This window comes from Sorghum bicolor, chromosome 1 (assembly GCF_000003195.3).
Source record: "Sorghum bicolor cultivar BTx623 chromosome 1, Sorghum_bicolor_NCBIv3, whole genome shotgun sequence".
Classification (NCBI taxonomy): domain Eukaryota; kingdom Viridiplantae; phylum Streptophyta; class Magnoliopsida; order Poales; family Poaceae; genus Sorghum; species Sorghum bicolor.
This window is the reverse complement of record NC_012870.2, coordinates 8,226,003-8,286,950: the sequence shown is the minus strand read 5'-3', so window position 1 is coordinate 8,286,950 and position 60,948 is coordinate 8,226,003. Positions and strand designations below refer to the sequence as shown.

At 43.0% G+C, this 60,948-nt stretch overlaps 7 protein-coding genes and 1 pseudogene across 11 annotated transcripts in view; 4 read left to right on the top strand and 4 right to left on the bottom strand.

Moving 5' to 3' along the window:
- On the bottom strand, window positions 926-6,238 carry LOC8060545 (COMPASS-like H3K4 histone methylase component WDR5A). Its single transcript, XM_002463913.2, has 2 exons — window positions 5,492-6,238; window positions 926-1,527 (listed from the first exon to the last, which is right to left on the bottom strand). Exons 1-2 carry the CDS (start codon window positions 6,152-6,154, stop codon window positions 1,231-1,233), a joined length of 960 nt encoding a protein of 319 aa, XP_002463958.1. The 5' UTR covers window positions 6,155-6,238; the 3' UTR covers window positions 926-1,230.
- LOC8059974 (tubulin alpha-1 chain) lies at window positions 12,662-15,630 on the top strand. Its single transcript, XM_021465793.1, has 4 exons — window positions 12,662-12,895; window positions 13,936-14,170; window positions 14,260-14,630; window positions 14,726-15,630. Exons 1-4 carry the CDS (start codon window positions 12,803-12,805, stop codon window positions 15,380-15,382), a joined length of 1,356 nt encoding a protein of 451 aa, XP_021321468.1. The 5' UTR covers window positions 12,662-12,802; the 3' UTR covers window positions 15,383-15,630.
- LOC110437353 (tubulin alpha-1 chain) lies at window positions 18,373-21,210 on the top strand. Its single transcript, XM_021465783.1, has 4 exons — window positions 18,373-18,621; window positions 19,542-19,776; window positions 19,870-20,240; window positions 20,338-21,210. The coding sequence occupies exons 1-4, from the start codon at window positions 18,529-18,531 to the stop codon at window positions 20,992-20,994; spliced, it is 1,356 nt and encodes a 451-aa protein (XP_021321458.1). The 5' UTR covers window positions 18,373-18,528; the 3' UTR covers window positions 20,995-21,210.
- Window positions 23,497-24,702, bottom strand: LOC8060544 (annotated as a pseudogene).
- Window positions 26,921-33,393, top strand: LOC8059973 (inositol-tetrakisphosphate 1-kinase 3). Of its 4 annotated transcripts, XR_002449272.1 has the most exons (12): window positions 26,921-27,362; window positions 29,120-29,201; window positions 29,337-29,369; window positions 29,503-29,623; window positions 30,580-30,672; window positions 31,778-31,885; window positions 31,971-32,147; window positions 32,223-32,278; window positions 32,367-32,451; window positions 32,629-32,698; window positions 32,783-32,853; window positions 32,962-33,393. XR_002449272.1 is itself a non-coding variant. In XM_002466489.2 (10 exons), the coding sequence occupies exons 1-10, from the start codon at window positions 27,178-27,180 to the stop codon at window positions 33,075-33,077; spliced, it is 1,056 nt and encodes a 351-aa protein (XP_002466534.1). In that variant the 5' UTR covers window positions 26,926-27,177; the 3' UTR covers window positions 33,078-33,393. The 4 variants fall into 4 exon arrangements, 1 of the variants encoding a protein (XP_002466534.1); XR_002449271.1 differs by having other exon boundaries at window positions 32,629-32,853; XR_002449270.1 differs by having other exon boundaries at window positions 32,367-32,698.
- Window positions 34,829-40,367, bottom strand: LOC8060543 (CSC1-like protein RXW8). The gene is made up of 11 exons (XM_021462505.1): window positions 39,978-40,367; window positions 38,913-39,244; window positions 38,429-38,575; window positions 37,848-37,911; window positions 37,542-37,751; window positions 37,061-37,252; window positions 36,616-36,914; window positions 36,244-36,520; window positions 35,826-36,101; window positions 35,439-35,672; window positions 34,829-35,310 (listed from the first exon to the last, which is right to left on the bottom strand). The coding sequence occupies exons 2-11, from the start codon at window positions 39,194-39,196 to the stop codon at window positions 35,050-35,052; spliced, it is 2,244 nt and encodes a 747-aa protein (XP_021318180.1). The 5' UTR covers window positions 39,197-39,244; window positions 39,978-40,367; the 3' UTR covers window positions 34,829-35,049.
- On the top strand, window positions 48,278-51,312 carry LOC8059972 (uncharacterized protein DDB_G0290803). Of its 2 annotated transcripts, none has more exons than XM_002466488.2 (2): window positions 48,278-48,796; window positions 49,688-51,312. In XM_002466488.2, exon 2 carries the CDS (start codon window positions 49,775-49,777, stop codon window positions 50,996-50,998), a length of 1,224 nt encoding a protein of 407 aa, XP_002466533.1. In that variant the 5' UTR covers window positions 48,278-48,796; window positions 49,688-49,774; the 3' UTR covers window positions 50,999-51,312. The 2 variants fall into 2 exon arrangements, with proteins under 2 accessions (XP_002466533.1, XP_021305864.1); XM_021450189.1 differs by lacking the exon at window positions 48,278-48,796 and adding an exon at window positions 48,832-49,587.
- The window catches only part of LOC8059971 (sulfite exporter TauE/SafE family protein 4), a 5,919-nt gene continuing 845 nt past the window's right edge, over window positions 55,875-60,948 (bottom strand). Inside the window, exons 3-12 of the mRNA XM_002463910.2 lie at window positions 60,778-60,948; window positions 60,586-60,647; window positions 60,444-60,498; window positions 60,236-60,303; window positions 59,852-59,938; window positions 59,540-59,590; window positions 58,977-59,216; window positions 57,076-57,169; window positions 56,856-56,996; window positions 55,875-56,378 (exon numbers count right to left, since the gene is read on the bottom strand). The exon at window positions 60,778-60,948 is cut by the window's right edge and continues 30 nt beyond it. Coding sequence (XP_002463955.1) covers window positions 56,302-56,378; window positions 56,856-56,996; window positions 57,076-57,169; window positions 58,977-59,216; window positions 59,540-59,590; window positions 59,852-59,938; window positions 60,236-60,303; window positions 60,444-60,498; window positions 60,586-60,647; window positions 60,778-60,948 — 1,046 coding nt within the window. The 3' untranslated portion in view covers window positions 55,875-56,301. The remainder of the gene's footprint in view (window positions 56,379-56,855; window positions 56,997-57,075; window positions 57,170-58,976; window positions 59,217-59,539; window positions 59,591-59,851; window positions 59,939-60,235; window positions 60,304-60,443; window positions 60,499-60,585; window positions 60,648-60,777) is intronic.

The following is a 60,948-nucleotide window of genomic DNA, read 5'->3' as shown; positions in this document are numbered from 1 at the left end:
CATCCACAGTGCTAAAGTGAGAGTGAGACACAATAATGTCACGAGGGCCTGAAAGGCGGAATGAAAAGGCAAATGCACACAAGCAAAGCCGTGATTAGAAGACGAATGAACATGACAGACTGAATAATCAGCAAGCAAGGGATACAGGCATTGCAGTTGTCTAGGACGTAGGAATGGCAGTGAGATGGACTGAATATGTGAATTGTACTGGTGCTGGCTCATGAGCATACAGATTTAAACATTTCTTTCGAACCAAGTGTTCAAGAAAATTATAAATAAAATGTAATGAATAGAACATGTAGTCAGATTACCAGGACTAAGGCGTTGCAATTTTGCAAGCAGCAAACAAATACTGAGTGTTACCAGAAAAGGGGCCCAACCATTTCTCCAGAAAATGGGCCTTTACCATACAGAAAGAAAAGAAAGTAGCCCATTCATCTGTATGCATAAAGCCCAACACATACTCAATATACAAAGATATTTCTTGTCAACACAAAAATGAGATCTAGTAAGCCATAAGCCATAATCCCGGTATATATACATCTCAAAAGGGGAAGGTTAGATGCACTACAACTTTCAACAATGTATAGAAGTTGGTAGAGACACCAATTACACCTGCAAACACGTTACTCTGAGCAAGTCAGCAAGAGAAGGTAGTTGATACCATACCACAGTTCTACAACAGGCTGGGTTCAGCTTTCGTCGAGTAGCACATATGAGTTTCAGTATTTTCAAATCAACTCCCGAATTGAGCCCAGCAGCTTCATTGAAGTCCCTTCTTCCCCCTCCCTCTATGTGGCACTACTTTTAAAAAAAAATCAATAACTACTGTACCTCACGCTTCAGCATCCACGTCTAGGACCAGCAAATTAACTACCTGTAACCCGGCATGAACATTTCAAAATACAGAGCTAACACGGATAGATAACAAAACAGCTCCGCATAGATTAGAGAATCAGAAACACAACAAATGAAGTCTAAGCATTGTTGTGTCAAGTCTCTTACATGATCCCAACCTCCCATGAATAGCTCTACAGAACGTTTTGATTGAGTTCACTAAAATCATCGCCGAGCTGCTGAGCAGACAATACAACACTCAGTTACACATTCCAGGAGCATCACATTCTCCACTGCAGCAATCTTTAGTTGCTTGGGAAGCTACATAGCTTACTTACCATTAGTCAGTCCACATGACAGCCAATGTAGATAAGAGAGTAACCAGGCAACTCATCAATCTTCTTCCTTTTGGACCCAAACTTTCACTGTCTTGTCATTATCAAGCGCCCCTGATGCGATCATGTTTTCCGTGGGGTGGCATGAAACTGCAATGACAGTATCAGTATGCCCTTCCAGTTTCTGCACTATTCTTCTTGACTGCAGGTCCCACAGGTAGACGCATTTGTCCTCAGAGCCACTGACAATATACTTGCCATTTGTGATAGAAAATGCCGCTGGGATGCAGTACTTTGTGTTAACATGGCCTGTATATGTCTTCAGAAACTTTCCAGCTGAGAAGTTCCAAAGCCTCTGCATAAATAACAAACAAAGCATGAGCAGATGCCTTCTCGTTACTCCTACTATATACTTTTCCATATAAAACTGGTTGGTATTTATTTCTAACAGATAATCACATATAGTTGTGGATGCATTCACGGCTATCAGCATAGTTACAGTATATAAAATGTTCTAACAGATAATCACATATAGTTGTGGGTGCATTCACATCTATGAGCATACTTACAGTATATAAAATGGAACCAAAAGCTCCATTTATAGATGAGTAAATGAAAAGAAAATGAGCCGAAGTGAGATCTAAATATCCAGTATGATTCTAAATACACATCGAATAGTCTAAAAGACAAGACAGTGAAGAACAGACATATAGTTCGTGGGATAAAAGACAATAGCATAAACTGATAAAATACTGTAATACTCCAAGTAAATGGAACAGATGAAAACAAAATTGTAGTGTCCATCAACCTTGTGAAATCCATTTGCCTCTACAGGAAATGGTTGGTCAGGCTAGGGTCCTGAGGATAGTGAAATGGGATCGAAGTCTCTTTTCTTTTTTCTTTTTTATAGCGGAAACAGTAATGGGATACCCCTATTGTTTGGGATGAGGTCTTCACTGCATCTTATATTTATACAACTACCATATAGAGGATATAATTACAGCAATGTCTATCATAAATTGCATCTAAATGCAGTCTCACAACAATGTTAAAAGGCGATAATTCAGGTCCTTGCTTCCCATCCTTTTTGGTTTCCTAACTCCTAGCTCCTAAGCCTTGATATCACTTCACAGTTCACACTGCCATGTGAGAATCACTACCATACATGGATAGTAACCAATTCTATGCATAGTTCAAGTGCTGCATCTAAATGGAGGATGTAAGATCCCTTACTTTTATGGCCTGTTAAAAACTACATGATCAAGATTAGTTTTGTTTCAAGCCTTGAACTCAATGCCACATGAGAATCACTACAAGACGTGAATAGTAATCAATTCTATGCCTAGTTCATGTGCTACTTCTAAATAGAGGATGTAAGATCCCTTACTTTTATGGCCTGTTAAAAACTACATTATCAAGATTATTTATGGCTTGTTAAAAACTATATGTTTAATTGCTGCATTTGGCAACAGCATCTTAGGTTTCATGCATGGTCATTAATAAGGGGAGACAAACATATATCAGGCCAAACAAAGGACAGAAGGAATATACATTATAACCAACAGTCAGGCAGAGGCCCATTAGCCAACTAAAGCCCAATCCCAAGCCTCAAATCCAAGGAGAGCCTCCCACCCCTCCTTCACTAGTAGCAGCCAACACCTGTGTCTTCCCAACGCTCCCATACACAGCAGCAACCTACTCTAACACTCCATGCCACCTCCAGTGGTTGGAGAGGACCAACAGAAGACACTGGAAACAGGATGGAAATGGGTTCGGAAGGGGAGAATAAAACCAGAAAAGGGTAAACAACTGCGGTAACAGGACAGAGAAAAGTGTGGCTATGGGTTCGAGTAGGGGATGGAAGGGTGGGTGATGTCAGGATAGAGCCAGAAAAAACATGCACTTAAGCAGAGGGCGACACCTTGGCGCCGAATCGACACCTCGAAAACTAGAGCTTCATGCATAATCAAGTTATATTTGGACTAATGGTAAGATACTAATGTGGGATCACAGTGTTTTTAAGAACGCACAAGGAAGATACATTAAGAATCAGTTTCTGGAAGAACATAATTTGACTTGATATATTGATACATTTCAAATCATGACATGCTCAATAAAGAGATCATCAACATGATTAAACATACCAATTGTTGCTGATTATAGAAGACAAAAGTCACTTGAACATTTTTTTTTTGGACAAAAAAAGTCACTTGAACATGTGCAGTTGTAAACATTACACATTCAAACCCATCATTTTTGCAATCCCAAAAAAAATGTTTACATATACATATACTATTGTGGACCTAAAGCCCAGCCCAGGCTGGTGCCTGAGGGAGGAGGCATGCAGGCGGCCCGCCACACCCGCCATGCCCGCCATTGTCCACTTGTTGGCTGGCTCACCATCTTGGTCAGCACATTGGCCCTGTTCTGCTACACTACTTCAGCAGTACTTTTCAGCGAACAAACAGTGTTTTCCTCTCACAGCATTTCAGCATAAGCTATCTTTAATAAGAATCTCGGTAGGTAAAGTAAGAAGTAAAGTATTAAACCCTATCTCCCTCCCTCCCTCCTACGTCAAATGCCCCACTCCCTGCTGACACCCTAGCTGCCAGCAGACTCATCCTCCCCAACAAACCAGGTCAATAAAATCATTCGTAGAGTACGCAACCAAAATAATTACAATATTGATTGTGTCCAATATTGCGACCTTTGTAAAGTTGAAACTGTTAGATTTGGTAGTTAGGATTGTAATCCAATATTGCCATAAATATATCTAGGGGAGCCAACTTGCCTCTCAAGTCTCTGTACTCTATGCATTATATTCCATTCAAGAGGCTCAATGTAATTTATCCGATACATTATACCTAATCTACTACGCTTTCATGGTATCACAAGTTTAGAGTTTTGATCCTAGGCTGAGGCTTCCACTGCCTCCACCGCACCGCACCTGGGGAGATCGATCTACGCCAGGGGCAGCGCCTTGGTACAAAGGTTTTGGCTGTGGATCTAATTGATTCACTGCCCTAGCATTGTCTTGCAACAACAGATCAGAACCTACCTCTTCTCATGGGTATCTGCTCCATGGTCATGCCCCTTTAGACAAGGTGTGCCACCAGAAGGAGGACCACACTACCACGTGTGAGGCGGATATTACCACCCAGTCCCTTGCCATGGGGCTGCCAAGCTGCCCAACCTCATCACCGGCACCGCCTTGAGCCTCTGCCCTTCACCACCCTCCACCTCTCCCCGATCTGCACTAGGCCGTCGTGCCACCCCATTGTGGAGGGGCTGCGCCATGCCCGGCCCCGTCAGCCCCTCACTCAGGTGTGCCATGGGCAAAACACATACATTAAGCACTTCCTTAATGGACACCTACTTGTATTACAAATAAGTCAAGAGAGCAAAATGAACTTTTCAGCACTACAGTACACCCGGCACAATTTTCCACCTGGACTAAGTGTAGGGCAAGCAAGCACGCACAAAATAAAATGAGAAGGTACTTCAACCCATTATCTCAGGATGGATGGAGTTTCAAAATATTAGGAGCTACACAATATGCAGATCATCCACATGTACACTACTGCAGAAATCTTAGTAGATTAATGCAAGCACACAAGAATACTCGGCTGTAACAAACTAGTTTGGGGGCCCACCAACTCCTCCCGCAAAAAAATACTTTATTGAACTGCAGACACGATAGTTCAATCATCATATAGTAATAATGAATTTTTTATGTCTAGACAGAATCATGGGGTTGCCTCAATGAGGCAGCTTGCCCCCCCCCCCCCCCCCCCATAACACCCAATTAAGGGCCTGTTCGTTTGTAAAATAGATGGAGGGGATTGAGGTGGTTTAAATCCCTAGCAAGTCAAAATCCCTCTTAATCCCTCCCAATCCTCTCCAACCCCCATGGAATGGGGCATAACCGAACAAGGCCCAAGGTAGGACTACCTCAGAGACACCCCCAGGAGGTTCCCCAAATGTAGCCTTAACATAACAGAACTTAGACTGGAGACAAAGATCCTTTTAGAACATGCCACACTTAAACTATCCTACTCCAAACCTCCGGGCTTATACTTCCCATTCTCCTCAAGTTACCCCGTCCCTCTTGCCACTTGGGGGTCTACAAATATTGGTACCCCAGTTTATGACGCCAACCACTAATGCTGAAGTTCTACAATCATACTACACGTTGGACAATCATATGCTCCCATAAAAACAAAATTGTAATTTCAGTTTTTCACATATGCAGCACGGTGGAACAATATGGCAACACTAAAATGCAAAAATTTAAGGGCAATCGACTTCGGACAACTAACCAAGGTGCTGTCAAGCGTTGCCGCGAGGATGAACTTGCCGTTGGGGGAGAACTTGGCAAAGGACACCGGTGGGCTCTCGTCGTCGATGAGGGTTTTGACGCAGTGACCAGTAGTCGAGTCCCAGACGCGGCAGAGCCCGTCGTAGCTCCCCGACACGATCATGTCGCCCTCGCGATCGAAGTCCACGGCGGTGACGGGCTCGGAATGGGCCGGCAGCACGCGGAGGCACTTCCCGGACCTGACCTCCCACACGCGCACCGTCTCGTCGAAGGATCCCGAGGCGAGGACGTTGCCATGGGGGCTGAAGGAGACGCAAAAGGCGTAGTTGGTGTGGCCCGTGAGCGTCTTGATAAGGCGGGCCCCGCCGCCGACGGCGAGGTCCCAGATGCGGACGGTGCGGTCATCGGAAGCGGAGGCGAGGAGGCGGCCGTCGGGGGAGAAGGAGAGATCGGAGACGCCCTCTCCATGGCCCGCGAGCTCCGCAACGGGGCTGAGATCGGAGGAAGACCACACGCGAAGAAGCTTGTCGGCGGAGGCGGAGGCGAGAAGGCGACCATCCGGGGAGAACTTGACGGTTGAGACGGCGCGGCGGTGCCCCTCAAGTGTGGAGCGAAGGACGTAGCCTGGGGATGCCGAGGCATCGTCGGCCGCCGGCGCCGCCATTGCCGCCGATCGGAAGGGTTTGGGGGTTTTGGAGGAGTTTCTCCGCGAGACGGTGGTGCGGCAAGGTGGACCGGTGCGTGAATGATTTGCGTTTTCGGAGGGGTGGGAGATAATGGGCTTTTGAGTTATTGGGCCCATTAGGTCTGAGGTGACTCGATTGTTTGGGCTTACAAAATGAACTGAATCTAAAAGCTTTTGACTTTACTAGAGTGTGCGTGCAGAAAAATCTAATTTCCTAATGCACACTCTAATTTAGGAAAAAAATATTGTAGTTGCCAAAAAAGAAAAAAAAACAGATCTAGGGTTCGTCGCTCCCACGCCCCCACCGCTTGTCGTGGGCGCTAGGGTTCGCTAAAGCTCCGATGAGCTAGGGCCACGGCGGCCGCCCTCTTTCCCTCCCTCCATAGTCGCCATCTTCTCCAGCTCCAACGAGCCTCCCTTGCCCTCACTTGGCTCGACGTCCTTGTCGCCAACTTCCCTAAGTCGTCCATTGACTATCCTCATAGTCTAGCCTACCTGCCTCTCCTCGACCGGCCATTTTATAGTCCACCGAAGTTGGGGGGATAAGGGAGAGCTCGTTGGAACCATAACCCGATTTAGGAGGAGAGAGGAGAAAGAGAGGAGCAGAAGGCATACTTGGCCTCACCGTCGCTAGATCCAGTGGATCCACCACCTCCGCATCCACCATGTCTGCGCGTGAGGGAGACGGTAAGGGCGTCAACTTGAGGAGCCGTTGGGGCGCGGGCGTGGGGAGGACGCCGCCAGGTCACTATTGGTATTGAGAGAGAGAGAGTAGGATTGAATGATTGATAGGTGTGCGGGCGCGGGGCGGGGTGTGGGGGCAGTGGCGGCGAGATGCGCAAGTCACGTCCTCATATCCTACATGTTTTTTTAATTATCATTTCCAATAGCTTTTTTGTATAAGGAAGATTTTATTGATTTTTCAAACGTATCGAGTTGAAGTGATGTATAAAAGGTTTGAGATTCAAAAATATATCTATAAAAGGTCTGAAAAAACTACAGGCTCTACTTGATGTGAACACAACCAAAAAAACTCTAGACTCTCCAATAACTAGCTAGAGATGTTTGTTAGCCTCTGACTGGTCGTATCTCCCCTTCCTCTCCTAATCTCTACTAATAAAATGATTGAAAAGGATCTCTACTACCAAAAATATTTAAAGGAAATCGTCAACTCTAGCATTCAGTGTGCCTTCTCGATCCCCCGTGCCTCTCTGAGCTCATTGAATCATGGATGTCAATGGATACCCAATTACTTGACGAAATTTACCCGCTAAAAACACAATATGGGAACATTCTATACCCATGTGTATGCTTAAGGTAAAAAATTGTACCCATTGGAAGCGGGTATGGGTACGTAAAGATACTACCCATACTCGTGTACTCACGAGTACTTTATACCCAACTTGGCAACACATTCATTAATTATTATGAAATACACACGTATCCAATATATCTATGAATTTTATATATTAATTAGTGAAGTTTTGTTGCTATGTTATAATTGTTGATCTCTATTCATAGATAATTAGTGCTATGTGATTTTAGTAAAATAATATTTTCCATGTTTATTTGTTTGTGACAGGTATACATTCAGGTACGGGTTAACAATGGAATGTTATTGGAGCTTGAAGGATTCAGAGATGGTATCATTGAGAAGGAAACTCATGAAAACAATCTAGTTTAAGCAAAAGACAAATAAAATTGATTTTTGTGTGCGCTTATTGTTGGTCCATATCCCCGTGCGACTTGGGATTGCTTGAATGGGTGAAGATAGTAAGGAAAGGGCTTCAAAGAATCAAGCAAAAGTGAAGGAAAAGCGATAGTTTGGATGCCTGTTGGACATTCTTAACGTCATTACCAAAAGTAGACTTAGTTTTCTATTTTTGATAACAACGCCAACAAATGTCGAACCTATCCCTCATGCCACTTAAGCCAAGTTGTCATCCCCAGCATGACATGAGAGATGCGGTATTGAAATATGCAATTGCTCTTCTGAATAAATAATAAAAGGGGTCTGCAAGCGCACAGATTAATACCGATGTAGCATTTTAATCGAGAAGTATTCCATGTATCGTTATTTATATTTTTACCACTGGGAAGGGATTACTAACACCAATATTGATTGTGAAATGAAATATGGAACTGAGTATCATCACATGTGTAATATAGAGCATTCATCTATCTCATCAATACAGGGATAAATGTCACATAAAATATAGATAAAGTATGAATGGTGACAAAGATAACTAATCTGATAAGCATAACTAGCCATATATGATAATGATAAGCACCTCAACAGATATTCTAGCAAGTCATTAGCATAGAATTAGGATGAACTACAAGAATATATCCTAAGTTATTCTTAACTATAAAGTCTAGCATATCATAGTTAATGCAATTATACTTGGCAAACATTTCGAGACAGGACTACGCCCATGCATAGTGATATTATCAAGAAAGATGAGAAACATAGCAATCACTCCCCTTAATAATATTGCTCTGCCTGCCCTATACACGGGAGGGGGGCTATATAAGAATCAACGGAGCTGTCACCACCGCGAACTACCCCGCGATCCGGCATATAGGGTACAATCGCAGATAAATACGGTATAGGCACCACGCCTACACAATACTTATCATTTACCCATGGACCCGATGGATAAACGTTATACGATCCTAAACATGTATATAATTCCAATCTAACTAAGACAAGTATATAACCATGATAAACTAAGAACGATATAATTGCAAATATAAACAAGTAGAGCAAAGTCATAATCAATATATTGAAATAGAACAAAGTCATCTTCATAATATTGAAGAACAATGATAAACAAATGAAGAACAGTAGAGGAATTACCAAGAATCCTCTTGATAGATCCGGAAACTAATCGAAGATTGACTCCTTCTAGTTCTAATCCTATGTAGCTATGCTAAACTAGAGATCTAGTTGATGTGGTGGCTCTAGGGCTTGATCAGAGACTCTCTTCCTTGGATGAATGAATGAATTAGGGTTTGAGAATGAGAATGAGAATGCCTCCTCTAGAGGCCAGGGGCCTGCTTATATAGCCGCTCCAAATAAACATGGGTCGTCGGATCAAACCGAGCTTAATCGTACGGTTTTCCTTAATCGTTTAGGTCGGTGGAGCATAATCTGCGAGCGCGGGCGCTGATTAGCCGCCAGGGCAGGCGGGCGGCCTAGGAGGGAGGGCGGGCGCCCTGCCCCCGGGCCCGCTCGGCCTCCCGTTCGTTCCCGTGGCTTCTGGAGTCTTCTAGATGATAGAAAATTGCCGCACACGTTAATATCTCTATGTAAACCCGACGTGTGGGCCTTTCCTCCATATTTCCTGATAACCCTCTGCAGAAACAGACAAACACCAAAACTCGTGGAATTTTATCAGATAAAACCCTAAGTTTGGATGTTGGTTGCATTTGAATCCTTTTCTTTATTTATTTGATGATTAAATTTGGTACTTAAGGACTGTCAACAGTGCTAAAGGACTAAGGCTATGGTGAAGAAGAGAGTACTTGCTTTGACTTTTGGCACCAATCAAGCTATGAAAAGTCACATTGTGAGGAGGATCAAGTCATTCTTGGATTATAGGAAGAAGTGACTTTATGCCATTAAGTGAACTCATATGTTTGAATCTGGACCCAGTCACATGCTCAAGATGGTTGTGCACAAATGAAAGAGATAAGTCAGTTGTCACTCTCGAGTGTTAAAGATTGCAAGAAGTGGCATTTGGATTGAATTGGAGCTTAAGTGGTTTAATTCTATTTTTTCTTCTAGTTTTGAGTTTATATGAATGTTGTACTATCAAGAGGGATACAACATGTTGATCAATGACTAGTTCATGGCGCTCAAATTAACCCATGAAAAGATTGAGAGAAAGGATAAAATAGTACTAATTTGATGTACTATTGGGGCCATATTAGATGCCCTAGTATAGTATGGCATATTAGAGGATATAGTATGAGCTCCAAAGCACTATCAACCATGTGTTCTTGAGCTAACAATGTCTGGTCAGTTCATATCGTAGGATCCCATATATGACATACCGTAAGGATTTGGTATGGGTCTGACATCTCCAACGGCTAGTAGTTTTTTAGAGTGTGGTATCTATACCCCCAAACCTTCTCCTTTAAGGTTTGTTGATTCTAGTGCACCCTATAAATTTTCTAGAACTTTGCGATACACTCCACAAACCTTTTCTCTATGAGATTAATCCTTAGTGTGAAATTCAAGTGGAGTTGAGTGAGATTCAAAATAGAGAGCAAAAGAGCAAGACAACACTCGAGAACTTATGACAAGTCAAAGATCTCATGAAACATTTACTTTTGGAGGTAAAGCCTCCTAAACAGCTAGGAGTCAGCGTGTGAGCATATAAGTTTATGAAAGAGCCACAAGTTTATGAGGGTTGGGATCTTGCCCTTGAAAGGGAAATAGTGAACCTAGTAGATCGAGGAGTGTGGTTCAAAGAGACTCGGTTAGAGACATATGACTCAAGTATGAGCCAGAACATACGACTCGTGACTTCCTTATGTCTTCTTGCAGAGTGAATTGCTATAGTTATCTCTCTTTAGGTCTACTTTGGTGTGCAAGATATCTTCACATTCATCTTTTGGAAATTCCTTGCGCATAAGGAAGGAAGTTTGAGCCAAGAAGGAGGAAGTTTGTCTAAGAACTTCACTAGCCTGAAAATACCAAACCATTTATCATCGCAGAGTCCTACAACTTTGCTTTTATGTACTTAATCAACTTTAGGTCACCTTGTCTTATACCTCTAGTAGGTTTAGTTTCTTGTAATCGTTCCCTACTAAATAAGATAGATAAAGAAATAGATGTAACACGTTTCATAACCTCACCCACCCATCACCCATGGATAACTAAAGGCCAACTTTAACAACATTGCCTCTAAATGATTCCACTCTACTATATCATAAGCTCTAGTCAAAGCATAGTGAGCATTAGCTTTTGTGTGATTTTTTGCGCATAAAGTGCAAGCATCCATATGCCGCCAAAACATTACAAGTAACGATTGTACCAGGAACTAAAGCTTATTGCTCTTTGTAATGATATCCAGAAGAACCCTTTCGAATTAGTTTGCCAATGCCTTAGATATAATTTTGTACATCCCATTGCAAGGGCTTCTCGGTTAAAATTGGTTAAAGGATATTGGATTTTGCACCTTGGGAATTAGAATAGCGAACGTACCATGTTAATTCTAGTAGGCATTTTATCTCCATTGAGAACCCTTAGCACCATTCCAGTTAGATCATCACTACAAATATCCAAGTTGTGTTAGAAAACAAGATCATCAACTATCATTATCACCCATACAGATCCACGACAGGTATGATCACTGATGCCCTAAAACTAAGGCTGCATAACGAGGCAGCTCTACTTGGCTCATTCTGGCTTTTGTTAGGATAAAGAGCTAGCTCGACTCGGCTCATTATCTTAACGAGCTAGAAAACCGGCTCAACTCGGCTCATTATCTTAACGAGCTAGAAAACTGGCTCATTTTCTAGCTCAGCTCGTTACGAGTTCGAGCTAACTCATTAAGCTCACGAGATAGGTATAAACAATACACATAATGTATTATTTACATTTATCTAAAGCCTATAAATAGTAATAATATAAAAATAATATATCTAATACACTTAATTCGAACAAAATATTCATATAAGCTAACATATCAACTATTTATAAAGTGTAAGACATGAAGTAATACAAAACTAATATAAGTTATGATGACTTTTTCTCTAAAATGATAGCTTGTTTGGTTTACGAGCGGCTCACGAGCTGGCTCGAGTTGACTCGTTATAGCTAACGAGCTAAACTCCGAGGTGAGCCAAGCTAGCCATGAAGTGAGCGAGCTAACGAGTTTCAAGTTTTTCGTCCTAAACCAACTCATATCAAAATTGATGTGTATTCCCTCTATCCCTAAATAACTATCATCATTGATATGTGTACCACAGGTTTGATTCGATTTATAAAATATATATGCAACATTTATATCTCTAAATAAATTTATTAAAAATAGATTAAAAATATTTTTAATAATACTAATTATATATCATAAATATTAATATTTTAATATATATTTAGTCATATTTGTTTCTCACTGAGGAAGTATGGCCCAACATGAAAAGAGCACATGGCCCTGCGAGTACCCTCTGCATCAGCCCATCGGGCGTCGGCCCATGCTCGCAAACGAACGGCCACGAAGTCACACGAGAAGACCCGCAGAACATCCGAGCAACTGCCAGCTCACGGGAGTGGTCCCATTTCAAAATTCGAAAATGTATCACCGAAGCGGAAAATATCAGAAATCAGAACGAACCAACCGACCGTTGCACGGACGAGAACCCGAGAAGCCCGAACCGTCAAACAATCGAAACTGCAGGGGCTCAAACGCAAAAATAGCGTCCCCTCCTTTCGCCGGCACTACTCCATCGTGGCCCAGGCTGTCGCCCTGTTCTATAAAGCGAGCCGAGTGGGAGGAGCCGGAACCCTAGCCGAGCACCGCAGAGACAGGCGTCTTCGTACTCGCCTATCTCCGCGACTCAAAAGCTTTCTCCCATTCCCCACCGCCGCCGCCGTTCCACCCTTCCGACGACACCATGAGGGAGTGCATCTCGATCCACATTGGCCAGGCCGGTATCCAGGTCGGAAACGCGTGCTGGGAGCTGTACTGCCTGGAGCATGGCATTCAGGTAACGATCCGTCCATTTCCTCTTCCGTTCTCGCGCTCTTGAGGTAGATCTGTAGTCGGTATGGGAGTTTCGTCGCTGATGTGTGCTGTAGGATTGAATCTTCAAATTTGTAGATATGTGCGGATCTGTGTGTTTGTGATGGTGGCTTCACCAGATCCGCGTTTTATAGGTCTGATCCGTAGATCTGGTGGCATGGTGTCCGAGCGAGTTTTTTTGGTCTGGAATTTTTTATGGAGAATTTGAATAGGGATTACCCGAAATTGCATATTATTTTCATGATTAAATGAATTAGATAGTTATGTAGCGTAATTGTTGTTTATTTTGCTTATGCGCGCGGTAGATCTGAGTGCCCTGAAATGGTTTAAATGCTCTTGTCACTTTGGATCTATAAATTTTCATAGGCCAAGTTCGAATTGCCTGTTTATATGTAGGCCCATGATGTACAGGTACAGAGTATAGTTTGTTTAATGTACATCTATTCCTATTGTTAATGGATCTGCCAAAATTGAATACACATAAGCTTTAGGCACTTAACCCAATCACCATTTGCTGGTTAGATCTGTTAGAAATGGATAGAGCCTGGCATTCTGTATTATGTAGTCCTAGTTGTTATTAGATTTCTGTAGGGATAAATGTGGTTTACATCTATTCCTATTGTTAATGGATCTGCCAAAACTGAATACACATAAGCTTTAGGCACTTAACCCAATCACCATTTGCTGGTTAGATCTGTTAGAAATGGATAGAGCCTGGCATTCTGTATTATGTAGTCCTAGTTGTTATTAGATTTCTGTAGGGATAAATGTGGTTTACATCTTTGAAATGTTTGGAATCTGTGTTTAATCATGGTTCCCATGGATGTTTGAATCGTGTGTCATGGTTTGAAACATGGTCACTCAGGCACATATTACCTTAGAGTATGCATCTGTCTGGTGTAATAGTGTAGGTGGCATGTAACATCAACACAGACTGCATTTGAATTATATGGTCTCCTTTTGTAATTTGCATAAATAACACTGCTATGTTTGTATTCTATTCAGGCTGATGGCCAGATGCCCGGTGACAAGACTGTTGGGGGAGGTGACGATGCTTTCAACACCTTCTTCAGTGAGACTGGCGCTGGCAAGCACGTTCCCCGTGCTGTGTTTGTTGACCTTGAGCCCACTGTCATCGATGAGGTGAGGACTGGTACCTACCGCCAGCTCTTCCACCCTGAGCAGCTCATCAGTGGCAAGGAGGATGCAGCCAACAACTTTGCCCGTGGTCACTACACCAGTAAGTAGCTGATCGGATCTTCAGTTCACATTGCTCCTGGATATTCCCTTTGGAACATCTTACTTAAACTTGATTTGGTTGTCTTGCAGTTGGCAAGGAGATTGTTGACCTGTGCCTTGACCGCATCAGGAAGCTTGCCGATAACTGCACTGGTCTCCAGGGATTCCTCGTCTTCAACGCTGTTGGTGGAGGAACGGGCTCTGGCCTTGGTTCCCTCCTCCTGGAGCGCTTGTCTGTAGACTACGGCAAGAAGTCCAAGCTCGGTTTCACTGTGTACCCGTCGCCCCAGGTCTCTACCTCGGTGGTTGAGCCATACAACAGTGTCCTGTCCACCCACTCCCTCCTTGAGCACACTGATGTGGCTGTCCTTCTCGACAATGAGGCCATCTATGACATCTGCCGTCGCTCCCTTGACATTGAGCGCCCAACCTATACCAACCTCAACAGGCTTGTGTCCCAGGTACTGCTTTGATCTACTGCCTTTGCATTCTGTCTAAACAGTTTTAAAATCTCGGCTTTTGTCTCTAACCATTAGCTGTTACTGATGTTGTGCAGGTCATCTCATCCCTGACTGCTTCCCTGAGGTTCGATGGTGCTCTGAACGTTGATGTGAACGAGTTCCAGACCAACCTGGTGCCCTACCCGAGGATCCACTTCATGCTTTCTTCCTATGCTCCAGTTATCTCAGCTGAGAAGGCCTACCATGAGCAGCTGTCCGTGGCCGAAATCACCAACAGCGCCTTCGAGCCATCCTCCATGATGGCCAAGTGTGACCCCCGCCATGGCAAGTACATGGCTTGCTGCCTCATGTACCGTGGTGATGTGGTCCCCAAGGATGTGAACGCTGCTGTTGCCACCATCAAGACCAAGCGCACCATCCAGTTCGTGGACTGGTGCCCCACTGGCTTCAAGTGCGGCATCAACTACCAGCCTCCGAGCGTGGTGCCTGGCGGTGACCTGGCCAAGGTGCAGCGCGCCGTGTGCATGATCTCCAACTCCACCAGCGTTGTGGAGGTGTTCTCCCGCATCGACCACAAGTTCGACCTCATGTACGCCAAGCGTGCCTTCGTGCACTGGTATGTGGGTGAGGGTATGGAGGAGGGTGAGTTCTCTGAGGCCCGTGAGGACCTGGCTGCACTGGAGAAGGACTATGAGGAGGTCGGTGCTGAGTTTGATGACGGCGAGGATGGAGATGAGGGAGATGAGTACTAGAAGCTTGCTGGTGCGGTATCGTTGGGCCTGTGTGCTGTTCTTATCCCGTGATCTGCCCAGAGTGTCTCGTTCTGTTATGTGAGTCTGTTGGTTTCCGAACGTGTCTTCCATTGTGTAGTTTACAACACCTGCTGTTGTAAGACTTGGTTAATTCCCCCGCTTTGTCACTGGGTTATTAAAAATGTCGTTATAATGTATGGTTGTCTACATTGTTGCTTCTTGATAATTAAGATGCTGTCGTCATGTCATCACTCGATGAGTAGTTGTCGGAGCTTTGTGCCTCTGGAGCTTTGTTGCAACCTTCAAGGCCAGTCAAGCTTCAGGGTATTACTACCCCAAGCATGCTCCGGTAAGCGTCAAACTTACATTCGTCTTGGGCATGCACCAGAGTGGCAGGTCTACCCTCTTCTTGCTTGAATGCTTGACCATTTTGCCACGCAAAACAAGCGGATGGTCTTCCCATCCTCGCGCAAAACAAGCGGTACGTTCCATTAGCGGCTGAGTTTGGTTTGGGTTTAGAGAATCGCACCGGAAAACGGTAATCATGTGCCGGCTTTCCCTTTTGTAACGGAATAACATTTCCAGGCAACGATACGCACAACACACCGTCACAGCGTTGGTGTTCGGTAGAGTATCTAGTTCTCTTCATAAGAAGAAAATTTCCTATTTGACAGCTGAGAAAAGTTGTGCTCTTTTATTTGACATCCAAACTCAATCTTTCTTATTTGTTTACTCTTTCAATTCTTCTTTCCTATATAACATTCCCGTCAATTAGTTGGTGTAACAGTGTTAAATCCCATGTAAAAAGATTATTTTGCCCCTAGTCAGTTTTTTGGTCATGATGTTGCACTCTCAAGATGGATATTGCAGGTTGTCTTCCTCATACGTTGGTTGTTGCTGTCTTTCGTGACAATTTTTTTTAAAAAAATGAACATTTTTTTGTTGTACAAATTAATAGATCTCATTAATTAAAAGCACCAGCATCACCTTATAATATGATTCAATTTTGTGTATAAAAAAGACAAAAACATGAGATGGCAACAACATCTAGGTTTCACATGTAACATGAGATGACCAATGAGATGTGTCTGAGCCTAACTGCTTTGTCCCCAACGCGTCGCTATGCTGCTACGCCCCTGTGTCGGGCGACCGCACCCTTGTGTTGGCAGCCTCCACACTCCGCCTCTCCATGACCAATTAGGGATTTGGTTGAGAACCAGTCGATTCCCCTCTTCTATGAGTACTTATTTTGGTCTTTGCAGAAGCATCCATGAGGGCAACACATGGTGAAGTCTATGGACATGACAGAAATATCATATATGAATGAAAGAAAAATTGAGAGAGTGGACAGTTAAGAAATATTTTGAGTCGAGTGTCGAATAAGGAAGCATTACTTTTTTCAGTGTAGAATAGGGAATTTTCTTCTTCATCATCTGCACAAGTTTATATGACACACTATTACGCTTTTTCTAGTCAGAGTAACCTCCCGATGCTAGCTCGCCGTTGCGCTGGCTCTAGTATCTGGGATGTCCCCTAGCGATGGTGGCCACACGAGTCCACATCAATCATCAAGCTCCACACGCTGTCGGCAAGGGAACTCTCGCCGCCGCGGGTCATGAGGCCTTGTTTAGTTCGCAAAAATTTTCAAAATTCTCCGTCACATCGAATTTTTGGTCGCATGCATAAAACATTAAATATAAACAAAAATAAAAACTAACTGTATAGTTTATCTGTAATTTGTGAGATAAATCTTTTGATCCTAGTTACTCTGTGATTGGACAATGTTTGTCAAATAAAAACGAAATGCTACAGTAGCAAAAAAACAAAATTTTTTTACCAATCTGAATTCATCTCACCGCCGCCACCTAGGCACCCTCAGCTCCGCCATCACTAGGGCCTTGTTTAGTTCCCAAAAAATTTTGCAAAATTTTTCAGATTTCCCGTCACATCGAATCTTTAGACACATGCATGAAGTATTAAATGTAATAAAAATAAAAACTAATTACACAGTTTAGTCGAAATTGACGAGACGAATCTTTTAAGCCTAGTTTATCAAATACAAACGAAAAAGCTACAATATCGATTTTGTAAAAAATATTTTGGAACTAAACAAGGCCTAGGATCTCTTGACTCCACTGCCACCAGGAGACCCTCGGCTCGACCGCCACCATGGAACTCTCGACTCTGCCGCCACTAGGGTGAAGGCACGAGTCTTTATTTTCAACGGTTTTGGTCAAATCCATTCGTAAAAATAGTAGGTTCACTGGATATCCGAACAGCAAGTTTGGATCTGGGTTGAAAAAATTGACAGGCCTGCAATTTATAAGCGTTTCGGCCCAATTACCGGGCATCAAACAGGCCAAACTCTATATATTTGTTTGGCCAACGGCCCAATGGCCAGCGCAGCGTCAGGCAGCCAGCACTCCCGCTCCCCCATTTCAAAATTTGAAAATATCAGCCCGGCACCGACGAAGCGGAACCACCCGTCCAAATCGACACCAACGTCGAGCGTCTCACCTCACTCACCTATAAACGGGCCCCACCATATTCCTGGCCCACAGACAGGTAAGATGTCGCTGCTTGTGCTGTCTTCCCGCACCGAACGTTAGGTGACCCGAGAATAGATCACCAACTGGTCTTTTTTAGAGCCACACACCTTGGGAGTACACACAGTCGTGGACACGCACAAAATTGGAGTACAAGAAGGTCTGTGGGGCCCATTTAACAGACAAATAATAGGCAGCGGTGGGTCGCGGGCTAGTCGCAACTCAGGTACCAATAAAACGCGAGTAGTTTTGAAATATTTTGCTCCTAAGCCCCTGTAAGGTTTTTCTTTTTATGTCAGCTTGATCCAGAGTCCCAGATTAGCCGCCTTCCGACCGTTGAGGAGCCCGAACCGTGGAATTAATCAAAACTCTAGGGGCTGAAACGCAAAAAACCGTCTCCTCGCTTTCGCTTCGCCGGCAATCCATCGTGGCCCAGGCTGTCGTTCCGTTCTATAAAGCGAGCCGAGTGGGAGGAGCCGGAACCCTAGCCGAGCACCGCAGAGACAGGCGTCTTCGTACTCGCCTATCTCCGCGACTCAAAGCTTCTCCCCCTTCTCCCATTTCCCACCGCCGCCGCCGTTCCACCCTTCCGACGACACCATGAGGGAGTGCATCTCGATCCACATCGGCCAGGCCGGTATCCAGGTTGGAAACGCGTGCTGGGAGCTCTACTGCCTCGAGCATGGCATTCAGGTAACGATCCGTCCATTTCTTCTTCCGTAGTTCCTTTATCGCGCTGTTGACGTAGATCTGTTAGCGGTATGGTAGTTTCATCGCTGATGTGTGCTGGATCTTGCGGGATTGAATCGGGAGAGGAAATAGCATTTCATATCGGTAGATCTGTACGTATCTGGCTGTATATGATGGTGGTTGCCCAGATCCGCTTTCGCTAAGTCTGATCCGTAGATCTGGTGAAATGGTGTCTGATCCAGGTCGCTATTATTTGTTTTCTTTAATTTTGGATAGAATATTTGAATAGGGATTACTCGATGTTGCACATTATTTTCCATGATCCAGTAAATTTAGTAATTATATAGCGTATTTGTTGCTGATTTTGCCTATACGTGTGGTAGACCTGAGTGCTCTGAAAGTTTAAATGCACTGTTACTTTGAATCTGTAAATATAAATATTCATAGGCCAAGTTTGTATTGCCTGTTTATATGTAGACCCTTGATGAACAGATGCAGACTACAGTATGTTAATTTGATGTACAACCATTGGTATTGTTATTAGATCTGCAATAAATCAGTACCCATCAGGCTTAGGCACCTTAACCCAATTGCCTTTAGCTGTTTAGATCTGTTAGAAATGGGATACAGACTGGCATTCTGTGTTATGTAGTCCTAGTTGTCATTAGTAGGGCTAAAAGCTGTTTACACGTTTGAAATGTTTGTAATCTGTAATTTAATCATGGTTCCCTTGGACATTGGAATCGTGTGTATAGTTTGAAACAACGGTCATTCAGGCACATGATACCTTGAAGATTATGCATCTGTCTGATGTACTACAGTACTAGTGTAGGCACATGATACATTTTAATCGACTGCATTTGAATTATATGGTCTCCTTTTGCAATTTGCATAAATAACACTGCTGTTTGTATTCTATTCAGGCTGATGGCCAGATGCCTGGTGACAAGACCGTTGGGGGAGGTGATGATGCTTTCAACACCTTCTTCAGTGAGACTGGCGCTGGGAAGCATGTCCCCCGTGCTGTGTTTGTTGACCTTGAGCCAACTGTCATCGATGAGGTGAGGACTGGCACTTACCGCCAGCTCTTCCACCCTGAGCAGCTCATCAGTGGCAAGGAGGATGCAGCCAACAACTTTGCCCGTGGTCACTACACCAGTAAGTGACTGATCTGAACTTCATTTCACATTGCTCTTGGATATTCAGTCTGTAATGATCATCTTACTTAAACTTGATTTGCTTGTCTTGCAGTTGGCAAGGAGATTGTTGACCTGTGCCTTGATCGCATCAGGAAGCTTGCAGACAACTGCACTGGTCTCCAGGGTTTCCTTGTCTTCAATGCTGTTGGTGGAGGAACGGGCTCTGGACTTGGTTCCCTCCTCTTGGAGCGTCTGTCTGTTGATTATGGCAAGAAGTCCAAGCTTGGGTTCACTGTGTACCCATCCCCTCAGGTCTCTACCTCAGTGGTTGAGCCATACAACAGTGTCCTGTCCACCCACTCTCTCCTCGAGCACACTGATGTCGCTGTCCTCCTTGACAATGAGGCCATCTATGACATCTGCCGCCGCTCCCTTGACATTGAGCGCCCAACCTACACCAACCTCAACAGGCTTGTGTCACAGGTACTGTCTTGGTCTACTGCTTCTGCATTCTTCCTGTTAAATGGCTTGAAATATGGGCTTTTGTCTCTAACCATCAGCTGTTACTGATGTTGTGCAGGTCATCTCATCCCTGACTGCATCCCTGAGGTTTGATGGTGCTCTGAACGTTGATGTGAACGAGTTCCAGACCAATCTGGTGCCCTACCCGAGGATCCACTTCATGCTTTCCTCCTACGCTCCTGTGATCTCGGCTGAGAAGGCCTACCACGAGCAGCTGTCCGTTGCTGAAATCACCAATAGTGCCTTTGAGCCATCCTCCATGATGGCCAAATGTGATCCTCGCCATGGCAAGTACATGGCCTGCTGCCTCATGTACCGTGGTGACGTGGTCCCCAAGGATGTGAATGCCGCTGTGGCCACCATCAAGACCAAGCGCACCATCCAGTTCGTGGACTGGTGCCCGACTGGCTTCAAGTGTGGCATCAACTACCAGCCACCCAGTGTGGTGCCCGGCGGTGACCTCGCAAAGGTGCAGCGTGCCGTGTGCATGATCTCCAACTCCACCAGCGTTGTGGAGGTGTTCTCCCGCATCGACCACAAGTTTGACCTCATGTACGCCAAGCGTGCCTTCGTGCACTGGTACGTTGGTGAGGGTATGGAGGAGGGTGAGTTCTCTGAGGCCCGTGAGGACCTGGCTGCGCTTGAGAAGGACTATGAGGAGGTTGGCGCTGAGTACGACGAGGGTGAGGATGGTGACGAGGGCGACGAGTACTAGAAGCTTTCTGGTTCTACAGCGTCGGGCCTATTTGCTGCAATTATCCCGTGATCTGCCCTGAGTGGCTCGTACTATCTTGTTTGTCTGTGGGTTCCGAACTTATCTGTCATTGTGTGGTTTACAACACCCGATGTTGTAAGACTTGTGGTTAATTCCCTGCTTTGCGACTTGTTGGGTTATTAAGAGCCGTTATATGGTTGTCTATATTGTTGCTTCTTGACTCTTGACCTCTGAGATGCACTTCTTTTATCGCCTGGGTTTGTCTTGTTTCATCAGTGTAGTGGGTTAGTCTTGATGTCTTGTCATCAGTAGTGAATTGTTTGATGCATCGAGACTCTTGTTAATAAGTCATCGTCTTGGGCATGCACAAGCTTTCTGCCGAAGGAAGACGTGTCTCGTCCTTGGGCTGCCACGGATATCGCTGTGTTGCAGTCGTGGCTGAAACCCATTTTTTTGTGTTCGTCCGGGTAGAATTGGTCCCGTGGAGTCGAGGTGGCCTGGACTTGCAGATCATATCCACTTGCCATGCCGGTTCACCTAGCTTTGCTGCATGCATAATCTGTGATGTGGAACTGAAAGGGACTCACCATAAATAACTCTTGTACCATTTTTCCTTTGGCAAATGAGTACTCTCTCCATCCCAAATTATAAGTTATTATAAGAATCTTAGAGAGTCAAACTTTTCTAAGTTTGACTAAATTTATATTATAAAATAATAATTACTATGGTACTAACTAAGTATTATTAGATTCTTTCTTAATTATATTTTCATAGTATACTCACTTTATATTATAAATTTTAGTATTTTTTTCTATAATTTTGGTCAAATTTAAAAATGTTTTGACTCTACAAGATTCTTGAGTGTTATGTTTCTCGAGATCCCGACGTATAAGAAGAAAAATATCAGGAGACTACGATGAAGAATTGGAGATATTCTAGCAGTCACGTGAAGAACCTTTAGGCCTTGTTCCATCCAAATTTTTTTAAGATTCTTCGTTACATCAAATTTTTAAACGCATCTATGAAGTATTAAATATTAACAAAAATAAAAACTAATTAAACAGTTTGGTTAGAATTAATGAGACAAATCTTTTGAGCCTAGTTAGCCTATGTCTGAATAATAATTACCACAAACATACGAAAGTGTTACAGTATCGCGGAATTTTTGCCTTCAGAAACTAAACACGGCCTTAGTGATTGCACATACAATTGAACAAAGGAAAATAACTTCCGGCCGAAAAAGATCAAGGGGAATGCAATGCCGAGATGACGCCTCGTTCACTGTTCGTGTATATCTGAAGCCAAGATAATACATTCGTGGATCAAATACTTCCTTCTCTCTCCTTCATCCTATTGCAATCAGAAACGAAAAAAAAACGAAATCATGTCGTTTTACACAACAGTGTCCATCACTGTAATCCTTTGTTCTCACTATCCGACTTCAGCTTGAAACAGAATGATTTCGATCCACATCCGTATGCCTACTAAACTTCGGCTGCCTCATAATTAATTTCTTTAATGGTTCCTACTTAGGTCTTGTTTAGTTTTCAAAAAAAGAGACTTTAACATTATAGCATTTTTGTTTGTATTTGGTAATTATTGTCCAACCATGAACTAACTAACTTTAAAAGATTCGTCTTGCACGGACAAACTGTGCAATTAGTTATTTTTTATGTATATTAAATACTTTATGCATACGTTTAAATATTTTAACAGAGAATCATGAAAAATTTGGAGAACTAAGGCCTTAACAACTCCTCAAACTCAAAGGCTTAAACCTTTATTTTCTGTGGTTAATGAAGTACGGAATACTCCTGCACCAATTCAGAGCGATGACGCCAGGCGCTCGCGTCATATTCATCCACACATCGGATAGTGCTTACTGACAGCGGAGGAGGAGCAATTCCACTCATCTTCCGTTCGTTTGGAAGGAAGCAGTTCCAGGAATCTGGAGTTCTGGAGCTCTCTTCTCAAAAGCTGCCAGTTAGCGAGAATGCCCAACAACTTGGGCCTTGTTTAGTTTACCCTGAAAACCAAAAAGTTTTCAAGATTTTCTGTCACATCGAATCTTGTAGCACATGCATGAAACATTAAATATAGACGAAAACAAAAACTAATTACACAGTTTAGCTGAAAATCACGAGACGAATCTTTTGATCCTAGTTAGTACATGATTGAATAATATTTATCACAAATAAACGAAATTGCTACAGTATCGAAATCTTTTCACTTTTCGGATCTAAACAAGCCTTGGCAGGAAGTCCCAATTTTTTAAAATTTGGCTTTTTTTTGAAAAAAAAATTCTTTTGGACCCCTAGAAAACTTAATCTCAGTTTTGGACCCAGGAGGTCGACGCCATGCTTCATGGCGTCGAGGTTACACGTCTCGACGCCATGGATCACGGCGTCGAGGTCCCTGGCTGTGCCAGCGTGGCTTCTGACGTGGCAGAGACCTCGACGCCGTAGATCACGGCGTCGAGCTCTGAACTACATAGCAGAGAATTCATCCAGTTCTACATGCCGTGATGAGCAGTGTCGACGCCAGTGACGGCCGCGCGCGTCGCCTCGAAGTAGTCCACCGCGGACCGCATGTAGACGTCCGTCACGGCCGCCGCGGCGCCGCGCACCAGCCGCACGGCGCGCGGCAGCGACGACGCCAGCTCCCCCGCGGGGCACGCCGCGCTGGTCAGCACGATGGCGTTGCCGAAGTACCCCGCGGGGAGCGGCGGCGAGAACCTCGGCCGCCCGTCCACCGCGAACAGCAGCTTGCTCCGGCGCGACGGGCGCATCCCCAGCGCCCGCGTGCGCGCGCTCCACACGAACCCGGCCAGCGCCTCGAACGTGGTGCACGCGCGGCGGCCCTCCTCCAGCGCCCCCACCGCCGCCTTGAGGCGCGCGATGGACGCCGGCGTGAACCGGAACGAGCGGTGCAGGAGCGGGGACTCCGAGTCCTCCTCGTCCTCCCCGTCGTCGGCGTCGTCGTCGGTGATCTGCGTGAACTCGTGGTGCGGGAAGTCGACCTGCGGCGGGTCGCGCGCACGGAGGACGGCGCGGTCGAGGGCCGGCGGGAGCGACAGCGGGAGGCCGCGCGCCGTCTCGCCCCACGAGTTGACGAACTGCATGGCGCCGACGCCGTCGAACATGCAGTGGTTGATGGCCAGCCCCAGCACGAAGCCGCCACACTTGAACTTGGTCACCTTGCATGTCCATGGATCGATCGATCGCCCACTGTTATTAACTCTGTCCATCGATCCAGAAGATGAGCAGCAAATAGTACCTGGGCTGCAAGCAGCGGCATCTCGAGTATGTTCTTGGCGCCGGGGACGCTGTACACGAGCCTGCCGAGGACGGAGGGGTCGGGGTCGGTGACGTCGCCGATGTCCGCCATGGCGCAGTCCGCCTCGGCCTCCACGAACACGGCGCCGTCGCCCGTGCAGTCCACGACCAGCTTCCCATCGTCTGAGATCGCCAGCCGCCCAGCGAGCGGGTAGTAGTGGACGAGCACCTTCGCCAGCGACTCCCTCAACACGTCGCAGGCGCTGCTTCTGCCGGCGCCGCCGTCGTCAGCCGCCCTGAAGCAGTACACGGTCTGCACGATGACGGCAATGTTCTGGTCCAGGTTGGAGAGAGCTCGACGCCATGATCTACGGCGTCGAGGTCTCTGCCACGTCAGAAGCCACGGCGTCGAGACGTGTAACCTCGACGTCATGAAGCATGGCGTCGACCCCCTGGGTCCAAAACTGAGATTAAGCTTTCTAGGGGTCCAAATGAGAATTTTTTTAAAAAAAGTTCAAATTTTAAAAAATTGGGGCAGGAAGTCCACTTTCTGAACAGTGTGTCAGCAGGTGGCCGCTGCTGCAGATCAGCAGATGGGCTTGCAAATTGCACCGTCCATGGGGATGGGGAACACCGCAATGATGTAGAATATCCCATGGAAGCTTCCTTGCCGGCATTCCACGAAGCCTTGCACATCACTCGGAGCACATGGATCCGCGTGCCTTGATCCTGTCCGTGTATAAGCAAAATATAAGGCCGTTTAAATATCAGAATGCGTATTATTTGAACAACTGAGATTCAGTTCCAACCCGGTGAGATTCAGTTATTTTTCTACTGCAGTCTGTTAGTAAGTAGAATGAGACTGAATAATGAAAAAACTGCTTGCTTGAAGGAGCGAAGCGTAAGTGCCAGGACTTGGTTATTAAGGGCGTGTTTGTATTCGTGTTCATTGCGCTAGCGGTCAAAAGAAGCGAAGCACCGTCTATGCCATGAGCACTGCACAGTCATCAATCGCGATCCAAACATGCCCTAAGACGTTCTTTCATATGAATGATTCTTCTCTCTAAAGACGAATCCCCGGTAATGAGCACTTGATATTTGATAAAGACCCGTGATTTGTTGAGCTGTTCAGTACATCGTTCAAGGACGACATGGGTCTTCATCATAGTATGATATTAAGCTATAACTAGCCCAATCGGCAATCAACACGGGATTAGTTAAGTGTCACTTGCGGTTTTTAATGGAGCTGCCTACAGCGACCAGAAATCCAGCATCAGGCATCAGGAAAGAAAGTGGCCGTCGGCTGCCGGCGCCGGACAAAGCGGCAGACTGCCGGCGACAACCATCACATATAGAAGCAAACTGCTTAGTTTTTTTTAAATAATAATACAAAATTGTTCGAGTACATCTTACGTGATGGCCCACGCTTTATTGCACCAAGATTCAAGTCCCGTATTATCTGATCTATCCATGCATCCACTAGACATTTTGAAGCGATAAGCATGGTGCGAAAGTCACTTGTGTTTGATAAGAGCTTCTGCATTCCAATTCAGAGCATCGTTGCTTCTGAAAAAGTCACGGCAGACTGATTATTTCCTCGAACTATCTTACACACTAGCTGATGCACATCATGCATGTAGTAGCAATAACAAAATAGGACTGTCTGTCTCGACTCGGATCCCGGATGCTATACATCTGCATTATCCGTCAAATCTTTCTATTATTTAGTAGTGTTTTCTCTCGCAACAAATCGTACTTTGAGTTATGGCTGCTCCGGAACCCCACCTATATACACGCGTACGGCGTGTACATACGTATATACGGTCGTCGTTGCGGCGTTGCCCATGTCTTGCACCCGCTGCATGCGTGTACGCAAATGCAACGCGTCCAGCTCCGAGCGGGCCAATGCAATTGCAACGGCGCAATAACAAATTGTTATGCGGATGCACCACTAGTTTTAAAAACTTGAGTTGGCTCGCACTGGTTGGGCGGCTAAGCATCATTTTAGTACTTGCCTTGCTTGCACCCTGGAAATACTCGTAAAGTGTGGAAATAGGCAGGAGTAGTTTTTTTTTTGTGTCTGGCAATGAATTTCTTCACCGGGAATACTACACCGTTTGTCCGCGACTCATAAGTCATGATCAGGGTTTAATTCACTGTTTTAGTTTTGAGCACGGGAACTAAGAAAAAGTAAAAAAGTATTAAGCACAGAAACAAGGAGGAGAGAGATAGAGAGAAATAAAAATAGAAATGTATTTGGAAAATAAAAATAAGTATTAAAAGAAGAAAAATGTGCATTAAGAAGTGAGAGGGTCAAGTATTGTAGGATAAAATTTAAATCTTAAAATATCTTATATTTTAGGACAGATGGAGTATATACACACAATATTTCATTTAATTAGACGGGCTACATTCTTTTCAAACTACTATACTTGCATCCACACTAGTACGACAGGGAAGAGTATTTTTCGGAATGCAAGTTCCATACGGATTTCAGGATAAAATTTGTTCCGCTGCACAAAAGGGAAAGGAAAATTGGAAAAAGAAAAGTGAAGAGAAGAGGACAAGGGCAAGACCGTAATCTGGCAGACATTTGGGTTCCAAGGGTCCCAGAGGCAAAGTTGCTCCCGTCCTCCGCCTACAAATACGCAGGCGCCCCCACCTCCCTCCTCTTCTCTCCTCTCCTCTCCTCTCTCTCTCTCCCCCCACTCGCCGCCTCGACCTGCCCTTCCCACACACACCACCTGTCCCCGCTCCGCTCCCGAGGCTTAGGGCTCCGGCCGCGTCCCCTTCCGCTCCCGGCATTCCCGATCTCGCCGCCGCCCGCCTGGCCTCGACCTCGATCGGCCTCCCCCCTCGCCGGCCGGCTCGGGTTTGTCTCGCCGCTATTGGGCCTCGGCCCGCCGCGATGGTGTCGGGCGGGTGCGTGGGGGCGGAGGGGGAGGTGGACCCTGAGGCGGTGGCGCCGGCGGCGGCCACGGAGGAGGCGGTGGTGCCGGTGCAGGCGCCCGCGAGGGAGGTTGTGGTGGGGTACGCGCTCACGACTAAGAAGGCCAAGAGCTTCCTCCAACCCAAGCTCCGGGGGCTCGCCAGGTACTGCGAGGGGATCACGTGCTCCGCCTTGGTTTGGTTTAGGTAGAGACGGGTCCATGCGGAAAAGGTGCGCCGCGTCTGGGATATTTCGGTGGGCTTTGGGATGGGATGGCGACGGCGTGCATTGGGAGCCAGCGTCTGGTGGGGGTCCTTGATGTTGGTGTGATGGAATTAGGCGGAATAGAACAGTGATCTTAGAACAGTGATCTTTCTCTCCACCAGTTTTTGTTTGATGATTTTTTAGTACCATCGAGAACTAGCAGCAGCAGCGCGCCGGCACCTCCTCTTTTATTCCTACTGTTTCCACTTCGTTAATTCACTGACGCCTGTCTCTGTTTTGGTATATTCTTGAGGCAAAGATCCCGCCCCCTGTTTTCTCATATTTGGGGGGTTCGAGATGGCTTTATCTTATCATTTTCTCCCTGAGTTAGACTCTACTAGCAAACCGCTGAACTGAAGAAGTTTCGAACTTGAACAGTATTCGTTGAGAATTAAAACGTGGGGTAAGGTGAGCACTTTATGTGGAGCTTTGGTGCAGAAGGCGGTGAAAAGCGTCCTTTGAGATTGAAAAAGTCTGACCGAATCTCTGCTTTCTGATATGGTTTGATTTTTACTGGACGTTCGTGCCTTCCTGCCAAAGTGGAAGCACCTTTGCTGTCCCTTTCCAACTAGAATTATTCTAAATTTTTACCAGTAGATAATCTGATTCTAATGTTTATTCAATTCCAATGGAGTAGCTTCGTTCTCTAGATTCCAGAATCATCGCCTACAGTGACATAATAATAACATGCACTATTGTGCTTAGACATATCTCCATGTTGCTGCTATTTTTTTTTTTTGGGATAAGAAAGCGACATTTCTGCATTCCTTATCGTGTGGTAGTTTTATAATCCCTTCTGATAGCAACCTTATTTTCACATAGTGATAGCAATTTGTTCAAAATTTAGTGGAGAACGTGGAAGCAAATGTAGGATCCGGGATGGCAATACATCATAGATATAAAGGATAATTTCTTTTACTTGATCACTTGTGATCCTATATTCCTATAATGCTACTTCGTTCTGCCTGCACCGATGAGTTACAATTAGGAACATATCCCTGCACATACATTACTTGGATCAGGACTGGACGTGGAATGTGGAGATAATGTAGGTTCCACATGGTGTTATAGGAATATTTTAGTAACCTGTGATAAGCATGCACATTACCTTTTATGCTTGAACTGATCCACATGCCCTTTTAAGAAATCAGTAGTGTTGGATGTCCAGCCTGTTTCATGATTATATACTGTGTCCTTTCTTTTTAAAATGTTTCTGGATATACACCAATCAGGGAGCATATTCTAGTGCTGTTTGACTAGCTAGTAGCAAACATGCATATCGGTATAGCACATGTGCAGCTGTGCTGTGCCGTTACTGAAATAGTGACCTTTTCTTTTGCAACATAGTCTTGTGGACTCTTGTCCTGTCCCACTAGATTCATGATTTGTACTCCTGAAACAGTTGGCGAGGCTTTTTCTTTGTATGCAAACTTTAAATTATCTTCGGAATGTGGTTATTCATTCATTGAAAACAATTGAAAAACATTTAACTGTGCTCATATGTGGAGTTGGCTCGTTAATGGGAATAGAATTAGAAAAGTTTGTATGCTCACAATGCTTAAGGTGCTGGTGATGAACAAAGTTGGTTATAATTTGGCAGCTGTTTTGTATTTTTGACCATATTGTCGCTTTCTTATCCATCTAAAACGTACTGCAGGAAAAAAGGAATCTTATTTGTCGCTATTGATCAGAAACGTCCATTGTCTGATCAAGGTCCATTTGACATTGTTCTTCATAAGGTCAGCCAATCTGGAATATTCTAGTAGTAGTTATCTATAATTCTATATTAAGCCTGGAGATGTTGAAATTTGTTGCATGTTGTTAAGATTTTCCATATTTGACTGAGCGTTACGTTTCCGTTGTCTTTTCTGCAGTTGACTGGAAAGGGGTGGCAGCAATTATTGGAGGTGAGTAATTCGAAATGTTTTTTGAAGTACTTTTTTTTTATTTTAGATAGAAGTGTCTAATAATGTTCTAAAAAAAATCAGCTTCCTTATATCTTTGATTTAAACTATAAATTATCTTGCCTCATTTTGATAGGAATATAGGGAGGCACATCCAGAAGTTACTGTTCTTGATCCACCTGGCGCAATAGCAAACTTGCTTGATCGCCAGTCTATGCTTCAAGAAGTATCTGAATTGGACCTCACAGATTGTCATGGTAATTTCTTTGAAAAATGTGTTCTCATTGTTGATTGTTTGTTGGAACAAACCAATCAGTTTCATCATGTTATACAGCATTTCTTTTATTCTTTTTGTTTGATGAAAAATATTGGCCCTTCAATGATAGCACAGAAACATGTTTGCTTCATCTGATAGAAGGAATATATTTCTGTTCAAAAAGAAGGTACAAGTGACCAAATAACAGGTTGCCTTTATGTGATTTTCAATCTCAATTTTCAGTACCATTTAGTTTATATCCCATAAGTATCAAAACGGGAGTGCTTAGCTCAACCATGTTGGTTGTATAATATAATTTGCCCCTTTTTTCAAGAATACGCTTTTCCATGAATTGATATTGAGGGAAAAAGACAACAGCAATACAAACATTCTTTCTGCTTAGCCAAGGTTAAGGGGCACAACGTGCAGAAGGGGGGCAAATGGCTATTCAATCAGAAAAACACATAGAAGTTGGTGCAACTCGGTTTACACAAGCGAAAGGCACACCTTGTTTCAGTTAATATGACTACCCAGTACCCCACTTTTGATTTTTTTATTTGTCGTATCAATAATTATGAATATGTAAGGAAATGCAAGTATTATTTTTATACTAACAGTTTTTATTATTCATGATACTCCATGTCCCTGAATAAAAACTATTCATTGCACCCAAAAAAAAATCCTTAGACTTGATATACTAAAGCCAGAGTACATTACGTAAACAGCAGTTACCACTCTACTATACCAACCTTGGTAGACGAACATTCTCTCAGTTGAACTAGGTAGTACAATATTTTTTTTCATTTCCACATGTGGCGGAAAAAGCATTTGGACTGTTGTTTTAATTGTTTCTCCATTTATGTTGGCAACAAACTGTGGTCATCTTTCACCCCAGGATGGTTCTTAGAACCTTTCTAAAGGCTGATTTCATCATTATGGTGCAGTTCTTTTCTGCAGGTAAAGTACGTGTGCCTAAGCAGCTATTCGTTAATACTGATCCCTCATCAATACCAGCTGCGGTTAGGAGGGCGGGGCTCTCTCTCCCATTGGGTAAGTCTGCTCATTAGCTGTTTGTGATGCTTTATTTTACTTGTGTTCAATGTCAACAACCAAGGTATATATGAGTAGACTTTTGTTTTCTAACAATCAAAATTTAAGAAAAGGTTAAAGAATGTCGCTCCCTGCGATCACAAATAAAAGCTACATCAGTGTGGTACCCAAAACAGAACATTGTAATGTATGTAACAGCTAAGGAAATTGTAATACTGTGAGAGTTTTTTGGGGGGCTAATCTGTTCATGTTCTTTTGACATTTTGGGTATATATATTCATAAATATTTTTTAGCCAAATGTAAGATGGTTTAACATATGTTAAAAACTGATTCTTATTTGCTTACTTGAGAGGTTAACACTATAACCATACCTACAGAAAAGTTAGTGCTAAATCTCCTGAGAATTTATATAGCATAGCTGTAGATCTATCTTTCTGGAAAGTAGTGACCTAGTAGTGACATGACACTCGTTGACTGTTATAAGTGACTAATAAATAACCATAGAAAGCCTGAGTTGTACTGTACCTGTTAGAGCAATTGTGCAACTGTCATGTCCTGATATCATTCCCTTTGGGACTTTACTTCATATAATATTAGATTGAATAATAATAATTTCACTAATACTGTATGAAAGAACTTCCCCCATTTGGCTGTCGATGGTTGAATATGGTTCTTAGTTTGTAGAGGCTTGCGATATGCCCATTACATGGGTAGGAGAGCAGGTTACAGATGACATGGTGGAAGTCAATCTCTGAGGCCACTAATTATATATAATTGACTTACTATATCAATGCCTATGAAAACTGAACACTAAAATTTGTACCCCATTGACTCCTTATCCATTATACTACTCTGGGTATGATCCTGGCTTACTCATTCCATGACCTATAGTGTCTTTTGTACAAAAGTGCTTCTGGTTCCTGTGTGTAAGCTTGCAGCACATTTATTGAAATAAATGAGAAAATTAACTGTCTTGGTAATATTTTGGAAGTGAGTTCTAAAATATCACGAGCATCCTTGAAGTGGCTGCAGTGGTTAATCATTGACACTGAAATCTGTTTCAAGGCTTATATCTCCCACCTTTTAACCCTCAAAACTTTGCAGTGGCAAAACCCTTGGTGGCGAAGTCCCATGAGCTATCCCTTGCTTATGATCCAACTTCACTGACCAAACTTGAGCCCCCCTTGGTTCTTCAGGAATTTGTTAACCATGGTATGTTCATGAGTCTTGTAATCTGTTTCTTTTGAGTAATCTGCAGTTCCATTTAACCTTTTATTTTGGCTTTTGTCATTTGTAGGTGGTGTCATGTTTAAGGTGTACATTGTTGGGGATGCAATAAGGGTTGTACGTCGGTTTTCACTTCCAAATGTTGATGAAGGTGATCTCTTGAATAATGCTGGGGTATTTCGGTTTCCAAGGGTCTCCTGTGCTGCAGCCAGTGCAGATGATGCAGATCTTGATCCTGGTGTTGCTGGTGCGCGTTGCTTGTCCAATTTTTGGTCCTTGCAGTTTTTTTTTTGGGAACTGATTTTCTAACATGCCCTATCAGAACTTCCTCCGAGACCATTGCTTGAGATCTTGGCACGAGAGCTGCGCCGCCGACTGGTAATGTGATTCTTGCCTCTTCTTATTTCCTGTTTGGACTTTAGAGTGAATTAGTCTCATTTTGATTTTCCTTTCACCTGATTGGCAGGGTCTTAGATTATTCAACATTGATATGATTAGGCAGCACGGGACAAGAGATCGATTTTATGTCATAGACATGAACTACTTTCCTGGTATGCAATCTGACATTCTTGAGCATGCACAATCTATCCTTCGTTTTGGTAAAGCTAACCTCTGCCTCAACATTTTAGACATCATTGATCGAAGAATCTCCTGTTTAATCCTATTTTTACTATAGCTAAAAGTCTTTAAACTAATTCACTTGCTGACACTAATATGAAATATCAAAGTTGGAGAGAAAAACACTGCTGGCGAAAAGAGGTAGTTTGTCTTCCGTGTCATCATTGCTAATGATACCAGGTATACTGCTTGATGGATGTACTGAACGAACGTGATGCTTGTGCTGTGACACTTGTATCATTCTATCCGTTGTAATGTTTTTAGAAACAGTTTGGAGTCCAAAGAGTGGCTAGAACCTGGCACAACGAAGTTATCCCAGCTCAGCCTGTTTTCTTGTGGGTAGATTCTTTGATTTTACAATGCTATTAGCCATACACCCCTAACTTCTAGTCTCCCTTTCCAACTTATGCTGCCTTCTGCTGACCAGACGTTTATGCTCGCAGGGTACGGCAAAATGCCTGGGTACGAGCACGTGTTCACCGACTTCCTGCTGAGCCTTGGCCAGAAAGAGTACAAGAGGCGACCAAGCTATGGCTCGCTAAGCTCAGGTGAAGGGTGATAAGTGAGGAAGGCTACTCGGCGGGGGGCCCTGTATATGTCTAGCATCCGCAAAATGCGTGCGTACAGAAGTACTTGTGCATGATGGGAGATGATGGGTCGTGGAGTTTGGCATCACTGCATCACATCAGTAGTTGCGATAAAAGAAGCAAGGACTGTTGTCAGGCTGTAATTAAAATTGTTGCTTTACATGTGCTAACTGTTCATGCTTCAGAATAATTTTGTTTGTCTGGATGATGGCCGATGAAATCGAGCTACTTGTAGAATTTATGACTGACTTGAATCTCGAAATAAACGGGGAATTTGGATTTGGATTACGTACCTACTTGCAAGCGTAGGGACTAGTACGTCTCGCTCGGGATGCCTCCTGCTGCGGCCGAAAACGTGCAGGGCTGTAGCGCTGCCGATGCAACAGCCGGACAGCCAGGGTCCGGCATTCGAACGGTGGCGCTGCGGCCGTTGCAAGGGAAGGACCCAATCACTATTTGACGGTGACGGTTAGGTGCCGTTTGGATATTAGGATATACTTCATCTGTTTTATTGAAAGTGTTATTTTTTACTCAGATCTCTTACTTGATCATTTGTCTTATTTTAGTTTTTTATACAAATAGTAAAATAAATAAATTATTGTTAAAGTTTTCTATTGACAAAACAAGTCATAACAAAATAAATAATATTTATATAAAAATTTTGAATAAAATGAATGATCAAACAAGAAGTTTGAAAGTCGAAAACGACATTTTCAATGGGAATGAGGGAGCAGGGTTTGGATATTAGGATATAGGGGGTGGGATAAGGAAAGAAAAATGAATGAATGGCTCGAATTAAATGAGGTATCAAGAATGGATGGTTAACATGTAATATATCTCCTATCCCTATCTCAATCTCTAACCCCATACCCTAGGGGTTCATGGAAGGAATCCATACACGGTATCTTAGAAGGGGAAGGCTGAGCTCGGCGCAGGAGCGCCATCGAGCGGTCAAGAGAAGACAACCCGTAGGCAGAGTCGGTGGACATTCTTCTCAATTAGATTATACACATTCACCCTTGCACGATGACCTTCGTGTCAGGGGCGAAGCTACATTGTAGCTTGTGGGTGCCCAGGCACCCACAAAAATTTTAAAAACACTATTAAGGACAATTCACCATGTTTGTACATTAATTTTTTACAAGTATAAGATAGAGGCATCCCTCTCTAATTTGCTCTACCTTCGCTATTGCTTCATGTCAAGAAAACACACACACTCTCTAGCTCCGCGATACAGCCGAATGACTGGTCAACGTGGTGATAGGCTGGAGTTTGTTCCATATGTAACGAAACTACATGCCTCTACAGCTAGGTCCAAAGTGGCTAGAGATGTGTATGAGTATAATGAAATGAAATGTTTCAAAATAGGTGAATTATAGTGTTCTTTAGAACTAAGAAAACTCTAATAGCATCGTTCCAATTAACCCTTAATGTATAATGAGATAATTTTTTGAGCAAAGGATAATAAGATTAATTAAACTCGGTAGAACAGAGAGAGAGAGAGAAACAAAGATTAGGTTAAGGTCTCGTTTGGTAGGGCTTCCATCGGCTCCAACTTCTCTGACGTATTTACTGTTCATAGGAGTTTTTTTTCCTCTTTCCTATCTCCTGAGCTGGAGTTCTACCAAACGGGGCCTAAATAGGAGATAAGATGGGCCGTCCGATCTGCCGATCCAATGTACAAAGAGTCAAGTGTTGGGCTGGTCCAAAACACCCGATTGCCATTAGATTAGACACAGATCCTATATTGTAGATTTTATAAATGTAAATATTTGCTTTCGAGTTTCGAATCTGCTACGCGCGCTAACGCTACAAATCAACTTGTCACGTTACGTCAAAATATGTGTACTACAGGGAGCAAATTAAGCTGTACAGGATCTACATACGTACACACCCCATCGAAGAATCCAGCATTGTCCGTCCAAATCATCGATCCATTTATATCTACACGGAATGCGCCTTGTCCTCGACGATGTGGTCGTGGTCGTGGGCCTCGGACACCTCCTGCACGGTGTCGCAGAGCTCCTGGCTGGACTCCGACGCCTCCTGCGCGGGGTCCTCCATGATGAGCTCGATGGGCACCTGGCTGCCGCCCCTTGAGGATCCCTCCCCCGGCGGGGTCTGGCTGTAGGCGTCCAGGAGATGCTGGTGGATCTCCTGCATCCTCCCGGACTGCTCGTCGTCCCTGTCCAGCTCGATCACGTCCTGCCACAAGGTGCCAGCCAACACAAGAACAGAAATGAATAATGCTCCCTTTCTTTTCTTTTCTTTTATTTTCTTTGAGAAACAGCCAACAAACAAACATTGTTCATTGTGTGCACTGAGCCACTGACCTGGGCGGAGTAGGCCTCGAAGATGCGGGAGAAGCGGTGCCTGCAGTACTCGTTGAAGAGCACCGTGCCGACGAGGAGCAGGATGGTGAAGCCTGCCGCCACAGGGGAGTGCTTGATGGTGAAGACGCCGAGCGCGATCACCTGCGTGAGGACAAGCGAGAACACTATGGTGTTGTGCATGATCGGCCACAGCTTGCCCCCCATTTCGTACTTTGGGTAGTACACGTTCAGAATCTGCAGGACAACAAACTCATCAATCAAGGTGAAATAAAGATGAACGAGTGAGGAATTTTCTGGTATTAGCATCATATTACCCAGAGAGTAATTTCAAGGGAAAAAAAAGATTAACCATATGGTATGTATAAATACTTTCTAAAATGTGCTCACCTGGTTCCGATATACCAAGTAGCCGAGGCAGAAGTACACGAGCAAAAAGGGCAGTATGAGAGGCGCCATGATCGAAAACGTGAAGCCAAGCAGGTTGAACAGGAGGATTTTCGGCACTTCGGTGTGGTACGGGAAAGAGTAGACGTATTCGGTATTCTGATGGCAGCAGCATATAAATCTGCTGAAGAAGTTGTAGACCAAGTTGTACACTTGCAATATCTCCGAGCACAGACTTGCCCAGCCTGAGGTGAGCACATACGTGATGAAAAAGGTTGCCTGCCGAAACAACACCCAGTCAGGACTCAGAGAGTCAGTTTCTAGAGGAGCATGAACAACGTACAGAATGCACCAGCGTTTTTATTATACTGGCATAAAATAAGATGAAGATGCCAGCAGTTTAGTGGCAAACAATCATCACCTGCTTTGGCACTAGTTGAGCTAGCATAGTCGGCATGTCCTTTGGTCTGGAGAAAACGTTGAACTGGTTGATTACGGATCCTGACAGGACATTCACAAAGAAGACGTTCCAGATGTTAAAGAGGAGAATTTTCAAGCATGCGCTTCTTTTTCTTCCGCTGCGAGAAATAGACCCTTCTATAGAAGAGAAGAGCATCATCAATGGAGGAACGGTGTACAGGGACAGCAGCAAAGTAACGCTAGGAAGGTATCCTGTTATCACTCTGGCGAAGAAGGACCTAAGCAAGAAGATCAGATAGGACCTCATCTCAGTAACTGCAAAGTGCAAACCTCAAATTTGAACAGCAACTAAAACGGTGTCTTTCGAACTTACTTATTTAGGATACCTGTCAAGCTTGGAAACATCCTTTTGAGCTGCTCCACTTGCATCATGCTTTGGACAAATGCGACGGGGATGATGAACACAAACATGAAAACAACACTAGCTGCGAGTGTCGCTAGCTTCCGAAGCCAGATCTGTCTGTAGGGGATCCAGAGATTTGACCAATATACATCGCGTGGCTCAGGAGCCAAATCTGTTACCCATAACATAGGATTTGATGATTGGAGTACACGAGAAGCGACGACAGCTGCGTAGCGAGTCTTGAAGAACACTAAGGCACCGGGACAGTTCTGTTCAGTAGCAAAACAGGATTCATGCTGATGCACAGAAATCATATGTGATGCTTTGCTATGACATTCTGAGACAATAACAGGACTACCGGCATGCTTGTGAAATATATCATTATATGGAATTACAAGGTACAAGAAAAAAAAACCTTTTGAGCTTCCACTACTTCCGGATTAGTGAGGTCCGACTTCTTGGCCTCGATGAACTTGTTGCGGTAAAGCTGAAATGAGGAAGCTCTTACACCACAAACACCACATCTGGACATGTTAGATCTTCCATGCCGCTCAGATACGGAGAGTCTTACCCTTACAAATTTCCTATAAGCCCTCTCTGCTCTATCCTACAAAAGAAACTAGCCTTCCTGAGCAAATAATCTCAATATAGGCTGCGTCGCTATGCAAGGAATTTAAGGTCAGCCTGAATACATGTTTAACATAGTTCATTGGCATTTTCCATGAGGCTAAAATAAACTAAAGAATTGAACTTAACTGGCTCTTAAGTATAAACAAGTATCATGCAAATTTTCTAAAGAAATGAATGTCATAAAGGCTTCATGTTCTTCTACGAGTATATTTCTTTAGAAAAATTGATTTCCAATAATATTCTTTGACACTGAAATGAATTCTTACCACAAACTTCTGAAAATGTCCTTTGCGAAAGATCATTTGATGTGACAAATAACTTGATCCGTGATAGTTAACAAAGAAATTTCTGATTGTGTCATCAAGCAGCTCATTGTCTGACCTCGGAATTGAACGGGCAAGTACAGTAAAATGGCCAGGATTTGGAGGAGATCCAGTAACATGTTGCAATCTCTTCCTCGAAATATACTTGTACTCCTGTAACGTGATGACTTTCTAAAATCAACTGACTGATGTTTATAACACAGGAACTTTAAGGTAAAACCATTAGTGCAAGAGCATCGTGTACCATACATGATAAAGAAGAATACAAGCTGAGATTGTTATGACATATAAAGCAGAGCAGTGCACCCAAAGCCTGCACAAAGAAAAAAATCCACAAAGAACCAGAAGTCTCATCAAAATAATTGGAGGGCATAATTGCATGAAATGTATAATATGTCACAACAATAAACAATAGGAATGTCATTAGCTTGCTATGACGAAAGTATTAAGAATGATATGTATGATAATTCCAACTTGCAGTTCAGTTACTCGTCCAATTTGGGAGACGTGTTAAGTTTGACTTCAGCCATACAACATATAAAGATTCCCACAGTGGCTTTACATGAGAAAGGGAAGTAAGAAACCTCACAATACAACATACTGCTGAATAGTTAGTATGGTTGGACCATGATCGATTTTTTTCCTCTTCTTCCAAAGATTTGCCAATGGTCCTTTGTCAAGTCTTTTCCCCTTTATATTTGATGCAGTGACATAATCTTTCATATAATTGTATAACCTTACTTATGTTACCATCTTTAAAACATTATAACAACAGAGTATAGGTAAAGGTGCGTTATCAAGTATAAATGGAATGAAGACGCAGATCTTACTTTTGAGATTGTTCGACGATATTGGCTATAGTAAAAACATTCAATGCGTCTGCTGGAATATGATTTTGATTCATCTCTTTCCCATGATAATTAACAGGAAGCACAACAAATATACAAACAAGAGAAGTAATTGAGAAGATACGGATGCTGCAGAACAAGAACATACTCGTGTAAGTTTCCGATAGAAACAAGTATCAAGATGGTAAATTGTATCCATGTGCATTCGACATACAGGAAAGATTAAAAAAAAAGTCCGTTAAAAAAAGATAAAAAAATGTTGAAAGTAAGCAGAAATCGTTGATCAAGTAGCACCACATATTTGTGATATTAAATTAGGGAAACGCTTTGTGTACAGCCAATTTGAGAATGACTGAGTACAACCATGGATTTAAATCATTTAATGCATTTATGAGTTACCATTCAAGTGATTTAAACCATTAGAGTTGCAAGCAGTGCTCAATGCATTAATATTGATGAGAAAAACCTGAAAATGAAGAGGCGAAGGAACACAACAGAGTCCAAGCCGGCAACTTGGCGAATCTCTTCTTCGGTACACCAGTATGCCTTTACAATCCAACCAGCAGTAGGCAGTAGCCTCTCAAATGAGAAGTAATCGTCCTGCCTCTGGAACTTCTCTTCAGCAAGCCGCCTCCCAAAGTAGACGCTGAAGTTGTGAGGCTGCTTCCTGAGGACTGAATAGAGGGACAAGAAGAGCACACAAACAGCGATGTTTATCCCCGCCGAAGTCAGAAGGGCAGAAAATTCCATCCCCCGCCTCTACCAGTTTGGAATCCTGACCATCCACCCATGAAAGAACTGCAAATTCACAATAGAAGATCCAGGCATGTCTTTAAACCGTCTATCATTTCGCTTGCATTCATATGGTAGCAGAATTTCGTTGCCCTTTGACTCTGATAATCCCTCACTTCTATGACGAAAACCAGCTAACAAGTGTATAGCCAAATAAGTCTGATGCTAGAGTCTGTGCTGATACCTGACTAAGTAACGAAACCAACAGCCAAGTATATATAATCAAGCAACCCAAGTATGATGCTGAGTTGCTGACAATCAGACTGGGCAGCTTATTATGATAGACTGCATGTAGCGATGCCACCCCTCTCCCAAGTCCATTCGGTTACAAGGAACACAGAGATTATAAACTTGAAACCGAATTTCCTCTCTTTTTTTCTTTCCTTTTTCCTTTTTTTGATGAACAAAAAAAGAATGCAGATGCCCAATTCTTAGCAAATGCAACACCTCAAATGCAGATGAAAAGAATGCTAATTAATTCCCTCGTCTCCGATTTGGCTTGATAACTTATAACAACTGAAATGCACAGAAAATCAACCAAACCCCAGCTCAAAATATCGAACGGATCATAAATTTAGACCGGCGGACAACAAATGCACCACCTCCACGTCAAATTCCAGCCGGTTCTGCACATCCCTAAAACAATCCCAGCGAAGCCGAGAACGCGCGCGCACGAGATGGGACCGGCATTGACGGACGGAGATCGTCGGAGCACACGGTGGGGCGATTGGATTAATACCTTGGTATCGCGGATCGCACGGCGCAGGGGTGCGCGACGGCAGGAATACGGCGTGATGGTCAGTCGCCGGCGCGGCGGCTGGTTGAGGTTCACGGCGGCGGCGGAGGAGAGGCGCGAGAGCGGGCGGGCGGAGGCGCGGCTTCCTTGCCGAAACAACCGTTCGCCCAAATGCCCAATCGGCCGCGTCGGGAGCATGCATGCGGCCGAGTAGGCGTGCGATACTACAAGTTTTTTTTTTCACTTTCCTTTTTTTTTCTTTTTTTTTCTTTTTAAGAGGATAGCGTGGGGCTATAGGGTGACTGGTCCGGATGAAGCACCACTACGACCACATCCATGAAAATCAAGGAGAAATCAAATTTACTGATAGTGACAGTGCTTGATGGAACCTTTTGAAAACCTAAAAAAATGTTGTCCAATGAGTATGTAAAGTAATTTCTGGTTGCATTATTATGTTTTACTATAAATTTAAATAAAAACTACAATTGAGCATATACTCAGATAACTTTTTTTTTTGAAAAAAAAACATTTTTCATGTAGATACAGAGAACATGATTCTATTTACTAGACTGAACCCCTAACTTTGAAAAGGTTTATTTAATCCATGTTTTTGCTAAACCAATCAGATTTTATGACAAGGGAAGATCCAGCCTGGTTTTGCTGACTCCAAATAACATGTGTGGCAAACGTGGATAGCAAAACCAAAGAATCCCCTCCCCTGTGCTGTGACTCACGTGTTTCTTAGATTAGCTGGTGCAACCTTTGTCATTGCTGCTGGGAGGCACCTATGCATGCTCCAAGCTATATGCACCTCATGCACACCTGACCCCAGTTTATCACTACAATGCATTTGTCATGGATCATTAAATTGATTTTGATGTTTGATGAACAATATTACTATTTGGACTAATGGTGTTTGCTAATTTTAGAAAAGATTTAAATGGACGCAAGGTTGATTTGGATTTAATAAAAGCAAAAAGTGAAGATAGAAATTCCGTGAATCCAGACAGTCCCTAAAATCGTCGACCACGTGGCGGAAGGGCAGCGTTGGCGCGGTGTCCTTGCCGAAACAACCGTTGGAAAGGCGCGTCGTCGACAAGTGCTGGGAAAAATTCCTAGGCTCATGGGCCAGAGCCAGCCAGTATTATCAAATGGGGGCCCAACAAGGAAACGTGAACTACGCGGACCTGAAACCATTACTGGGCTGTCGCTGTATGATAATAGCAGGCCCAGTCAAAAAGTGCTGCGATCTTTCGTGCTTGGACACTGACCAAACAAAGCATTTTCGTCCTTTTTTTGTAAAAAAAAAAACATTTTCGTTGTTTATTTCAACTTTTGGTCGGCCTGGGAGTTGACCGCGTTTTAAAGTTTGAGTTTGGTTCGATTGAGTTGGTCGTGTCATCTTTATCTGGAATCACACCTTCTCCATTCCGGCATCTTAATTAATTTTATTAATTGGCGTATCATGGTCACCCTCAGATGATCCGTGCGTGTCACCACCACCACGAGTCCACGAGCGACGCAAAGGATGAGGCCGTGACGCGGTTTCGCGTGTGCATCCATCCTATCCCAGTATCCCCTAGTATCCCTACCGTGGAACAGCAAAAGTTTGACCGGCCCAACGCCCCCGGCTTATACCGCCCGTCATGGACACGGCTCCCTGGCCTCACCTCACCAGCACCGGCCACAACTGCCACAGGGTGCCATGTTTCTTCGCATGCTAGCGAGAGATAAATTTCAGCTATGCTACATATGTATTTTCAGAAAAAAGTGTTTTCATAGTACGCATGTATTAAGGGCCTGTTTGGTACAGCTCACAACAGCTTCATGAGCTATTGTGAGCTGTTTTTTTTTGCCAAACACTTATTTCCAAAACAGCTTCATGGGTGAAGCTGTTTTTTTTTCTCCTCTCACAAAGACATAAGTTGGATGAAGCTGGAAAAAAGTAACTTATTGCAGCTTCTCTCCCATTTCTCTCTCTCAACTATGTATGAAATAGTTGGTGAAGCTATTTTGCCAAACACTTTTTTCAAAACAGCTCAGCTTCATCTAGAAAGTCACTCATGAAGCTATTTTCTAAAAAAACAGCTTTACTAGTGAAGTTGAGCTGTGCCAAACAAGCCCTAAGTGTACGGAGTACTCCCTTTATCACCAAATAAATTATAAAATTATATTCTGTAATATATTTAATGATTCTAGTTTGATGTCATTTTTTCTCTAGAAATTTAATTATTTTTTTTTAAAATGACTTAAGATAACACTAAAAATCTTTTTATCCGGAAGGAGCATTAATGATGGCATCTTACCAGTATTAGATCCTCACTGGAACAGTCAATCAGGTCGGACCTAGGTCTTGTTAAGCTTTAAATTTTTTTAGGATTCCTCGTGACATCAAATTTTTAGCACATACATTAAGTATTAAATATAAATAAAAAATAATTAATTATATAGTTTATATATAATTTACGAGATAAATTTTTTGAGAATCTAATTAGTCTATAATTAGATAATAATTATAAAAATACAAATAAAAATATTATGATAGTTAAATATAAAAAGTTTCGCTAACTAAACAAGATATGTCCTACCTAAGCCTTGTTTAGTTCCGAAAAGTGAAAAGTTTTCGGTACTGTAGCATTTTCGTTTGTTTGTGACAAATATTATCCAATCATGGACTAACAAAGATCAAAAGATTCGTCTCGTGATTTACAGCTAAACTGTGTAATTAGTTTATGTTTTCGTCTATATTTAATGTTTCATGCATGTGCTATAAGATTCGATGTGATGAGGAATCTTGAAAACTTTTTGGTTTTCAGAGTGAACTTGCCTTGTTTAGTTCCAAATTTTTTTGCAAAATAGGAATAGTAGCATTTTCGTTTGTATTTGACAAATATTGTCCAATCATGAACTAACTAGGCTCAAAAGATTCGTCTCGTCAATTCCGACCAAACTGTGCAATTAGTTTTTATTTTCGTCTATATTTAATACTTCATGCATACGTCTAAAGATTTGATGTGACGGGGAATCTGAAAATTTTTGCAAAACTTTTTGGTAAGTAAACAAGGCCTATACAAGGCCCTATGGGTGTGTTTGGTTCTCTTCTCCAGCAAGCCTGGCTAGCAAAAACAAACCAGGTCAGCTCTAGCCAGGTTTAACCAATGCAAGTGTCACTTGTTTGGTTGCTCTGCTATAGATAAGCCTGGCTTAGTTACCACTTGTTTGGTTGCTAGGCTTATCCAGGTGCATTCACCTCATCTTTGTGTTGGTGAACTTACCTCCACCTTCTATGGTTCAAGCATTTTGCCGAGCAGGTTGGCAGCGCCCAGTACTCCACTAGCCCGTAGCGCTTCTTCCTCCTCATCCCCTGCTTCCCCTCCTCCTTCTCCCACTCCGCCGTCATCATCCACTCCGCCTCCTCCTCCGCCGTCGCAGCCATCGATTGTCGAGAGCGGGGACGAGGTGAGCGAGCCCGGACGGGTCGGGTCTGCGGCGCCGGGGTGCGCACGCACGCACGCGAGGAGCCGAGAACGCGAGCGCCGGTGGTTCGTGCCGCTCGCTCGGGGGAGCGGTGTCGCCGGCGTAGAGGAAGAAGAGGGGGTGGGGGACCTACTTGCCGGCGGAGTCCTCTCCGCCTCCTCCGTCACCGTCGTGCTCCGCTCCCGGGCCGGCCACCATGAAGTCCACTCGTCGAGCTCCACGTCCAGGGACAGCAGGGGCGGGAGGGGAGGGACAGTAGGGGTGGGAGAAGGACCGGGAGAGGGACAGGGCCGAGCTCCATGTCCGCCTCCTGCGCTGGAAGTTTCGCGACACCGAGAAGGTGGACCTCGGCGGCGGCAACCGCGTCCTCCCCGCGCGCGACGCCTCGCCACCCAACGCTGTCGTCGCTGGCCGTCGAGCGGGTGCATATCCAGACGCACGCCGCGCTGCGCCAGGCCGGCGGTGGATGGCAGACCCTGACCAACTGCGGAAGGTGAGACGAGCGGCGGTGGTGAGACGAGCGGCAGGAGTGCTAGGCCAAGCCTGGCTCCGCTAGAACGAGCGATTTGGGCGTTTCCACGGAGCCACCGAAATTGTACGGATTGAGCTTCCACAAGCCTGGCTAGCAGACCTTACAGGAAACCAAACAAATCCAAGTTGCATTATGTAAGCCTGGCTAACGGCTAAGCTAGGGAACCAAACACTCCCTATGTGCCTAGCACTGTGCATGTGACTAGACTGTGAGCGTGTACCGCACCAGACCTCGTTGCAAGTGCAACGGCTTCGGACTAAACGCGAGAGCATGTGTTGGTGTTGCGGCAACCCGGCAATCAAGGTATGTCAATGGGAGTTGCACCCAACGCGTACCCGTGCACTGCACAAACCCCACCAGCGAGACGCGGACTACTTTCCCTCCTTTTCCGTTTCTAGGACTGACGACGAAAAAGGAGCTCCATCAACAAAAGGAGAGGCCAACCAAGGCCTTCTAGCTAGCTCTGCCCGTCTCACTTGCTTAGCTGTTAAGCGCGGTTAAACTTATATTTTTGTCTGAAGAGAGAGAGGAAAACTATACAGTACTAGTATGTTTCGTTCGCCTCTTCTAGATTCTTGTCCATCTGTTAGTACTGTACTAGCTACTTAAGTATATATACGGAGTACTGTGGTAGAGAGAAATACAAGCCTTAAACATGTACAACTTTCCATACATAGATCACCAAACAGGAGACTAGATCATGGACAAAAGACAATACTATGTACTTGTCGCATTTAACTTTGTAATATAACTTTTCAAATGTATGAACTTTTGCAAAATAGAGCGGAGCAAAAAAAAAAGTGAGCGTGGCGCCCGTTTAATCTAAAAAGCTCATTAAAGGAACACTTAATTCCACCACTTAAGTGCTGATAATTTGCTAGCTTAATTTCTTATGTCAGTGTCTCAAGCTTGATTGTGCTCCTCCGGAGCAAAAGAGAAAAAAAGTGAGCATGCCCCCCCCTTTAATATAAAAAGCTCATTAAAGGAACACTTAATTCCCCACTTAAGTGTTGATAATTTGCTAACTTAATTTCTTCTGTCAGTGCCTCAAGCTTGATTGGTCTCCTCTCAATTTAGTTCAAGCTTCGCCAAGGTTTACAAATCTACACATATAAGTTGTGAAATGAAATTAATAATGTTTGTAGTGGACGTTTGGTTTCTAAACCGGAGATCGTCGCACCTAAAGTATGGCACGCCATGACATGAAAAGTTGTTGTTTGGTTTTAAAAAATTATTGTAGCCACAACTTTCTCTTCACAAAACTCCATTACAATTGTGACGTTGATTTTTGGCGATGTCTAAGATCCTATTTGGATTCATAGGACTAAAATTTAGTTAACCTCTTTTACTCACCTTTTAGCCCTCGTAGATCTAATCAGGAGGGTTAAAAGTGGAGGCTAAACTTAGCCCACGTCTATTTTATTAGAGCACTCACAATACAGACTCTATCATAGAGTCTAAAGTATTTATTACTTCGAACAATGTGGACTTAGAGTCTAAATAAAAGACTTAGAGTCTTATTTTTTTCTACCTTTTTTCTTCAATAAATATGCTGGCACATCAGCAAAATACCATAAATAATATGTCATTAATTGTCTTAGACTCTATGATAGATCTTGAATTGTGAGTGCCCTTAGCCCCTCTAAGATAAGCTAAAGAGAGATAAAAGTGGTCCTATGGAGCAAGACACATATTGCCCCTACTCATCTCTATGCATAGCTATATATTAATTAGAGGCAAATGAGTCATGGTATAATAGCTAAACTTTAGCCCATGACTTTAGCTCCTTAATTCCAAATATGACATAAGGTCTCGTTTAGTTTACCCCAAAATTAAAAATAATTCACATCGAATCATGTGATACATATATGGAGTATTAAATATAAATAAAAAATAACTAATTGTACAGCTTGTCTGTAATTTGTGAGATGCAATTTTTAAACCTAGTTACTCTATAGTTAGACAATAATTACCAAATACAAACGAAAGTAGTGTCAAAATTCAAAAAGTTTTTGATTTAAACAAGGCCTAAGTTGGGTGTGGCCGTAGCTGCATGTGGCTGGTAGCCAAACATGTCTGTAGTTTCTAAAGTTTGACCAAAAGTCTTAAATGACGTGGTAATATATGTGTAACTTTCTTTTTTTCTAAAAATTGCGGGCAAAAGCCAAAAGGTGTCACTCATGTATTACTGCTGAGTTTTTTTTACCAGCGAAAGTAGTTTATTCCTTTTTCTTTCTCCTATCAAGTTTCCTCGCATTCCTATTTCCTAGGTCTCTCCCCTCTGTATGTGACGTGTCAAGTGTGGATGCATTATTACAGAAAAACAAAATCTCCAAAGTTTCCTCACCAGTCTTCCCATACTGAGTCCTCGTCTAGTTCCAAAATATTTTTTAAAATAGATATATGAGCATTTTTGTTTGTATTTTGTAAATATTATTCAATATAAAAAAAATTCGTCTCACAAATTACAATTAATTATGCAATTAGTTATTTCTTTTATTTATATTTAATGTTCCATATATGTGCTGTAAGATTCGATGTAAGTGAAAAATTTTATAAAATTTTCTAGGAACTAAACAAGACCTGAACAAAATTTCACAGCAAGGTTCTCCTTTGATTGATCAGGTCCCATTGACGTTCTCAAATCTCAACATGACTTGTGATCTCACGCCTTGGCGAAAACGCGTCTTATAGGCTCGCAAAAGGACAAAAGGTTTCTAAGGTCAATCTCAATGAAAATTTTTATGGTGTTATTTTCTATGGTGTTATTTTCAAGATTGTTATGTCATATGAAATAAAATAAAATTTGGATAAAACACTCACTCTTAATAGAGAGTTTTATTTTATAGTTTTATATACATTTGATTTTAAGATTCACAGAGAGTTGGTAATCGTACCAAGAGAGTTTCATTTAGATGAAATCTATTTCTTCTCTCTTCTTAAATACACTATCATATCATGAAAAAAGCCTATGTGACTACCTATTTAATGTAAATAAAATTCACATAAAACTCCTATTCAGATTGGTCAAAGAAATGAAGATGGTTCTCACGAATACTCCTAGAGTTAGGCCTTGTTTAGTTTCCTCCCAAAACCTAAAATTTTTCAAGATTATCTGTCACATCGTATCTTTGAACACATGCATAAAGCATTAAATATAGATGAAAATAAAAACTAATTACACAATTTATCTGTAATTTGCGAGATGAATCTTTTAAGCCTAATTAGTTTATAATTAGACAATATTTGTCACATACAAATGAAAGTGCTACAGTGGTGTCTTGTTTACTTCCACCCAAAATCTAAATTTTTTTCAATATTCTCTGTCACATCGAATTTTTAGATGCATGCATGAAGTATTAAATATAAACGAAAATAAAAACTAATTGCACAGTTTGGTCGAAATTTACGAGACGAATCTTTTGAGCCTAGATAGTCTATGATTGGATAATAATTACCACAAACAAACGAAAGTGTTATAGTGTCGGAAAAAAAATCGAGAAGGAACTAAACAAGACATTAGTCATTTCACATCAAAATGATTGGTTTCCAGAATACTCCTAGAGTATACAGAGTAGTCATTTCACATTTCCATCCTTTTTATACAAATAAGGACTTCGTTAAAATTTTTGGATTTCGCTATTGTAGTATTTTTGTTTTTTGACAATTATTATCCAATCATAGATTAACTAGACTCAAAAGATTCGTCTCACAAAACTCAGGTAAATTATGCAATTAGTTATCTTTTTTTATCTACATTTAATGCTTCATGCATGAGCCGTAAGATTTGGTGTGACGGGAAATTTTGAAAAAATTTGGAAACTAAACAAGCCCTGTTTAGATTGGAGGTGAAAATTTTTTAGTGTCACATTAGATGTGTCAGAAGAATGTTGGGAGTGAATTTTAGAAATTAATAAAAAACAAATTACATAGCATAATTAATCTATCATTAGCACATATGGATTACTGGTTAATCATGGACTAACTATGTTTAAAAGATTCGTCTTGCGATTTTCAACCAAACTGTGTAATTAATTTATTTTTTAATCTACATTTAATCTTCTATGTATGTGTCTAAAGTGATGGATGAAAAACTTTTTAGGTGCAGAAAAAATGCAACGGTAGGCAACAAATTCCCTGAGGTCAGTGCGTGAGTGGCAAACCGGGCTGACACGCTGGGCGGCGAGCCCTCCAATGCTCGCTGCTCCCAACCTCCAACCACACGGTGCCAAAGCCCCAACCCCAAACACAAGAAGCTGATTTCTCACTCCTCACTCCTGAGAGGCGAAAAAAAAAACTTGTAGAACAGAAAAGTCAGAAGAAAGGGACAGATAAAAATCCTTCTCCTCTTCTTCCTCCCCTCTCCTCCTGGCCCTTGCGAGTTGTGACTGTGAAGCAGCCGCCTGCCTCTCCGTCTCCGTCCACGTCGCGTCATAAATCCCCCCTTCCCGAGCCCCGACCTAGCACCTACCCCCGCCATCCGCCCATTCCCGCCCCCAATCTGACTGGTGCACGAGCCCCGAATCCACCGTCGCATTTGTTGGCAACCTCCGGTTCCCGGCTTCCCGCTACCCTTTCCGTTTCAGAGAAGCGGTCTACTCTAGGCACCTGTTTTTAGATCCGCGCCTGCCTTGCGGTAGTGGGGGGAGCGGATTTAGGTGAACAAGCATCTTGATTTTTTGACCAATCTTTGCTCTACCCACCCTGTGGTCTTCGCTTTTAAATCCTCTGGAGTCTGGAGGTGGGAAGACGGACGAGGCGAAGCCGAAAGCAAGAACGGTCGTTTCAAGTATCCAGCTGCCGGCGTCCGAAGGTGAGATTACTGTTCCCTGTTCTGTTCTAAAGCTTGAATCTTAATTGGCGTCTTCTGAGCTGTGCCCTTGCCGTGTTTGTTCTTGAGCTCCTTGTCCTTGAAGCCCCTTTGGGTTTATTCTGGGCGAAGTATCCGATGTTTGTGCTACTGAAGGTGTTGGATAATGGACTTGTGGTGTATGATCGTTGAGCTGGGGTTCGGGATTTCTTACCTGGATTTTGGGCAAAGAATCCCAAAAATCAAGTTAGAATTATTGCGCACTGCCCCACCCTGCAAAACTGGTGTATTTTTATTTGATATGTAATCGTGTGTTATAGGAGCAGAGATTAGCTGGTTTCGATGCTGTCGGGAGATTGGAGTTTTCAACTCATTAGGCCTATTTCAGTTGTCAAGAATGGCGTTTTCTGTGATTTAGGTAATTCGTAGGAGCCCCTGCGTCCTTTTATTCAATGACCTGATGGGTTTTTGCTCGTTAGTTAGGACGCCTTGGCCCTAATTTAAGCTACTTGGATGTAGATAGCAATGTGGCCGTGCGGCTTGCTCTTGTTCCGTTTTCAGTTATCCTAGGCAAATCGGTAAGTTATCACAGATATTTGTATCCTACACAACTACACTGTCTACACATAACTTCAATACAGGTACCTACTACCTAGAAGAGACGTTGGAGGTAGCTCAGATATCAAATGCATAGTTTGTATTTTTATGATTGGTTGGATTGCTACACCTGAGGAATCTTCTTCTTCTTTTGGTTCCCCTTGTATGGCTTGCACAAGTAAATTGAAGCAAATGAAGTTAGTACTATAGTGTTCTTTCAAGTACTAAATCGTTTCCCTTACCCTTTGTGAAATATATCAAGAAGGATGCTTATATGTTGGTAACGTCTTATTTCAGGAACTATCAAGTGTTCCAGTGGAGGTATTGGGAGTTTAAAGAAAAAAAGGATTGTAGAGGTTGTTGTTTTACCTCGTTTTCCTAACAATGTTGAGGCAGAGCTCTAGTAGAAATCAGAGATCCAAAGGTCTGAAGCTGAAGAAAGCTCTTCAGATTAGTCTCTTGCTTCTGGTTTCTGTTTGGTTGCTCTACCAAGTAAAGCATTCTTATGAGAAGAAGGCGTATAGTGAAGATGAAGCGAATGATTTGCATAAAGATGACAAAGACCAGCGAGAGGCAGTCAGATTAGGCAGGAAGGATCTGCCTCCAAAGATGGAGGCTGATTCTTCAACATTGGATGAACGGGTTGAGGATGAAGAGAATGATGAAATGGAGCAAGAAATGAAGCATGATGAGAACGATGAGGATCCCATCGATGAGCAGGACCTGGAGAAGGATGAAGATCTTCCTGAGCCTGGTGAGCATTCTTCTGAGAAGGATGGAGATGTGGGTGTGTTTGAGGATGAAGAGCGGAAGGAGCGGTCGCAGGAGGATCAAGAGAAGAGCTTCCATGGTGACAATGTTTCTAGTGCTGTTACTCACGACCCTCCATCATCTGAGCAAGATGAGCTGTTCCATCATGCCCAAGAGAAGGTCTTATTCGTGGATGATGCTTCAACTGCAGTGCCTAACGAAAATCATGATGAGGCTGGAAGCAAGGAGGAGGAAGTGCGCAGGGCTAGGGAGAGGAGTTTCAGAGGCGATGATGTGTCAAGCTCTGTGGATCATGATGCCAAGGTGGCAAAACCTCTCCCAGAGGAACAATTGAACAGCATGGATAGGATATTTGAAGGCACCACAAACTTATCTAATGGAATTTCATTTCGAGCTCCTGGAATAAATGGATCATATGCTACACCAACTAATTCATCCTCCCAGAAAAACACAGACATTCCTAGCGATGACATCAAAAGCAAGACCCATCCATCTCCAGCAAATTTGACCAGCAACCCTGAGCAAAATAATTCAACTTTGAAAGGTCATCCAGATCAACAAGTGAATTCAACAGCAGTGCTGGGCAACCAAGTACAGCCTTTGACTAACCAGACATCGTTGCTTGAGTTGGATTCTCCTCCAAATGGCACCTTGGCTCTGGTAACAGATGTCCAAAAGTCCACATCTGGGGCTGGAGATGATGGCAGCAGCAATACCTCATCCTCCACCCCTGTGGACAAGAAGACGGACGGCGAAGATGGTCCCAAAGAAGATGTGGATGTGTCCACTAAAATAATGAACAAGGCAATGAGTGAAGATGAAGTCGTTCCAGAGTGATAAGGAGATCTCTCTTCTCAGCTTCTGGTGTAACCTGTAAGTTTGTAGGACTTGGTTTATCTCCTAGACTTGGAGATGCAATGCAAGCAGGCTATCTTGTTGCGACCATTTTTTTGTATAAGTTTGATAGGTGTCTGCTTTGTATTGCCTAATTAGTAAGTAGCCCATCATAATGATCTGGGTCAAGTGAAGAACAAGAAGCATGTACCCACAAAGAAATATAGCGATTCTGCAGCTCTGAAGCTTTGCTGCTGGAATCAAATGCCAACTAGGCAGCTATGAATGAAATGTCCATCGCAGTCCACTTTTGTGTACTTTTCAAGTTTAAAGCCAATGTGTTGCGAGGTTTAGGCCTTGTTTACTTCCTAGAAAATTTTGCAAAATTTTTCACATTCCCCGTCACATCGAATATTTAGACGCATGCATGGAGTATTAAATATAGACGAAAATAAAAACTAATTGCACAGTTTGGTCGGAATTGACAAGATGAATCTTTTGAGCCTAGTTAGTCCATGATTGGACAATATTTATCAAATACAAACGAAAATGCTACAGTGTCCATTTTCCGAAAATTTTTGGAACTAAACAAGGCCTACATGGAACATTGGGTTTTTCGGACACCATAGTTCCACCATTTGCTCTCTGGTGCAGCCTAGCTTGAATTGTACTCATAGATGTTTGCAGCTCCACGGACTTAACCAGAGATCATGATTATCTACGTATATGAGAGATCGTGCTGGATCCAATCTCCAAGACTGCGAGTATGGAACAATTACCATGCTGCTCGCTGCAATGCTTGTTCTCCCCTTCGAAACTGTCTAATAATACTATGAATTTGTTTCCTTTCCCCAAAATGTCATCTGAAAAATCATGGAGTTAGCAAATTGCAGTGAATAGTGGCTTCATGTATCATGGAAATTGCAGTACTGCAGGCCAAAGCTATATCGTGTGGTCCTGTCCACTTTGAAGATTCATTCATGTGAGATCAAAGTGTGAGATCATTGAAAGCGCTCAAGCGAGCGCTGCTGATGAAGCGTGAACATTAGAGCAAGATTAATAATAGGGCTAAATGTTTGGCTATAAGCCAAGTGATTAGAGCCAAATTATACAATAAGTTCTCTCATACTTGTCTCTAAAATCTCTTCACTTTCTTATTCTTTCTCACAACACTTGCTATTTGGGCCCACTACTAACTATGCATCCATGCCTAGCTTGGTGCTTACATAAGAGCCAAGCAGTGGCGGAGCCAGAATTTTAAACTTGGGTATTCCTACTTCCACAAAGTTAATCTATAGGTTGAAAATATAGTCAATTATACTGCAAGTTAGCAACTTTAAACTAATATTTGCTTTCTAGAATATAGACTTCTAATTGAAATGCTAGTTTTTTACATGTTTTGAGCTCAAATGTGCAAAATACTATATATTATAGCATTATATATATATATATATATATATATATATATATATATATATATATATATATATAAGTGTACCAAAATAGTTGGGTATTCCCGGAAACACTGGGGAATATCCCTAGATCGGCCACTGGAGCCAAGCTATCATCTCTCTTCTCTTTTTTCTCCTACACATCAGCATTAGCTTGGCTATAAGCCCATTATTGTAGAAACTCTTTCTATCTTGATTTTGCCCTCAATACCATACGACCGTGAGTCCGGACCATAAGCTGCCTCGACTGAAATACAGAAACTAAGGCCTCGTTGGCATAATGGCATAGCTCTAACTCAGACTGGGCGTTCGGTTCCTTGGTTCGGTTCTTCGGTTTTTGACACAAATTCGGTTCTCTACAAATAGAAACCGATCGGTTCTTTATAAATCTTGGAACCGAGCAAAATCGGTTTCGGTTAGTTCGGTTCGGTTCCGGTTCCGACTGAACTAACCGAAAATTTACACAAGCATAAAAAAAGAATAGAAAAATAGGAAAAAAATATTTTTTAAAAAGTAAGATGTCGTTATTTTAAAAAATGTGAGGATGTGAGGCTATGAGAAGGTGTCATTCACCTTTTATATTTAGGGTTAAGGTGGTATTAGGCCTATGTTGTAATGTTTATTGTGCTTGTGTAAGTGCATCTAGCCCTTTAGTGGGTTTTGGTGAATTGAATGACAACACAATTAAGGGTCTAACAAGTTTGCTAAGTGTATCAAAGGGTCAACAAGAAAGCAAACTTGATGGTATTTCACACATTGTTCAAATGAAGACCAAAGTTGTGTGTTGGTGTAAACTGAAGCTTGATTAATGTTAACGCTCATATCAAGAAGATATTCAAGCAAGAATCACAATATTGAAGAAACAATTTTTCAATGGATGCTTAACATGATGTGACTTGAGTATGGCTTGATAGAGTGAAGATAGCAAGGAAAAGGTTTCGAGGGACTAAGCGAAGGTGAAGGTCAAGCAATGGCTTGTAGACCGAGGTACCATGGCTAAGGTGAAGAAGAGAGTACTTGCATTGAGTCGAGGTACTAATTAAGCTATGAGGAGTCATATTGTGTTGAGGATCAAAATCTTTAATGGAAGTGACTTGAAGTCATGGATTGAACTCACATATGTTGAAATGATTCAAGTCACATGCTCAAGCTATATTTACTCAAAGAAGATGAGACAAAGTTAATTGCATCCTTGATGAAGTGATATTGAGAAGAAGTGGCATATGAAGACATTGAAGACTCAAGTGGTTAAATTGGTTATATACTTTTGACCTTGAGTTTAGGATTTGCCGCACTATAAAGAGGGATGCAAATTTAGTTGGTTTGAGGAAGATAGAGTGCTCAAGTATTAAAACTAAATCAAAAGAGAGACACTCTAACACTTGCACGCACAAACATCTAGAAAATTTCTTCTCTGCCAGGGTGACCCGGTAGTACCAACCCTCAGGGCCGGTGGTACCGGCAGTGCCAGCCCTTTCTCCTGAGTTTTGCGAGAAAATGAACTACCGGTAGTACCGGGCTCGGGCCGGTGGTACCGGCCAGCATCAGTAGTACCGGTGTGAAACGCTGGTAGTACCGGCAGGCCAAATCTGCGCTGACTTTGGTTGCGGAGATTTGAACTGCCGGTGGTACCGGCCACCGGTGGTACCGGCAATGGTCTGTAGTACCGACAAAAGCCCGGTGGTACCGGTAGGCTTATTTCTCGCAAATCATAGAGACTTCTTACCGTTAGATCTGAGGAGACGGTGGTACCGGTGGTTGCCCCGATGGTACCGGCAGTTGTTCAGGACCCTTGTATAAATAGCTTTCCCCTCATTCTAACCGTTGGCTCACTCTTCCACTCGACCAAAACCTTCAGCCAAGGCACCTCTCTAGCTCCCAAAAGCTCCTCTCTTCTATCCCCTTTGCTCCAAACTTCAAATCTTGCAAGGGATTGAGTGAGAGAAGGATTCTTGGTGAGACAAACATCAAAGCAAAGCTTGAGCACTTGATTTCTTCGTCAAGCCGGTTGGATTTGTGTTTGTTACTCTTGGAGCAAGGCTCCTAGCCGGCTAGGCATTGCCCGTAGAGCTTCCTACTCATGTGGTAGCCTCGGGAGGTTTGTAGTCACTCAAATCACCTAGTGAAATCACCTCTCATCTCAAGGGATTGCTCTCTTGACTTGAGAACGAGGATAGGGTTGAAAGAGACCCGAAAAGCCTGTGTGGCTTCCTCAACGACGTGGACATAGGCAAGCCTTGGTGGCGAGCTGAACCACGGGATAAATATCTTGTCTTGCTGTGGAGGTAGCTTCGACTACCCTTGTTCTTGTGTTCTTTGTGTTCATCCTATCTACCCCGTTCATAGGTGAACAAGGGCCGATCTATGTTTTGGAGAAGAACCAAGCCAAGGGAACTTCAACATCATCCTCTACTACATCTAGGAGAGTGGGGTAACTCTCAGATCTGGAATAGAAACTCAAAATACTCTGATTTCGTAGCTCTCTTAGGGCGTCGGTAGTACCAACAGTTGCGTCGGTAGTACTGGCTGTCTTACACCAGTAGTACCGGCCCAAACTGTCGGTGGTACCGACAGGCATTTAACTTCCGCAACTTGAGTTTTGAGTTTCAGGTTTTTTAGATACGCCTATTCACCCCCCTCTAGGCGACATCAAGGTCCTTACAGCTTGTTTTATGAATTCCGGTTGTTTCGGTTAACCGAGCCTGGGAACCGAAATTTGATCGGTTAGTTCGGTTCATGAGAACTGAGAACCGAACAGCTAACCGAAATTTTCAGTTTTGGTTATTTCAGTTTCGGTTCCGGTTATTTCGGTTTCAGTTTCGGTTCCGGTTATTTCGGTTTCGGTTCTCGGTTATTTTTGCCCAGGCTTAGCTCTAACACGCTATCGCAGCGACGTTTTTGAGCGAGCTTGCGAGTTTGGTTGCCCTCACGTCGGCTCTTCGTCAAGCGGTGTCAGGTTTGCCATTTCCAGGCTCCCACCACTTCGTCGACGTCTGCGTTTTTTTTTTTCTTCTTGAAAGAAAGTCTGCGTTTTTTGTTGCTCAGAGCTCGCCACCTTCCTCGGAACTTCATCGTCCCCTTCTTTGCTCTTCTCAACATCAGTCTTCGCTGAAAACTTTACGAAGGAGACGGGAGCACACCCTGAGTCCCGAACACCTCTGGGCCTCTCTTTTGAAGCGAAGCCACTCCGGCCCGGCGCTCCCCATGCCAATTCACCTCCACCATCGCCAATCTTAAGGACTGTTCTTAATTTATTTACTCTTCGGCAGGGGTTTGTAACGCTGCTCTACCTTAGTTAAAATGGTTTCGATCCATCATATTTATGCCCAAAATAGCAACTTCGCTCAAACACTGCACAGCTACAGACGATTCAAATTCTACGTACAGGCAGACATGACGTATAGACACGGCTTGAAAAGCACTCGGGGTCTCCACAAACAGAATTGAAATTGACTGATATTTACAATGTTCCATGCGACAAATATTTGCACTTTTGCAGGCGAGCTAGCGCAAGAATGAACGACAAATACTTGCTGGTCAGCCAGGAGCTGACGCAGACGTGACAAAAACCTGCACACCAACAAATGCATTTGCAGGTTAGCCAGGAGCTAACACATGCATGACACGACGAAATCTCACCCACTTCCACAAAGCAAAGCCATATGATCTGACGGTTAGCGAGGAGCTAACACGAGCTGAATTCACTAAAGCGACTCTGTCGGACAAGATACGCGCGGGTTAGCGAGGAGCTAACCTGTGCGCACACTTGGCGACTTTATTGTTCTAGATTTTGAGGGAGATAAGGTCAATTAGGCATTGGCCTGGATTCTCCCGGAGTCTGATGGTGTGATTGAGTTACTCGCAGAAGTCGAGGAACCCCATGTATTCGTGGTTTTTTATCATTGAAATGCTCTTCTGGGTTCCAACGACACCTGAAATTCACCGAAACAACAGGTCTTAGGAAAGAGGTTTAAAATCAAACTGCCTTAATTAGATTAAACAAGTAAAAGAACTAGTATATGATTCTTGAAGCTTATTTTTCTCAAGGAAGCATGTTATAATTGCAAAAGGAATTTAAATACTTGGCAACGTATCATATGCAACTCAGCTTCGTGTGCAACCTATGCAACCACCAATTAAGGCCACAGGATCTAGATCCAACGTCTAAAGTTTTTTTCACTTAAACCCCTCCACCTGTGGATTTAAATCTAACCCGTGTATATCCAGATGGAAGAGTTTAAGTGAAAAAAACTTCAGACGTTGGATCTAGATCTTGTGGCCTTAATTGGTGGTTGCATAGGTTGCACACCAAACTGGGTTAGTTGAACTCAACATGGACAGGTATGAGGCTAGCAATTAGCCAAGTTAAAGCAAAGTAGCAAGTTAATGAGTTGTCATTAGGTTCATACCCATTGTAAGAGCACTGGCGAAGATAACAGAGGAGAGGATGAAGACAATAACCGATGCTCTCTTGAGCACATGCACAATCTTCCTAACCAAACACTGGCCCCAGAATCCAGCCAATATGGAAATGAAGATGAGGTAGCCAGCTGCAGATAGAGAAACAGTGCATGCCATTACAACAATCACACATTTGAAAATGTTTAGAGATTTCTAACGTGGATTTACCAAAAGGGAGGGGGAATCTGTGCAGGAAGTAAAACTCCACCACAGAGAGGGAGGAGGAGAACATCATCACGAATGTTGCTGTTGCACTTGCGACCTGCCAGACAATTCAACGTGTTTTTATCATTATTTCAAGAAGTATATGGGCACAAGATAACATAAAGTTGTGACATCACGGCTCTCATAAAATTACATTTTACATATTAATTAACTGATTAATCAACTGGGCTTTTATCAGACTGACCAAACTCTCTCACATGATGCAAGAAAGTTATTCGTTCCAAAATCTTGGATTGCCCAATGGAAAAAAGCTTCGATATATATTACCATGATGAATCAACTAGGCTTCATCAGATTGACCAAACTCTCTCAGTATATGCACGGTTTGCTCAAGTTACACGATGCTAAAGGTATTCGTTCCAAAATCTTGGATTGCCCCACTAAGCATTTCAAATTTGTAGAGATAATACTGCTACACTATATTGTGAATTCACTGTCCTCCAGGTTCTGACCACTGTACATTGCATTCAACATCCAAACACTACTATATTAATGAGAATCTGGATGCAGCTGTGTTAGAATAAAAAATATATAGCACCACAAATAACCACATTCAGTCATTCACAACTTTCTTCCGTAAAGGTGTAACATGTAGCCACCAAGCCATGTAAGGCCAGCAAACTATAAAAGATCACATGGGGGTTAATACCAAGTCCTATCTAGCTGACCCCAGGAAGGGTAGCAGATGCTACCTGCTCCCTTTCTTTTCTGATGATCTATTGAATCGGGCAAATTATAGGGGGTGTGTTGTAAACCATGCCAGAGAGTTAGGCAAATTTATCATTATACCAAAGGGCATTTTGCATTCCAGCAGCAGCAACAGGAGAACTTCCTGGATTATATTCAAGATGATATGGGGACAGAGCTAGATGGGTTTCATAAAAAAAATTATCAAGGGCAACTAAAAATTATAGTCCAATTTGTTATGTCAGTACGGTGCACCTAATGCATGTCTTAGATCAGCATCTTAGACTTGAATACACTATTTACTACTGGGAAATCCAATTGATGTGTCAACAATCCTGTGAGTAGGTAACCAATAATTTATGACAGACAGTATAAAATAATGATATATATGGCAACATCGAACATATATCTAACGTCTATGATTAGCTTAGTTTATGATGGCGGGATGCTTCTTAGAATAAAAGGATACAATTGTAGTAAAAGAAGAATCAGTGAAAACTTAAACATCTTAGACACTACTAAAAGAAAGTGGCAGCCACAACAGGAAAAGGTTAAAATACCAAAAATCCCAATGCAACATATCAGAAGTAATCTATTTAGCCAAACAAAAAAGGGATTTACTGTAAATGCTACAAATTTGCTTATACCACATTTACCAAATTAACAAGTTAGAATACGCTCAAGATTAGCTATTCAATTTAAATATTGCAAATATGTGTTTGGTCCTCTTTAACATATCATTTAAGAAACATGTCTCAAATGGAGACAGCGCTTTAGTAGCGAAGCTGTATCTGGATTGATCTTTTCAGTACAGCTGCTTTTATACCTACCTATGCATGTGAAATGAAAGACCCATTCTTGTCTTTCCACTATGGGCTTGTCCGATGCCCTGGCCGTTACCTTGGGCAACAATGCATTGGTAATACTACAACCTTATAGGGATCAACTTTATCCTACATTTCTACGGTATTCCTTGTTATTATAATCGGGTCTCCTGCCAAAATTTCTGTGCCAATTGAAAGGCTAGCTAAATCCTTGGTGTGCTGCATTAGCATCAAGATGACAGACGTATGAAAACATACATTTCTGCTTGATAGCATTTGAAAATAAACTGCAAGATATGAAAAAATAACATGGAATCAAGGCAACTTAAATACCTGTGGTATGCACCCAAGCTCGAGAAGAAGTGGGCCGAGGATGAACCCACCACCAGATCCAAGAAGGCCACCAACAGTCCCACCGAGAAGGCCACAGAAGGCACAGAAGATCAGTTGTGCTGGTGACCACTCAATAGAGGCCTCACACACACATTCCAGGTTCCCATTCATACGCCGTGCACGACTCTCCCTACATAACTGCATGGCCTCCCACAAGAATACACTCACCGCAACTGGAACCTGAAATAATTTAGCAGAATGTTAAAAGGTATCAATGATAAGGATTTCATGCCTGATTAATGTGACGTATAACAGAATCAACACCCAGCTTTCAGTTTGCAACAAAATAAAGGCTAATGCTCAATGGAGAGTTGAGATATGCTCAAAAGGTGGCTGATGAATATGCCAAAAATCTAGGCCTAATGTGGCTTACGTTTTAAAAAGATGATTGCCCAAACACAACAGAACAAATGGTTAATATTACAACTGGAAAGACAGCCTAGCAGGCAGACATAATGTCAGTTTAAACAAAATAGAAGCACAAAGCTGAGCTAATTCATTACCTGTAGAATGTTGACCACCCAGTAGAAAGTGCTGCATGATTTCGCATTATTCTGCAAGTGATAAAAAACTTACTGCAGTTAATAACAATTTCCATCTAAAGAAGACAAAGGAATCGAAAGACCACTGAAAGGTCTTGTATGCACATGTGGGCTAGAATAACTTAGGTTTGGACAGTCAATGTAGGTAACTGATCCCAAAGTGATTCTACTTGTATGATGAGGTCTATCTTTCAGAGGCATCAATCATTGCTATGCAGATGGACTGTATTTAAATAGGAGTTATAAAAAAATAGTTCAACGTAGAAGGGAGACCTTGAGAACTTGCAGCACCAAGAAGGATGACCAGACAGACATTAAAACAAGGATATTCTTCCACCTCAAATTGAACAGGAAAGTCTCCTGAAATAAAAAGGGGAGCAAAATCCAGTGATTAGATGACATGTGACACTGTCTTTTGTTTCTTCTTGCTTTCTTGCATGTTCAGAGCATCTATCAGCGTCACCCTAGGCCCTAACCATGTTAATATAGGCACGAAGAATCACTGAATGGGTCTGAACAATATCTGTCAACCAATCATGACAAAGTTGCAAAGGTGGATCTGAAAGCACATTCATAATACATGATTACGTTAAGAACCACAGTTGCTTAGGATGCCACGAATGCAAATGATAGGTATTTGTAGTGGTTGTAGCTTACCAATGCAGACTTCTTCTTGGGCTGAGGCTGAGTCAGGAGGGGCTCCTCATAACTCGGATCAATTATCACTGCAACAAGTTCATATTTGACCACAACATGTTACTCCATAATATGAATATCAGCTCAAAGTACAACTGTACAAGTAACTGGTGCCAATCGCTATCCACAAAGATGCCAAAGTATCATGCAATTGTGTACTAGTTCTCACCATCACCTGCAGCGCAGGTAGACTTGGATTGCTCTTCTCGCTCGCGTGTCTCCATCTACAATCATTCAACATAGAGGGTAAACAAAAGATGTCAGTATACAGTAATTTAACAGCAGACATCTGAAATGTGACAGGAACCAACCAGAATCCTGGTCTCCTCCCTCCACATCAGAATCCCCTTGTAGAACGATCTCGACGAGGTGCCTGAAATGAAGCGGACACACGAGCACAGGCTTCCATCTCAGCGACTACATAGTACACAGGACAGATAAAAGAAGCAGGGCCGCACATAACAGTAGCTTACAGCGGCAAGCTAAAGGCAAGCGATGATTACCTACGAAGAGGATTATAATGAGGACAGTGATTAGCCAGTATGGGAAGATGACGCTGAGCTCTACGCCGATGGTTATGCCGAGCATAAGCATGGGCTGGAAGAGCAGCGCGAGCTTGTAGTCGATGACGGGCGCCTCCTTGGTCGGGTGTGACACCTGGAGGTTGTACCAAA

Bases quoted from the DNA above. Each gene is read 5' to 3' on its own strand.
- LOC8060545 (XM_002463913.2), bottom strand. From the start codon at position 6,154: ATGGCGGCGCCGGCGGCCGACGATGCCTCGGCATCCCCAGGCTACGTC. The intron at 1,528-5,491 runs GTTAGTTGTCCG...TTATTTATGCAG, and splicing joins CAACGCTTGACAGCACCTTG to AGGCTTTGGAACTTCTCAGC.
- LOC8059974 (XM_021465793.1), top strand. From the start codon at position 12,803: ATGAGGGAGTGCATCTCGATCCACATTGGCCAGGCCGGTATCCAGGTC. The intron at 12,896-13,935 runs GTAACGATCCGT...TATTCTATTCAG, and splicing joins GCCTGGAGCATGGCATTCAG to GCTGATGGCCAGATGCCCGG. The intron at 14,171-14,259 runs GTAAGTAGCTGA...GTTGTCTTGCAG, and splicing joins TGCCCGTGGTCACTACACCA to TTGGCAAGGAGATTGTTGAC.
- LOC110437353 (XM_021465783.1), top strand. From the start codon at position 18,529: ATGAGGGAGTGCATCTCGATCCACATCGGCCAGGCCGGTATCCAGGTT. The intron at 18,622-19,541 runs GTAACGATCCGT...TATTCTATTCAG, and splicing joins GCCTCGAGCATGGCATTCAG to GCTGATGGCCAGATGCCTGG. The intron at 19,777-19,869 runs GTAAGTGACTGA...CTTGTCTTGCAG, and splicing joins TGCCCGTGGTCACTACACCA to TTGGCAAGGAGATTGTTGAC.
- LOC8059973 (XM_002466489.2), top strand. From the start codon at position 27,178: ATGGTGTCGGGCGGGTGCGTGGGGGCGGAGGGGGAGGTGGACCCTGAG. The intron at 27,363-29,119 runs GTACTGCGAGGG...AACGTACTGCAG, and splicing joins AAGCTCCGGGGGCTCGCCAG to GAAAAAAGGAATCTTATTTG. The intron at 29,202-29,336 runs GTCAGCCAATCT...TCTTTTCTGCAG, and splicing joins TTGACATTGTTCTTCATAAG to TTGACTGGAAAGGGGTGGCA.
- LOC8060543 (XM_021462505.1), bottom strand. From the start codon at position 39,196: ATGGAATTTTCTGCCCTTCTGACTTCGGCGGGGATAAACATCGCTGTT. The intron at 36,521-36,615 runs GTAAGTTCGAAA...CTTCTTGCTTAG, and splicing joins TTGACAGGTATCCTAAATAA to GTCCTTCTTCGCCAGAGTGA. The intron at 35,311-35,438 runs GTCAGTGGCTCA...ACCTTGTGGCAG, and splicing joins TCGAGGCCTACTCCGCCCAG to GACGTGATCGAGCTGGACAG.
- LOC8059972 (XM_002466488.2), top strand. From the start codon at position 49,775: ATGTTGAGGCAGAGCTCTAGTAGAAATCAGAGATCCAAAGGTCTGAAG.